Consider the following 68,491-nt stretch of genomic DNA (forward strand, 5'->3'; position numbering starts at 1 on the left):
TGTTAGCGTGTTACCTTATAGACGCAAAACTGCTTCTTCTGAATTGAATCTTAATTGCTAATTATAAGGAGAGCAATAATTCTAAAAATTGAAGTCAATTTTGTTAATGTTACAAACAGAAACATTTATAAATATTTACATTAAAGCTGCACTTTCACAGATTTACCATTTTTACAACTATTTGATTTTTTTGTCTTGGAATGGGCGGCTGCATTTTGACGTAAATATCTGCTAACCAGCGATAAAAGACTGCTGACAAAATACAAAATATTAGAACGCAGATTTTCATATTTCAGTTCGAAAACCAACGTGTTATGGCTAAAAGCGTTACTAATAGTTGAAGAAAAATGCATAAAACATCAATTTTTGAACTTAATTAGAAACATCTGTAACTATTTTTTGTCAATGGTCTTATATCACTAGTTTCCATGCATTTTCGCAGAAATTGGCTCGTTCCAAGACAAAAAATAAAAAAAAGTTGTCAAAACGTTCAATTTGTGAGAGTGCAGCTTTAAATCTGGGAAGGAAGGAGTAATATAAATGAGTTGCTAAGCTTCAAGTTTCTTACACTTTATACACTTAACCTTTTACTCGGAAGCAAGGAATGTGGGCCAAGTACGAGATACACAATTAATGGTACATGACAATTTATTTGACTACATCAGTTAGAACGTTAACTCATTCCGGTGCCATTATTGCTTAGTTACAAAAGTATTAAATTTATAAACATGGCCATTTAACAACTGATACATTTCAAGACTTTGTTTGAAGCCAGGATCCAATGAGGGATGAGATCTTGGTCCTGGCGTCTGTAAGTTGCTGTGGGTCCTGATCTCTTGCGGGGTACATGTTTGCGCAGTGTGCAGTACCTGACGACGAACCAAAATAATGTATATAACTAATACGAACAAAAAATCAAATGACTTGTACAGTTTCTATTTTAACGAACAACTGAATAACCTATACTAAAATTGACGGTGGATTTTCGTTGAAGAAAACATTAATATGATGCGTCGTATCGAAAACGGTTCAACTCAGTTCTTCTACTGTGTGTAAAGCACGCAATATCAACACATAACTGGCATGATTAGACGGCAGACCAAATAATTTGAGGGTTCAGCGCCAGACAGTCGTAATTTCTTCAATTTTGATATTAAGATGAACGACTGTCTGACGTTGAGCCCTCGAAAATGTTATACCATACGCAATATTACATTGCCTTATAAATCAGTGGCTTTCATGTAAATCAAGGTAAACTATAGCATTCATATTGAGCAATTTCACTCATATTCCGATGAACGCAACACCTGACGAATTACTCTGACAGTTAAAAAAGGACGCTTGTGATTGGTAAAATGACGTTTTACTGTATGAAAATGTTTGCCTAGTCGGTGAAACAAACGGCGTGATTGGTGTAAACCTTGTTCAAATTGCCGAATTTATAATACGTCTTGTCATGGAAGCTAAGGTTGTCCGGTTAGCGCACTCACTTCTCGCCAAGGCGACCCGGGTTCGATTCCCGGTCTGGGCGCATGTGAGTTCGGTCAGTGGTCACGAAGCCGGACAAGTGGGCCTTCTCCGGATACTCCGGGTTCCCCTGGGCTTTCTCCGGGTACTCCGGGTTCCCCCACAACGCAAGACCACACTCAACGTGCCAACGAGAATGAGTTAGCAAAAGTTGTCATAACTTTCTTCACTTTCGTTGTAAAGTATATAACGTTTAAACTATTCCTATTCTATTTGTTGAGATATTCTAGGGAAAATTTGCAAATAATGAGGGTGTATATATAAACATCGAAATATTTGGATTGCGGGTCAACCTTGCGTGAAAAAAATTGGCCAGCGTACCTGAAGTCCGACTGACTTCATTTACTGTGCACAGAGCAAATGTTTTCAAACAACGATGAAACACAGTCTTTAAATATTCATACCTTAACTATATATACTCCTATTGCAATTCCTTAGATGAATGGGTATCATTTCAATAACATTCATGTTCCGATGAACGAAACATATTGGGAATACGCTGATCTTACAAGAAATACGCTTGTGATTTGTCAAATGACGTTTTAGGGTGTTAAATTGTAAACAACATCAGTGATGCTGCTAAATTTCAGACAGCTGAAAGTATATTTTGGATTATCTCAGATTTATTATGCGAATAATGGGTGTAAATACAAACATTGCATATTTTAGAATTATCTTCTATATCTGTATATACCATTTGGTCAGTGCAAGGAAGCTCGGCTAGGGAATTCGCTTAACATTCAATCTTTAAAATTATTGGAACAGTAAGGTAATACACCAAAAAAGAACATCTTAAACATGCCTCTACTTCAAGACCTCAAGGTACAAACTTTCGAAACATCTAATACAACTCATACCTTCAATGTAGATAGCAGTTGCCTCGCTAGAAATGTTTTGAGTCACGCCCATCGCATGCCAGGGGTCAATGGAGCCATTGGGAAATACCACCTTGGTAATGGCTATACCCCGTCCACCGTAGTACCGATTAGTATCCCGTACATTTTCGTACACCGTCGACGCATCCAGAGACTTATTGTAAATGTCTTGGCATTGGACCAGAGAATAACTGTAATAACAAAAGTAAACTTGAAATAGGAAGAATTATGTCAACTTGATTAATTTTGGATGTTAAGTTCACACCAGATACAAGATTATAAATATTACATGTTCCTTACGATCCTTAGTGTCAGGGTTTGGCTCTTTGCATATTTCCGACACTCGACCCATTGTCCAGAACTTTGTCCAAGTTTACAACGTGATTAACAAGATTGTTGATAATTTGTAAACGTGAAATATTTGATGACATGCTCATCTATTTACCTAATTTACAAGTACATCTGAAACAGTTGTCTCAAATCTTTTAAGAAATACAGCAGATCACAAATGTATCAATAAATCTTCTAGAGCAGTTCACAACGATGACGTTAACAACGTTAACAATGGGCCGATTAAACAAACTTCAGAACCATCTGTCCATTAATCAACAGTCCAATAAAGTGAAGGATTCTGCATTTCAAATATTATTTAAAATAAAAGGGTTATTACTTAAGCGGGAATAAGAAACTGAAAGGTTGTTTGGAGAAGTCCGATGACTGGTACCATCCGAATTCTGCACACGTCTGATACATCCACTGTCGTCCTGGAAACCAATAATAATAATAATAATAATAATAATAATAATAATAATAAGTTATACTACTACTGCTGCTGCTGCTGCTGCTGCTGCTGATACTGCTACTATTACTACTACTGCTACTACTACTACTACTACTACTACTACTACTACTACTACTACTACTACTACTACTACTACTACTACTTCTACTACTACTACTTCTACTACTACTACTACTACTACTACTACTACTACTACTACTACTACTACTACTACTACTACTACTACTACTACTATTACTACTACAGCTACTACTACTACTACTACTACTACTGCTACTACTACTACTACTGCTGTTACTACTACTACTACTACTACTACTACTACTACTACTACTACTACTACTACTACTACTACTACTACTACTTATACTGCTGCTGCTGCTGCTGCTGCTGCTGCTGCTGCTGCTGCTGCTGCTGCTGCTACTACTACTACTACTACTACTACTACTACTATTGCTAGTAAAAATAAAATAATAATAATAATAATAATAATAATAATAATAATAATAACACTACTACTACTACTACTACTTCTACCATTACCACTACCACCACCACCACCACCACCACCACCACCACTACCACTACTACTTTATATTTGTCTATAATTGTTTGTTGTCTTAAATGTTGTGTGTAGTGTTTGGGTGTTAGTTTGGCCTTCATCCCTGTACTTAAAACAGGATTTTAGTAACTTTTTTAGGCTACAAGGAGTGTCTCTGTAGTTTCCAGAGTTTTACTGGAATATTAACATTCCCATGAACTTGCTACATTTTCTTGTAATAAAACACAAACATTAAACTCAACCGATTTGTTTATAACCTAGAACCATGGTGTGCAATATAGGAATCAGTGACATTTATGCACTAGTCAATTGTTACCACGGCCCCCAAGGTCCGGAAGTATACCGGAATAGCGTGGGAAATGGGCCGTGTTTTCACCTTCGAGGTGGTCCCGCAGTGCCGAGTGAGTGCGGTGGTTTTGTTTTCGCGCCGAAACAGTGGGTAATGGGCCTTATCTAGGATATCCCGTGGTAGTGGGGGCATTTGGCGGGGATTGTACCAGCAGTGTATTTTTACCCGGGATTGGCTGGACTGCAAGTCAAAGTCCCCTCTATTCCCCTGATGAGGGGGGGGGGGGGGGTGGGGGCGTGGTTACATTTGACGGCATTACATCACACATATTTTACAAAAAGGCGAATAAAAACTATATCGTTCTACCTCCTTCACCGGCTCCGCTTTTCCAATCCGTTTGACGCATGTCCGATATCATTTTAGTGTACGTATAATCCAGGCATTTTTGTCCGTACGTCTTCATTATCAGCGTGTTGACGTCAGCGTAACGCTGTAGCGGGGTACCGCGGGTAAAGTCGTTCATTATTCCGCAAAGGGTGTCCAACGTAATATCAGTGCCAATTGCTCCCTGAAAGTACGAGTTGTAAAAGAAAAGGTACCATAGAAAAAACGTTCACTTTAAGCAAATATATCAGTATCCCTTAACGACACAAAATCCCCACGCATAGTTATTATGTTGCCATTCATAAGCATGAAAATGGTAAGCAATATGAATTGAGTGTAAAACGATGTGAGTCCCACTATGCATTTTAATTATGTCATTCGTGATACTGGTTAATGGCTAATGACAACCTTGGCAAAGCTTAAACACCTCGGATGATACTGTGCATTCACCCACGCATTACGTCAACTAGCAAGTGTACTAAACCAGACAGACCAGTACAACTCATATTCAAACTGCAACAACCTAGTAGGAGGGACATGTCATACTTTGTATGCAAGAGGAATATCACAGGTATGTAAAATCGATCTCCTTAAAGGTGCAGCCACACAGACAGATTGATTGATTTGACAAGATTTTTTCCTCTTGGAATAAGTCATTTTTTACGTAAATGTCTGGAAACCAGTGATATAAGACTGTTGACAGAAGTTTTTATATTTACGATTGAAAAATGATGTTTTCTGGCTAAAAGCGTTACTAATGCTTTATAAAACCAAACAATTGAGATACGTGTATGTTCTAATGCGAGTTATCTTATGTGGCTGAACTGAAGGCACTGGTGCCAAATGCGCTGATTCTGAGACAAAGACCTTATAAGACTTATTTAAAAGTAGCTCATAGTAAATAGTTTAGCAATCACCAATCATTTAATATTTTTGCGTTTTGAACTTTTAAATACACGATTAAAATCTTGTAATCAGTAATTAATAGTTTCCATAAATGCATTATTTAGTCGGTATGTAAAGGTTAATCACTCAAAATTAATGTTTGTTATACATGTGTATGCATTGATTTTGAATTAAGAGTGTCACTTTAAATAACACATAAGCAGCTTGCTGTATACCTCAAAGGCCCTGTTGTCCTTGTTATACTGGATAACGTCCTCGAAGTTTCCCGCTGTGTTACCGAACAGTCCTGCTATGTCAAGGGTGTTGGTTGGGTCAATCTTGTCACACAACCTTGAAAAAAGATTGAAACTAGAGTTTATTAGAAAAAGCGCTTTCTCCCCCATTGCATGGTCGTAGTTAAGAAAAAATCAATGATGGACATTAACTTTGTACTTTTGAACTGGATACGAACTTTCATATTTGTAAATTCTGGTCATGACAAACCATACCAAAAATGAAGTCTAAACTTCTATAGTTCTTGAGCGGAAACAAAGTGTGACGTACGGACTGATAACCAACAAGTTGTTTTTCACCTGAAGCTAACTGTGACCTATTGGCATCAAAATCAATAGGGATCATAATACCAGTCATGACTAATTGGCGTACCAAATAGTATGTTCCTGGGTTTAAACATTCACTTACTGTTTTTTTCATCACAATGTCACCGCGACCTTGACCTTTAACCTACTGGCCTCAAAATCAATACGGGTCATGTACTAGGTATGACCAACTGGCATAACAAGCTGTATGAAGTTCCTGGGCTCAAACGTTCTATAGTTATTGAGAGAAAACGAAGTGTGACGTACGGACTGACTGACGAATTGACGAACGGACGGACGGACAGGGCAAAACAATATCTTCCCCAGAAAGGGGGAACCATACATATATCATTTCTTTTCTAAAAATTAGAATCCATAAAACTTTTTTTAAACACCAACAATTATATAAAGAAACAATTTTATTAACGAGGAGCGCCTCACTGAAATTTCTGTTCCAACGTTGCCCGTGTGTCGGCGCTCCCGAGCCAGGAGGCCATGGTGTCAGTAGCATTCCGAATTGCGTCCCCACATTGGGTGCCGGTTGTTCTTAACGCGTCGGTGACCACTTCAAGGTACTCTATGAAAGAGGTTAATTATTAATTCAATAGCTTTATCCTCATTATACTGCCATGTTGTAGGTGCTGTCCTGTTGAAATATTTGAGTAATGTTTTGATACATCACTCATTGTGTTTAAGGTGACCATTTATGACCTTTATCTAAAACATTCAAACTTTTAGACAGTGGTGCTAAAATGTTATTCTTAAACCATCTTTGTGCTCTGATGTTTGAACGGCGCCGATAACGGCACAAAGGCTACATTACCTAGACATTATTTCTTTGCGTTGCAATGATAAATAAATAACAGCAAAAATAAATAAAGCACAAGTAAACATTTTTATATACCGACAGAAATAGATAGATACCTGGGAAATCCACTTGGGCATAGATTGGAGCACTGGTGGCGATGGCACCGTCAACGTACTGTGGGTACTTCGATCGGAACCAAGCAGAAAGAGAACCTTTAAAATACAATATATTGTCCTTCTTTTCAGTTAAAAGAGTTCTGTTGAAAAAATTGTTGTTCATTGTTGTTGTAATAAAAAAGCCAACAAATAAGTAATCTGATTATTTCAGTTAATCCAGCTTCAGTAATATATTATAAACAAAATCTCAAAAAAAAAAAAAAAAAAAAAAAAAAAAAAAAAACAAAGATGCGAAAAAATCCAATTCAAATAGTAAAGGTCATTTTCCAAGAACAAACTATTTTGCAGAGATACCCCCCTCCCCCCCCCCCCCCCCAAAAAAAAAGAAGGAAAAAAAGGCAACAACAAGAGCGCCAATGTTCAAGGGTCGTGACTTGGAGCCTCTCACCTGGCAACCACAGGCATCACTTGTGTGTACATTGTAATGTGCATGGTTAAACGCGGTCCGGGCGCGGATATCAAAGCTCCCTCCAAGGTGTGTTACCATTGTTTTGTTAACACTATTGTTTGGTCAATTGAGTTTAGAACTATTGGTACTGTTCAAATACAAGTAAACATCAAATACATTCCCCATTTGGAGAATAGTAAAAAATAACAAATAAATGTATGTGTGTGGGGGGGAGAGGGTGGGGGCGTCAGTTAATTGGGAATCGTAGATTATTTCGCTTTGGGAATGGGACCGATGTTCAGCCTGAAACAGATGGGCCGAAAAGAGCCTGTCTCAGTATCCGAAGCATGCTATGAACACTATGTATCCGGCTCAAATATTACAACAAAAACGCTAACAAAGAGGTGATGAGCACCATGCAACTAGATAACATTTTTTATCATGCTGCATAACGATTGTTTTATAGACCAACTAGACCCCTTATGCCTTCTTTTTGATACCTGGATATGAGCCTCCGAACGAAATTAGTTTGTTGGTCGGCAGTTTCCGCTTTACCCGGAAGTAGTCAATGAACTCAGCAAGATCAGCAAGCGCTTGCCGGCTGGACAGGAAGCGAAGGTTCTCTACGCTCAGATCCCTGAAAAAAACGTAACTAGTTTATGAGCAAGCACTGACATATAATAGACTTACATTGTAGTGTATGCCTTGTTGTGTATCAACCAGTAAAATGTAATGATCAAAACCAAAAATAAAAATCATATGCTTCGTGTTCAGATAAAATACATTCGCGATATTTTGGCGGTTTTTTAACTGGTGAATTTGTGGCCTGAATCAAAAACACCATTTATAAGGCTAAAATTATACCTTACACAAATGTGTCCCTTTTTGTGTATATAAAGTGGGTCGGTCCGTATTTCACAGTTTAAAAAAAAACTGGTTAAGTGCTGCTTGCGATTTTCACGAAGGCGAAAAAGATTCGTATTATAGTAAAAGTTATTGGCTTTGTTACATTAAACACAACAAGCGCGTTAAAAATAATGAACGTTATTATAAAGTGTTGGGTATAATTTAAAAAACATTAACACAACACTTCGGCCCATATGACATTATAAGGACAGGCCAGGCTCCCCCGAAGGTGAATGGGCCTCGGCTCATTTCTTAAATATGTTTTTTTTTTTCTGTACACAAATCGTTTGTTAGTGTGTGTTTCGAACATGAAGATAAAAAGTTTATTATGATTATGATGATTGACATTAGTACGCATCAAACTACAGTGTGCTCCTTTAAAATAACGGGAACTTATAAAACATAGTATCATAATATAAATTTAGTACTCGGGGAGAAAACAAATGCTCATAAAATCAATGTCACTCACGGCACCGGGTGGCTTTCACCGTAGTATCTATGCTCCAACATAACAGCTATGGCCCCGAACTGCTTGGCGTACACGATCCATGCCCCCTCCACCATCCAGATCGGATTTGCTGGTCCTTCCCCTCCAATCATTAGAAAGATAGGACCGCCGGGCTGGTAGAAGGTGTCGTTGACAAAGTATCGCTGTAAAATTGGAAGATAGTTTTGCACCAATCATTGTAGACAATAAACAGTCCCAATCAAACTGAGGCCGTCGTTTCTTTATATATCGTCTATACTTCGAAAGCCCAGTTACAATAGACATACGATTGCACAAGATGGGATGATTTTACGATCGTTGGAAAGCGCCGATTTCATTTCAAATAATGGTTCGGTAACATAACAGACAATTGGTCATTGGTGATCGCATGTCTTGCCCAGCGCAGGAGTCGTAACTAGTCGTTGATAATCGTGCGACAGATTTGAGGTTATCGCACAAAGGTCAACAACAGTCGGACAATAGGTATGTCAAGTGATCGCGGACTAATCACAGGTTATCTTTAGACAATCGTGTGACTCGGTGAAGATAACTGAAAACTATCAACATTCACTAGACAATCGTGTGACTCGGTGAAGAAAACTGAAAACTATCAACATTCACTGCCTGAAGCGAAATGGACTATTTAAAGATTGTTCTAGATTGTTAAAGACGTTCGAACTTATGTAAAGCGCCTGTCACATGCTATCAATGTACCTCACCGGGACTAAACCGGACCACACAATACAACGTCGAGAAAAATCGCCAGAGATCCGTCGAGAAAGCACTTGAAAAATCAAAGTGACCGTAGCAAAACGTAGTAGTACCGGCGTAAGAGCATATGTGTATTTCCGATGTACGGTAGCAGTACGGTATCACGTCACTAAGAACGGAAGTACATCGTTAGAACATCGGCAGAACTACGGTATCACACCTGTACCGGTATGGTACTCATTAAGGCCACCGGAGAGCCGCCGATCCATTACAGGGCACTTACGGTGCTCTACCACTGGCAGTGCAATGGCAGTAATTTGTGAGCATGTTCAAAAATGTATATCGTCGCCTGACATTGCTATTTTGCCGATGTGCTGACGATTTCCTGACGATGTCCTACCGTTCTTAACGATGTGATACAGTTGCGTTGCCGTACCGATCCCCGAAAATCGCCAAATATGTGCTCCGGTATAGCCCCGGCGAGCCAAATCGGCTAGTTGTAAAAAGCCCTTAACCTTGTCGTGAGTGACTGTTATGCCTTGTAGGACAGGGATATAGTAGCATCTCTGTCAGGATTTTTTATGAAATCGTATGACTGACTTACGATTATCTTCGACGAGTTGCACGATAAGTTGGTAATTTCTTTAAGCCTTAAAGCTGATCAATACGTTATATTCTCATGGACGAATACGTCTCCTGGGTAGAAATCAGTGGAGAAAATTCCTTTATCAGGATAAGATTTGTTTCCTTGTAAGACTGTAACATACGACTTGAAATGTCGCAGTCGATTACGGACGATTATAAAACCATCTATGTTTTACAATTGCAGGTCCGTCAAATATTGATGGTTCTATACGTGCATAGGTATTAATTATTTACAGTGTCTTTTACAAAAATATGGCATTAAGATATCGACAACCTTGGGTTCTAGATCTTCTACATTTAATCTTAAATACTTTAACTGTTCGATCGTTAATGTGTTCGTATGTACTTAACTGACTCACCCAAATTTTAACGCTTTCATTTGAGATTTAACATTATGTACTGAAAAATCGGTCGGAAAATTCTAAATCGATGAGTTTGCAGCCATGCAGATCAAATGATTTAATTAAAGTAATTCTGACTTGCTGCTTTGCCCGGCAATCTTTCTCATTTTTTTATTAAAAAAAATCAAAATATGTTGCTTTGCACTGTGATTGATAAAAAGGTAAAATACATAGTCCCAATGAAGGGGCGGAGTAATTTTGCACAGTACATTGATTATAGTTACATATATATATATGCCTGATACATGTGGCTAAACTGCATTTCCTGTATGACTAATTAACAATATTTTGTATCTCAAAAAAAAAACCTAAATGGAATATAACAAGTGTTATTTTAGTAAGCTGGTTACACGAGATTTCTACATTTCGTGATTTACATGCGCGCGGTACAGTAGTATAGTACATGTAATCTGTACTTCCTTTACAGTATTGTGTAAAAGGTATATTTTATAATATAGTAGTATATGAATAATTTATGTATAAATGTAGAATGTATACTGTATAAATGTATAGTATAAATATAAATAAATGTATAGTAAAACAGTATAAATGTAGAATGTTTACTGTATTTCATTTACAGTATTGTGTAAAATTGTACAGTATTGTGTAAACAGTATAAATTATAAAAGCCGAGTCAAACGGCCGTCCGATCAGCGGAGTTAATTTCAATATTACAAGGTGCAAGCCACTTAATCGGGCAGTCATCTCCCTCTAATGTTCATCTCAAATTACTCGGCGATCAACAGTTTAACTAAATATCAACTCTGTAAGCGGGTATTTAATAACTAAATAAGACTAACCTGTCGCCAATGTTTGTTATTTGTTCCATCAAAATGGTCCAATCTCTGCATTTCAAACCATTGTGGGGGCGGTGTAGGTGTGCCTTTTGGAACATTAGGAGCCCCTAACATTCCACCCCTCGGGCGACCATTTATAAACCTTGGAATCCAACAATAAACTTGAAAAACTAACACAAGGAAGACGAGAACTCTTCCTACCATGGGCGCCGCCATTTTGTTCTATATGAGTGTCATGTGTTTAATCACATGATGTACTGGGCGGCAATTTTAAATGTTATTCAAAATGGCTTTATAAAGACCAACACGGTATTCAGAAGTGCATGTGCGGGTTAAACTGTTGGACCAGGATACTCAATCCACTGGCACCGGATTTTTAAACTCATTCATTTTTTTTTTAAAAATCAAAAAAAATCTTATAATTCTAAACTAAACATTATAATACCGAAAATGTGAAAAAATACTGAAAACTATTTTTTTTATAAATGTGCAATTTGTACTGTATATTATACTAACAGTATATAAATTTTAGTTTGAGTTTGAAAATCTGGTGCCAGTGACTCAATCGTCAATTACCCACGGGTACCCATACATACATCCCAGCTGTAGAATACCACCCGAATAAACACGACATAGTGCGGTAAATACACGATTTCAAACTGAAAACGCAAACTGGCTATGGCTGGTCTTTGTTTAATAAGACATTATTTAGTCCAAAATTGACTTTCAAATAATATTTCAGACCGAACAATGAGCCATGTAGTCCTGTAATCAAGCCCTGTATAGTATGTTTAAAGGCGCACAACATAGGTTGATGCAAAAAAACTCTTTAATTTTAGATCAAAAGCATTATCATATTTTACTGATCAAAACATAAAAAAACGTGATTTGTGTAAAGATAAAACGATATAAGCCATATTTTGAAGTCGGGAATTGGTGGCCACGTAGCTTTTAATAACAAATTAAAACAATTATTGGCAAATCTATTTTGATCATTAAAGTCAAATGAGTGATATTCGATAAAATGCATTAAAAATCTTTACACCAACCTTTTTTGTGCGCCACTTAAACAAAGACAACACTTGCGCATGTTCATGTACGAAATACCACAATGAAATGACTGATATACCGTTAGTCCAGCCCTATACATCACCATTTTAGTCATATTTCACTTGTCCAAATATATTCAAGTTGCCTTGTAAAATCAAACTTATATTATTTTCTTAAAGAAAAAATACATACACCGTGATGTTTTATAAAAAAATAAAATAAAGACAAACCCATTTATAATGACCTTTGACCTTAAATTCTGTATAAATAATGACCTTTGAGCTTAAATTCTGTATAAATTGTCCAAAATCAGACAATAGGAACATCGAGTGACCTTAAAATTTATCTTTAAGTCCTACTCCTCGTGTTATAGGTACCATCACCTACGTTAAAAGATACCCAAGTGAACCATTCAAATGCTTTTGTGTTTTTTCCCCAAAAACGTTAGTTGTGGCCTTGGCCATTGATCTACTGATCCTAAACAATTAGCGATCACACACTGGTTAAAGGCTGCCTATCAAGGAGTTTCATTGTCCTTAATCAAACTGTTACCATTTTTTATGTGGACTTAAGTTTTATTAAGTCTTACGGCCATGACCTTTGTCCAACTGAACCCCACAACAATGTGGGTCATATAAAATATTGGTCAAGGGCAACCTACCACTCAAGTTTCATGTGTTAACTGTTCTTGTTCAGACAAGACATGACCAAAAAGCTCATTTTACAGACTCATAAGCGAGTCCCTGTAAACTGAGTCTCAAATCAGCAAAACTAATGTAGAGTATGCAAGATATACTGTTCATAGATAATAAACAATATATATATATTTTTTTATAATTTCCTTGTTTGCAAAAAGTGCATGTACATGTATATATAAGCTATAGCATATTTCAGAGATGTTATCATTGGTCAGGTTATTTCTAATATGTACTGTTTGTATATCAATTAAACAAACTTTTTCTTTCCCTCTGAAAGGCCATAAAGCCAATTTTGCCAATTGTGACCTTGACCTCCTAAAATGGGTCCAAAAAGTTTTGCAATATGACCTTGACCTTTCTGAATGTTAAAACGCAAATTAAGACTGTGACCTTAATTTAAATCTAAATCCTGTGTCAGGCCTTCCAACTTATTTTTTTAGAAGACCAAAAATATACAATAGCTATTACACGTACATAGAAAATCTTTAAATTCCAAATCTTAAAATAGAAGAAAAGATAGCATTAACCTTGAGCATGGCCGCAATTATCGGTACTGTAAATGAACAGTTTCAAACAAATGTGGACTGCTGTTTTTAAAGTTTTGGGCCATTAGGATGTTCAAAGGATACCCTATCAAAAATATATTTTACTTCTTACATAGTGTATCAATAAACCCTGAGTATTACACTTTTATATGGCTTAAGACCTTGCAACAATCTCTCCCAGCTTGTAGTAATTTACAGGGGCGTAGCTTGGCGAAAATAAACGTGTAGGCCACTTTCTTGGGGTGTCTCCCCCCCCCCCCCCCCTCGATTTTTATTTTAGCTATGTTGTGGTTGGTGCGTTTTGTTGTAAAAACATTAATGAGAACAACAATATCAATCTTTTTTACCTTGAATTAAATTTATATTAAGGCGCATTTGTCGGGATTTCAAATTTAAGCCCATAACCCCCAATGCCCTTATTGCAGATTTAGTAATTTTATTAATTCGATTTTCTGAAAAATGTGTAGGCCGCGGCCTACACGGCCTAAAGGAAGCTCCGCCCCTGGTAAATGGCATATTTTGAGCGAGTCTGTCAAACAGTTTACTTATAGTGATTTAGCACCAAAGCGCTAAATGGCGATGATGAAATCCCCTTGTTTGTGACTTAAATCCCCTGTAAATCTGAACAAAATCCCTGGGACCTTTTAAACACATCATCATGGCATGTATCAAATACTAAAACTTTAAACAGCTGCTTTCAGTGTTTTGATAATGATATTGAAACCAAAACAGTGTAAAATAATTTATTGGCAAAGTGTAATATAAAATCATTGCTGTATACATGTACATAGAGGATAATTGTTTGTTTCAGTGTAAGATAGCAATATATTTAACAGATTGAATGCCTAAAGTTGCATTTTAAGAGTGGCATATTTAATTTTGTATTTTACGAGATGAAATATATTGTAATCTTACACCGAAATAAAGAGTTTTATTTTTTTTTTTCCATATAATATCATTTAATTATTTTTTAAATAATTTTTATTCTTGATCAAAATCAATTATTAGTTGATATCTCATTAGACTTTTAGCCAAATGACGTCATACATGTACCAGGAATGACGTCATACATGTACCAGGAATGACGTCATACATGTACCAGGAATGACGTCATACATGTACCAGGAATGACGTCATACATGTACCAGGAATGACGTTTTTACTCTTTCTTCGGAGCATTCATGACAAATAAAAATAAAGCTTCATTAAAAGCGCAAATTTTGCGAAGCTTTCTGAAACCCCCCTGCTTTTTCTTAACTTGGAAGAAAAAGCACAGCTTAAGTGAATAAACGGCTTCCAAAAGCTGCACTTTTTATGAAGCTTCATAATTATTAATTTGACATGGGTGTGTGCGATTACAATAATTTTTGCAGTGGCACAGGCTTAAAAGATTGAAATTGTGAATGATATTTCCATTAACTACCTATTTCAAACGATGGGTCTATCAGAGTATAAATCACCATTATTTTTTAATAAATCCAAAAGCTTGAAATAAATATGCGTTTCGAACATCTGAAACACTTTACCGGATAGGTTATAACAACAATTTCAATTTCATAAAACTTCTTTCTTTTACTGTGAACTTACAAATTCAACTTTAAAATTAATAGCAAGAATACATGTAACTTTAGATACCTTTAAAATGTAAACATCAGTAAATCTATTACAAAGTGAATTATATTCTAGTGTCAACTGTCAACAAAATCATTTGTTTTTTATTTAAATAATTTTGTGAGTGTGTGTGCAGTTCATACATGTTCTGCTGCTAACAATAAAATAAATATTGACATAATTGTACAAAAAATGCAGCATTCTGCTAGAGGTAAAATTAAAGCATTTTACAGATAAAACATACATTGATTTTGTGATAATATGCAGACAGAACATACCGGAACAACATTGATACATTTAGAACATAACAATACATCGCTCAAGGATCCCTTAAGCGTCCAATAAGTGCGTCCATAGAATTATATACTAAACTCCAATGTCCAAAATTTCTCTACACTTATAGATTAGGCATGTTCATGATATTTGTTTGTTTAGACATCCAATTTTTGTTTCATGAGTTAAAATGAGTATTTCACTATGTAACTCTGAATGGTAATCTATTACAGTGAGTCCTTAATATATTTAAGCAGTTTATTTGGCTGGTCTATTTCAACCACATAAAGTAGTGATAAGTTAATGCATTCAAGTTTTGTGACAATTCATCCACCGACACTTGGCACAAGCATCCAAATATCAAATTGCTTCATGATTCCTGGTTATAACTTATAAATGTATGTATTAACATAGATTTATTTGTAACAATTCGCTATAAGTCTTCTGGCTAGGTCTCCGCATGCAGCGAAGAGTATATTAAAATCCACAGGACCTGGAAAGAAGATTGAAATTTTAATTGTAGCATGAAATTGTCTTAACAATTTTGTTAATTTGAAAACACTTGAAAAAGAAGTTTGCAATATTAATTTATAACTTTATATAATCATAATTTCATTTGCTTCATTTTGCATGAGTTCGGGTTGGATATTGGACAAATTTCATAATTATTCATAATCTAATCAAACTCAGGATAGCTTTGATCAATATGTCAAATAGAAAATAATTGAAATTGTATTTCCATGTATACTAAATATTGGTATAAAAAAAAATCATTTTTGTTTATTTAAACAACATGATCATCTATGTTTTATATTTTTCCAATTTAACTTTTTAAATAAATTGATGAAAACCTACAGCAACCATACATGTATTAAATACAGCATCAATATCAAACACCGGAGATCAAAATCATCAAAAGCCACTAGTAACATTGTGTTTACGGGCAAGTAGAAAATTTCACTACTCCTACACTTGATGTAGTCTGGCATGTATTTAAAATGTTTTGAAAGAATATAGAAACACGAATTTTGAAGACTGAAAGACAGAATAATTTACTCACTAAAAACGATGAGAATGACGTCATGAGACCTTCCTTAAGTATTTCTGATAAGCCTCCGTACTCTTCCTCATCAACCTTTTGGAAACTTGTGAAGTACACATATGTTATGATGACGTTAATTGCAACGAATCTGAAAAAGATGAAAATTGTTCCTAACAAAGATTTTTTTTTAGATTTATTTAATAACAATGCTCCTCTGGGTTTATTTTCAGAAAATAGAGGAGCATTTCGCATTATCATTATTAAAGCCAGAGGTATGGATCTTTGTTTGGTATAAGCATCTTGCCTCTGACAAGAAGTGAACAGTTTTTGAGTTTGAAATGCAAGTATATAACAACGCCAAAATTAAACAAGAGCTGTCACAGTATGTGACGAATGCCCCCGAATGTGACATTGACCTACAAACAAGGTCAGTACATGAAAAGTTGATCTTGCCTTTACGTGTCAAATACATATGGCAAGTTATTTTAAATTGCCTCTGAACATAAAAAAATACCACCCATACTTGACAACCTACACTGTTATGTCCTTATAAATATTCAGCATTCCATTGTGAATAAACACTTAGTGTATCTTTCACCTTAGAGGTATGAACATGTAGCAAGTGATTTTAAAATCTGTCCATACAAGGGAAAGTAACAGCCCTGACACAATAACCTATACTCTATGTCCTTATATGCAGCACTCCATTGTGAATAAACACTAAGTGTGACCTTGACCTTTGATGTAGGGACACGGGTCTTGCACGCGACACGTCGTCTTGGTATGTGGAGCACATGTGGCAAGTTATTTTAAAATCTGTCCATACAAGGGAAAGTTACAGCCCGGACACGACAACCTATACTCTATGTCCTTATATGCAGCACTCCATTTTAAATAAACACTAAGTGTGACCTTGACCTTTGAGGTAGGGACACGGGTCTTGCACGCGACACGTCGTCTTGGTATGTGGAACACATGTGGCAAGTTATTTTAAAATCTGTCCATACAAGAGAAAGTTACAGCCCCGACACGACAACCTATACTATATGTCCTTATATGCAGCACTCCATTGTGAATAAACACTAAGTGTGACCTTGACCTTTGAGGTAGGGACACGGGTTTTGCACGCGACACGTCGTCTTGGTATGTGGAACACATTTGGTAAGTTATTTTAAAATCTGTCCATACAAGGGAAAGTTACAGCCCGGACACGACAACCTATACTCTATGTCCTTATATGCAGCACTCCATTGTGAATAAACACTAAGTGTGACCTTGACCTTTGAGGTAGGGACACGGGTCTTGCACGCGACACATCGTCTTAATATGTGGAACACATGTGGCAAGTTATTTTAAAATCTGTCCATACAAGAGAAAGTTACAGCCCGGACACGACAACCTATACTGTTATGTCCTTACATGCAGCACTCCATTGTGAATAAACACTAAGTGTGACCTTGACCTTTGAGGTAGGGACACGGGTCTTGCACGCGACACGTCGTCTTGGTATGTGGAACACATGTGGCAAGTTATTTTAAAATCTGTCCATACAAGGGAAAGTTACAGCCCGGACACGACAACCTATACTTTATGTCCTTATATGCAGCACTCCATTGTGAATAAACACTAAGTGTGACCTTGACTTTTGAGGTAGGGACACGGATCTTGCACGCGACACGTCGTCTTGGTATGTGGTACACATGTGGCAAGTTATTTTAAAATCTGTCCATACAAGGGAAAGTTACAGCCCGGACACGACAACCTATATTCTATGTCCTTATATGCAGCACTCCATTGTGAATAAACACTAAGTGTGACCTTGACCTTTGAGGTAGGGACACGAGTCTTGCACGCCACACGTCGCCTTGGTATGTGGAACACATGTGGCAAGTTATTTTAAATTCAGTCCATACAAGGGGAAGTTACAGAGCCGGACGGACGGACGGACGGTGCGATTTTAATATGCCCACCTTCGGGGGCATAAAAACAAACAAACAAAAAACGCTAAAAAGATGAAAACCTGTTTAAAAAGATTGTCTTATACATATAATAATGTGCACACAAACAAATGCACGCACACACACATTCCATTTTTAATGCATCATTATGTTATCTCTTTGAACTTAAAAAGCGCAAAACAAAAAATAGCAATGCTTTGTGTACAGTTTAAAAAATATATGCCTTTTAAATGGGATTTTCATTACCACTAATCCCCATTTAAAAAAGCGCCAATATATCACTGATATTATTTATCTCTTCCAAAATCGTATGATTCTTTTGTTTTTATCAATGAAGTGAAATGAGTAAGATATAATTATGAATAATAAATAAATAAATGTTTTAACAAGTGTCAACCTATATTGTGCCCCCTTTTAAAGCAACTGCGCACCAGATGATCAAATTGCAAGAAAAAAAGAAAATTGTCGAAAACTTACATAAACTTGGTATTAATGTGTACAATGCATTGAAACTTACTGAAGTAGTTACAGAGTTTACAATTTATTGAAGTATTTTTCCATTAAAAAAGATTACTGGGTATGTTTACCTAGTAGAATTTATTCTTTATGAGTGATTGGCTAGTTGATGTTATCACAAGACATTACCAAGTTAGGTATATAGCTTAAATATACCACCCATTAGAAGTAAGCCTTTTGGCGACATGGGTTCAAACCTGCTCTCCGACACAATTTTTTTTTTTACATTTTGGTACTTCTTTAACGTTTTTGATATCAAAGCGTAACATATTCTATTAAATTTTTGTCATGAGATGCGTTACAGAAAAAACTTTTTTGGTGCCAATCTTGTGTACAGTCCCTTTAAGGACATTGTTTGACCAATCAGTGCATGGCTTGTATCGTCAAAATAATGCCTCTCACAAGTCCAACACTAATGTTACTTTAAAATTAATTTAAATAATATTTGTATTGAAATACTAACAAAGCCAGTCCAAGAATGCCTTTCAGGGGAAGAAGGCCCCAGACCAGTCCCAGTAAGACACCCAGTATCTGTCTCATCCAGTAAATAACATCAAGAAACTCGTCCTGAAAGTGAGAAAAAATACATGAACAAGAATTATAATTTATTAACAACTATATTTTTCACCCTCGTATTTTTGCTAGTAGCTTTTGTGCATACTCCACAAATGACAAAACACACTCACAAAATCTGTCACCTTTTTCAAACCAAGGAGGAGTCACTCAGCTTGACAAACCAAGGAGGAGTCACTCAGCTTGACACCACTTATTTTTCTCATACTCATGAGTTTGTCCAGTATATTTTTCAAGACAACACAAAATGATATAATAAAATACATCCCACAATATTCAGTCTGCAAATTGCCTAGTTCAGAAATCAAATGCTCTACTTTTGATTTGAGGAAATTAGTTTAAACTTATTTATTTTACAAGGATATTGAAACAAGCTATTGCAACTTATATTAATCCTCTCATTGGTACAATGTTGCGCGAGAGTGTGGTCTTGTGTTGTGGGGGAAACCCAGAATACCTGGAGGAAACCCACTTGTCAGACTTGGTGACCACAAACCAAACTCACATGCGCCCAGGCCAGGAATTTGATCCGGGACGCCCAGAGGTTGGAAACGGGTGAACTAACCACTGCGCTTACTGGACAGCCGGACAGAAATTAAATTCCACTTTGGAAATTTTGTGAGATTTGGCAACAGACAGATTCAAATCATAAGGTACATGTTTTAGCAGGGCTGTATAAAAATGTATTCACCAAGTGTCTGAGTGAGAAGTTTCAAATAAATTGAACAATTTGACAAAGATTGTTTCAAATCATCAATTCTTTTTTTTTTTATTCTGAACTAATTACTTATTATTTAAAACCATTTTTATTGATTATTTTCAAATTTTGGAAGTATAAACATTTTAAGTTTTCTATAAATTCAACAAATTCAACATATAATCACTTTTATTCCGCCATGAAAAGCATGTATTAAACCTGAAATATTCCCATTTCACTTAAAGAGATTTATATTAAGTATTATTTCTTTAAGTGAAATGGGAATATTTAAATAGAAATCATCAAACATATAAAAGCCGTTTTCCTCTTTCAAAAAGCAAATTGAACATGAATATGAACAAAAATAGGTGATAATCAATCAATCAATTTTAATCTCTGATAATTGATAGTTAAAAATGTCTGATTACCAACACTTACATACATGTATCACCTGGAAAATTGCCAAAACTTTATCATTCAAAGCAGTTTTAAAAATAACCCACCAGCCAAAACCCAACAACAGTCTAGCAAGTAAAAGTTCTAGCTGTGTTGGAGTTCTGGTTTAGCTTGTTTTCTGTGGAGCTGTCACAAAAATTCATGTAATAGAACTCAATATATTGACTAGTATTTAATTGATGCTGTTTACTCAGGTAAATAACTTTATTTCTTTTATAGACCTATTGAACAATGCAAATTCTTTCCATTGTACAAATAACCTTTTGACCTTCTCATCTAAAACATAAACAAAAAAGCATATTATGTAGTGATGTTGGAATTTTGCTATGCAGAGGGTGTGTCAGTTCATGAAAGAAAAGGCCCTGGCACATTTTATGCCTTGTTTACCACGAAGCAACAATGAAGGAGATGTTGTGCACCTTGAATACAGGCATTTATGATCCACCTTGGCCCTGTTTACTACATGGTTATATATATTATGATTTTGTTATTTCGAATGTTGTGAAATCCATGTGTTTTGACATACTTCTAAAGTTGAACTGTCAGAACAAAATAGTTTTTCACAGTACTTCTGCTTCTCAGTCGTAATGAGGAGCTACATGTACTTTGATAATGTTTTGTGGGTTTTGAATTTTAAGGCTTTCTGAGCTGATGAGTGCATAAGGCCTATAAAAAGGTCTAGTTTCTGGTCACGGGCCTTAAAAACCACGCGGTCAATAACATCTGCCAACATAAGAACAGTACTACAAGCCCAATTTAATAGGATCTTTGTTGATTCAATGATGTCCATATCCCACTTGTTGTTTTCCTGGTCAAGAATGTCAGATCCTAGCTCTGAGTATATTGAGCCGACAGGTTATAAATGGGCACCGGCTGCATATAAGTTTCAAAATAAAGATGCTTTCAGTGATTATTTGGTGCAATTTACTGCCTTCTAAAGGGCTTAGGCTATTTCCCCTAGTGAAAAAGTGTTCATTTTCCCCAAAAAATAATGATATTTTCTCATTTTATTAAATACAGGTCCTTCGAATGAATAAAAAGGCAATGAATTTATTAAAAAAAAAAATCTTGATAATACTAGCTCTTTTACAGCATTTAAAAGTAAAATCATGTATATTTGCTATTTTTGCATAATTTTGTATTTTTTTCCGAAAAAAAATCCCAATTTGAAAGGAACAGGCAGTGAAAATAATTCCAAAAAAATCACTGGCTTTGTTGACAGACTAAGAAGGTGATCTGAAAAAGTGTTTCATGAAACACTTGTGAAATAAGTGAAAGGTATTCAATGGCTACAGATTAAGTTTATGTGTAACTTTTGTGTTCTTATATAACAATGCAGTATTAAATACTGAGGAGGTTTAGTTGAAGAATATATTTTACATTGGTATAAATCAGTCCATTTGTGGCGTTTAAGGAACAAAATGAATATCCAAATGTTAAAAAAAGTTCCCTATATGCACATTATTGTGGCTACTCAAGACTGTAGACCCATGTTGCACAAATCTTTGAGTGTTTGCTTTATAAATGTTTCATCATAATGCATGTATCCTTGGTACACCAAACTTGCAGTTGTTGCTTTTTGGTAAACAAGGCATAAAGTGCTACTACTACTGATCTAATCATAGTCCATATAAACAGTCGCTTCAGAGTCTTTGATGGTTTTTGTGTTGGCGACTCTACGCGTCCATATCCCACTTGTTGTTTTCCTAGCCAAGAATGACAGATCCCAGTGCTAAGTAAAATGACCAGAAAGATAACGGGCACCTGCTAGATAATTAAAAAAGGCGATGCTTTGTTGACAGATCGCTATAATTTTGTGTTTAATAAACCACCAAGTGTAATGAGAAAAAGATATTGGCTATAAATGTCGAACTCTTGTGTACAGTACACTCAACAAGTTAGACCCACTTTCTGTTACCCTCTGCGAATTTTTGCTATCGCGGCCAACACAAGAAATTTATCATCTGTCCGCGTTCCCCGGAGTTGGAATTTAAGGCCCTCGGAGAGTGATCAGTCAACCTAAGAATTACAAACGCGAGGATCCTCGGAGGGATAACCTCCGCAAAACTCTGTGGACACTGGATAAGAAGGTTTTTTTTATAAAAAAATTCAATCGATTATGATGGCTTCAGTAAATTGCTATTATTGTTTTTCTTCTGCTCGTTTTCTGTGGAAAAATTCCCTAAAACCTCAGCTATTTTTAACCACCAATAATAACTAGTATATTCTTTTTATTGTATTGATCATGCGTGTGATGTCAGAGGTCATGGTTCAGAATCGTGTAAAATGTCGGCTGTTTTATGATGCAATACAATTAGTGGCAATACATCAATAATACAATGTTTACTATTAACAAGTAAAGACAATATTCAATTAGCGTTTATGGACAAAAATACGAATAAAACGCTGGTAAGAATCTTGTACGATTAATAATGTACATAATGCACCAGTCAATTGTTACTACAGCCCACCCTACAGTCCGGGGGTATGGTCCTTATTTAGGGTCCCTGGGGTGCGGGGGCATTTGGCGGGGATTTAACAATTGACTGGTGCATAAGCATAAAAACAAAGAACTTCTTAACAAGTGTGATTTCTTGCTTATCTGATTAGACACAGAATTCCACCGAGGGGTCATAAAATAGGACGATTTTCAAGGCTATCGTTTATATTATTCTCGGCGGTAAACCAGCCGCTCGGAGGAACTCGGTGGGATTTTAGGGAGTTGTGGTGTTTAGGGAACAAAAAGTCTAAAATAAAAGACGTGTATACAGGATTCTTCCAATCCCATACGTCTAAACAGGTTTGTGCAAAAACCGGGAGTGTTTGAAAAATATTGAAATTGTACGAAGTGAAGTATTTTATGGTTGAAATGGATAATAATGGTTTCTAGTCATATTTAACCATGCAAGTGCAAAGCTGTTTTGCACAAAACAAGCATTTAATGCATTAAAAAACATTATTCACCTTTCCCATAAAATGAAACTTGACTGACAAAGACAACAATTATGCCAAGCCGAACAACTCGACCCAATCGTAATTACTCGGCAACCTCCGACAAGCCTCAAGATAGACCTCGTAAATACAATCGTAACAACTCGGCCATGGCCCAAATGTTCGCATTGTTGTAAAATTGTGAACTGCAGCCTTGCAGGTGCCCTTCATGTATATATCGTTATGTTTGACAGAATGAAATGAAGAAAAACCCGTCAAACTCATAATTATTCGATGGATATTTATTTTTTGTGTACGGAACAAATATAAAATAACATTTTTTCCTGTTTTTATGATACTTTATAGACATAATATGCTTTCAACTGAAATCCCGATTAGAATAACTACCCACTTTTCGTACAAAACAATTTGTACGTGAAGAATTTGCCATAACAAAAAACGTAAAAAAAATCTGTCAACGTACAATTATTTGGACTAGGGAAAAAAATGAATATTCAAATGTTAAAAAAAATCCGTTTACATGAATTATTGTGACTAATCTAATCATTGCAAGAGCCGGCACTTATTTAAAGATTAGAGTAAACCTGAAAGGAAAAAGGCACCCGGTGTGGGGCTCAAACCCACGCCCGCCGGAACACTAACACGGCGCTATAACCAACTGAGCTAACCGGGCGGCTGGTTCTAAACCACACACACTACACTCCTCCCCCCATTAACCTTTTTAGGCCGACGGAGGCACTCCTGCTGTTTACCGCTGCCACTAGTCCAAATAAGTGTACATCGACGGATTTTTTTTAGATTTTTGATATGGCAAATCCTTCACGTACAAATTGTTTAGTATCAAAAGTGGGTAGTTGTTCCGATGTCATTCTGTCAAAACATAACGATATATAAATGAAGGGCACCTGCAAGGCTTTATAGCACAGTTTTAAATCGCTCGGAACATTTCGGCCATGGCTGAGTTGTTACCATAATCATTGTATAACGAGGTCTATCTCGAAGCTTTGTCGGACGAGGCCAAGCTATTACGATTGTATCGAGTTGTTCCCCTTCGCATAATTGTTGTCTGTGTCAGTCAACTTTCGTTTTATTGGAAAGGTAAACAACTTGTTTTAATGCACTAAATGCTTGTTTACTGCAATATAACATTTCACTTACATGGTAAAATATGAATATAACTCTTTATGATCAATTTCAACCATAAAATACTTCACTTAAAACAATTTCAATATTTTTAAAAGACCCGTTTTTTGCACATACCTGTTTAGACGTTAGGGATTGGAAGAATCCCGTATAACACGTCTATTATTTTAGACTACTGCTGCCACCAGTAAAGTAAATCTGGGAGGAAGAGTGCGCCCGGTGTGGGGCTCGAACCGAAGACCGCCGGAACACTAGCAAGGCGCTCTAACCAACTGAGCTAACCGGGCGGCTGGTTCTATCCCACACACAATACAAGATCAAACACTGTTGCCTAATCGGATATAAGTTTAACCAGCATGTTCTGATTGAAGCTTCTTCTTACTAGGCTTCTGGTTGTTTTTCATATTATATTTTCTCTATATCTATTTATATTGATATAAGTACAAACTTACTTTATCCGTCCACTTTGCCTCCGATGTGAGTGCTCTGCTGAAAGTTTCTGCTACAGTCGGACCTACCGGCTCGACCGATTTCTCTGTATTCCGCTTTCTCACGACAGTAGACATCTTCTTTCAGTTATATTATGAATAAAACACTTCTAGAAGATAATCAAAAGATGACTTCACTAATTAATAGAGATATATATGCAAAAAAGAACGGAAAAATCGTTAGTTTTGTCAAAATAAATAAAATACGTGTGTCTTCTAAAATCCTATACCCAAATATGTTTTAGTTAATCAAATCGTACGCATGACCGCCGGTGAAAAGATGAAACGTCTCATTCGAAATGACCAAAACAATGAAGACTGGGTAAGTTATATATATGTCATACAATAAATATTTGAATCTTGAATCTATGTCACGATTTTTTAAATAGTGACTGCTTGCCAAATCTTGTTGATTGAAACATATAATATTGACGCGTTAAATCGACCTTCGGTTGACGAAGGGAAACAATTTTCACTGACATATTGTTTTCATTCCAATTGAAGAATAAATTAATATTTTCTTTAAAAGTTCTTTTTTATTTGTGTATTTCCGTTATATAAATATCATGAGGTCATCATTAATGGGAGAAATTGTGTATTTTGGTAGCTTTTATCTGTCTTTCCGTTGGCGATTCAGAACAAGGAATTCTATCTCGAAAAATGAAATTTCAAATGCCTACAATATCATTATATTTCAATATTTTTCTCTAAAATTTGGGTCGGTAATGTATTTATATAATATTAATATAAATACAATATAAATAAATGTATAGAAGGCGTCTTTCGGTAACTTTCTTGCGTATTTCGATAATTTTCTTCGTCTTTCGGTAACAAAGCGTATTTCGGTAAGTCCAGTACTGTATCCGCTTTTCGTTGCACATGATCAGATTTACAACAATGATAAAGAGTATTATACAAAAAGCCAATGGGTTAGACACAAGTTCTTGTGAAACAAAAGTACTTAACGTCTTAATTCCTATGAGCACATTCACTTGATAAGTACATTGCATTTGGCGATACCTATAAATAAGAAAAGGGCAGGGCAAAAATAACTGAAGAAAATGGGTGAGTCACTCCGAAGGAAATGCCATTAAAATACTAGAAGTAAAATGGCATAGAATAATTATGACTCGCTGCTACACAGGTGATATGCGTTAAACTAATCAATAAAAGAACCTGGCTTAGTTACAAAAACAAATGGGGCTAATCCGTTAGCCGTTTAAAGTGTTTTATAAATAATTGTACAAGATGGATTGATGCAATATTTTCCTCGTTGGAGAGTGAGGGTTTACAAAAAAATAACGACATAATGCTAAGTGGATGAAAAGCACGTGTTGCACGAAACATGGTTATACGTTTTTAAGTATTAATATAACACTTAAAAAAATGCTCCGCTTCTTAAACTATGTAACTACACTGTCATCTAGTGCTATGAAGCAAATCATTATTGTAGAGGTCGTTATAAAGATAACTAAAATGGGTTCTTTTCGATAAATACGGAATGTACACGTTCTCCTAATAAAAAGTACGTGGGAATAAAAGGACCATTGAATATTCCCATTACATGTAATTTGCTTTAAATGATGAAACTGAAGGAGATGTTGTATTGTTATGTTCTAAATGATTATATAAATATACCGCTAATGAAATGGAAAAAAACACACTAAAATAACGATGTTACGCGAGGATAAAATATTCCTTCACTTGCATTGAAATTTAAAAGCCATTGTTTACACCAATTCTTTATCACTTCCATATCATTGTTAAGACATGTTCAATTTCATTAATATTAGTAGACGAAACTGAATGTGAATTGTCGTCAGCAAATATACGTGATAATGCTTCCAATATTTAAGCAATATCATTTTCACATATTATAAATAAAAAGGGACCCAGTACCGACCCTTGAAGTATGCAAGTACTTTTTGAAGTATTGACAAAGTGGTATTTCTAGCTCGGACTCTTCTTGTTTTCGATTACTTAGATACTGTTCTAATCACATTAAAAGTGTTTCCGTTATTCCACATTGTTGTAATTAGAATTATAGACCAGTGTGCCAAACTCTATAATTATTTTTAGAAAAATATGACATATAATGGTTAACATGCTTAGTCCCTATTATCAGCTGCATGAACAATGATGATACATGTCTATAAGTTGATACACGATAGCATGTACACTGGAAGAAATCCCGATTGATTTTTAAATACCTTTCTTACTAAATGGTTATAAATATACTTAAAAACATTTTTTTCCAAAACTTTTCCCAGACTTATTATTAATGATACTTGTCTGTAGATTTGATTTGTCTCATTTTTATATAGTCGGATATTATTTGCTAATTTTTATTTTTGTTGAACTGACTATTTGACACTGATGTATTAACACGTTTACATAATTGTTTGCAAACTGAATAGTTCTAATATAAAATGACCAGGTCCATTGGGCTTTTCACGTCTAAATAATCAAGTATATCGATCATATCTTGTTCTGATATTTCGAAATCATTAATAGTTTCAACAGACCTTAACACACACGGCGGTAACTCCACTCCAGTATTCTCAATTGTAGAAATGGATACAAAATATTCAGTAAGTGCGTCTGCCTAATCTTTATAAGTGAAGGCATAATAACTCTCATTTAATAATAAAGGGGATATTTGCTCAGAGGCTTTATTTTATTTCATAAGCATTTTTATTGTGTTCAGTATTTTCTCAAGTTTTTTGAGACATATCATTTTTTAAAGAATTCTTTAAATTTTTCAAAGTTTCTTTTCCATGTTTTATCAAGTTTTTTTACCTTGTTTCTAAGTGTTTTATATTCATTCCAGTCGCTAGGTAACTTTGGTCTTACAGCTTTACATTATAGTCGATCTGTATGTTGTGAAAAGTTCCGAATTTCTGAGTTGTACCACGATTTATCATTTGACCTAATAGTTTCTTTTTTTTCGCGAAATATGTTTTTCAGCTTTTAAAAGCTTTTGTGAAGGCACATCATGTATGTTAGTCTCAGAATTTTGATATATAAAAATGACCAGTTATACTCATTTATTTTAATTCAGTCGATCGTCATTTCCAATTTAATAGAACAAAAATTTCCTCTTATTACAAAATATGTCTTAGTGATATAACTTAAATGTATACATAAGTGGTAAAATGGTTACAAACGTCAATAGGAGTTTTTATTATATTTTATATACAATTTATTATAGTTCTTATTACATATATTGGGTGAAAACCATTTATTATCTATTTTTGCAACAGTGACCTCGAACTTAATCAGTATGGCCCGAAATGCAATCCTATACATTTGCTTGCGATATACAAATATTTTGAATGTATATATTGTTAGTTATTATTATTGGATCGAGTTATTTTCCAGTGCCTTGTGCACCTCTTGTTGGTTGCAGAGTAATGTTTCTGGACCCAAATGCCATCATTGTCAGGGTGGATTTATTATTTCTATTTGTGAGATTTTCAAATCTCCTGCTATGACTGCTCATGAGAAAATTTCAAAGGCTCTTTCAAATCTGTCCCAAATTCCACTCTAGTATTTGGACGTTTATATATAGGATACATTATGCACCCGTCGTTTAATTCAATCCAACTCGATTCTGATGAAGCATTCTCAAGCTCAGTGACGTGTTGCCTGCCGCCTAAAGTGTTTTGAATTCAGGAAATTTCCCAACGTTAACGTATTTCGAATTTAAGTATCGGCGACCTTGACCCACCAACCGCCATCTGCGTATTAACAAAAGTTTCAAAAATACAAATTTTCCCAACATTCTATCAATTATAGTTAGTTATTGAGAAGAAACCAACCAACGCGGGGGCCAACGAATTACCCCAACATTACACAGGTGGTCGAATTTTGACGAAATTAAATGCCGATATACCGACCATCTTTGGACTAGAGTCCGAAACAGAACTATATAAGGCCAAACTATAATGCAAAGTATGCAGTTCTATAAAACCAATTTATTTTTACATTTTCCTCTCACAGATGTAGGCATGACGATCACCGCACACTGTATTATGGAAACCATTGTTGTCATGTTTGTCAATACAAACACAACCCTCAAACGAATGATGAGACGGTTCATGGCTCCCCCATCTGTTATCGTTATCGTCCACATGGATGCCGTTCAACCAAATGAATGTGTTCTGGTATTTTATGTACTGCATTCCGATCCAGAGGCGGTTATCGGGTGCTGAAAGAGAACAGACAAGGGTCATATTCAATATATTTACGTATCCTTAGACGACCAAAGTGACATTGTAATATTAATTTTTTTCATGGTCCCGGAAATATGATGTTTTTGTATAGTCAAATAAAAAACACACAAAAAAACAACAAATAGATAACGCCACTTACATTGAATTAAGATAAAACATAAGATTGAAAACTTCTAGGAAAGAGATGATTGTTGTAAAATAACAACTAAATTATTGCTATGTACATAGCACGAATGCACTCTCCATGATTTGCGGGGACAGGAGAGTCATTTCAACAAAAAATGTAAGTGGTGCTTCATAATATAGACCTGTATAAGTATGCTCGTCTCAACATTTTACAATCTCATCGGGGAACAGCGGGCATAAACGTACGTGGAAACATATCATTTTTTTTTATAAACGATAAATTGAACAAGAAATAATACTCTTGAGTGGCTATTATTGGATAGGAAATACATAAGGGTCTTGTTTGGACAGTTTTCAAATGAAACAATAGCCTACTTTTTTGCAGGACAGTCTCTACCAAGTCGTATTTCGCCTGAGTGTCGAGGACAACAAGTGTGGCATTTTCACGTTCACAGTAAGACATGGCGTCTACGAATTCGAGTGTCGTCTGGTGCAGCTTTACACACAGCTGAGTTGAGGAGAATTCCCAGTTGCTGGAAGTAAGCAGGGTGTAGCCGTCAGACGTATCACAGTAGGCGGGTGGTCCTAAAATAAATTTATAAGGAGAGGGTCATATGTTAAACCTTGTATACATCTCGTCAATGTTTTTTCGTGGAATAAATCACTTGCGGGTTTATAGGTTGGCAAACACGAAGAACCACTAACATGTTCAAACTATTTGGTTTATTATGCTAGAAACATGTCGCATTACAAAATACAAATACAAATGTATCGAAAAGTATTAAAATAAGTATGCACCACACTAGATTGGAATGGTCGGTTTCTTATGCATATCTGATCATATATACAAAATCCTTCTCAAATCGTTGAAAACATACAATTTCAACTGTTGTTTATACCCTCACCCCTCCACACCAACCATTTATCTTATATGAACACGTGGAGACTAAACTGACATCAGCATTCTGCTTTAATGAAACAAAACACATTATAATGAAGTTGACTGTGCTATAATGCGATTAACACTCCAGAAACCTGTGTGTGTACAAACTAAGTAGTCATACACCCTATCAAATGATATAAGGCAAGACCCAAGAAGACACTGAGCGAGAGACACAAAGCTTTCAAAAACCACAAACAAAAATGCCAGAAACAGAACCTGCCAATGTAAAAGATACATAAAAGACACACACGCAAAGGGCTGTTCAGAAAGAGAAGTCAAGGAGTAACAGTGATATGTGCAGTAACGACACAAAGACCAAATGGCAACACAGCACAAGCCAAATCACAAGGAACATAGAAAACAGCAATCTAACATTTGAATACATTTTTTACTTGCTTTTCAACTATTTTAATTAATGTAGTTCCATCGAGTGTCTTTCGATACTTATGCAAGGAGGGCAACTACGCTATAAAATCTCACTCGTCAGAATGTTCAATATTGAGATTTAGGAATAAATGCATGTAAATCATATGGAAATAGTTCTAACACATCTTAAGTAGAATACGATATTAATCATATGTACAATCAGTATTGAGCCTACTCGTTGTGGTGGTGGTGGTGGTGGTGGTGGTGGTGGTAGTGGTGGTGGAAGTGGTGGTAGTTATTGGGGTGCTTGATGTTGAACTAGCGACGCTGTACGCTGACGTTGGTGGATGGTTGCATAAATCTGTTGAACAGCAAGAGAAAGCTGCGTCACGACTTGCATGACGTTGACGTCGTTTTCCAATCACGACCGCCAATACCGCTTTACCATCACAAACCTTTAAAACATTACACAGCATTTTAGTAATGAACTATCAATGTACCGACATTCTAAGATAATATCCTATTATATTCACATAGCTGTAGTCACGTATAGTGATAATCCCTTATGCACTTTTGTAAAATGGCAGTAAAATATTGAAAACTGCAATTTTCATTTTTTGGCATTTTTAAAAAATCTATATATTTGTCAAGCGTGTTGTCCTACAAGCATTTTGGAAAATACAAATAAATCATGGGGCTAAAACGCCTGGTAGATGAAAATTGGCTATCTTAAGATAAATGTTTTGGTTGAGAAACAGCATCACCGTACGCGTCCTCTTTTACGAACCTTATTAGGAAAAATCTTACTGATCAGTTGGTTTGCAACAACAGAATATACATTTATCGATGTAAAGCAATTCTTTTTGGGATATATCACGACCCAACTATATGTGTAGACTTCATGCATACCGTTTACGAAACCCTTTATTATATTTGCATCGATATATCATATAGATATTCGACTTCTACTATAAGCAGATTACATTTAAAGGTATACCAGCTGGATCACCTAAAAGCCGTTATGTATACAATAGAGGTACGTCTCTAAGTTCAGGGATGCACCTCTATCTTAATTACTGGTTTTAGAATGAAGCTCTTACGATAGGGGCGTATCTCTAAATTTTCAGATGCACCTTTATTCCTGCTCTATTCTTGGCTTTAAAGCAACTATGCACCAGATGATCAATTTGCAAGCAAAACAGAAAATTGTCGAAAACTTTCATAAACTTGGTATTAATGTGTACAATGCTTTGAAACTTACTAACTGAAGTACCACATAGTTTACAATTTATTTAAGTTTAGCAGTTATTTCGTATTTTTCCATTAAAAAAGATTACTGGGTATGTCTACCTAGTAGAATTCATTCCTTATGCGTGATTGGCTAGTCGGTGGTATCACGTGATATGACCGATTTAGGTGTATATCTTAATTAACGATTAGAGTAAGCTGTCGTAGCTCAGTGGATACGACGATTTTGACGACACGGGTTCAAACCCGGTCTCCGACACAATTTTGTTTTACATTTTGGTACCTTTTTTACAATGATGATATCAAAGCGTAACAAATTCTATTAAATAATTGTCCTGAAATTCGTTACAGAAAAAACATTTTAGTACCAATCTGGTGTACAGTCACTTTAAGGATATTTTGACCTGTATGGTGCGTCATAGCGTATACCATGCTCCAATACGTACATCATTTGTGGCACACATGAGGGTGTACTCATCATGTTCATCAGCGGTCGAGTGAATCCAGTTGGATAGACATTTCTTAAAAGAAAAAGAAATGGCTATTTGTGAAGCATTGTAAGTTTAGAGGTTTGTAGAATGTATTTGTCTCTTATCTAAACGCTTTTATCGTTTTGTCGGTAGACTAAATCTTGGTTAGCTTAAATGCTACTTGGTATAAATCTCAAGAAACATACTATATAATATATCCGAGAGGATAAAAGGCTACCCTGGAAATCAGTTATGGATAAAAATATTTGCAAATCAACACTGCATACAAGTATTTTGTTTATTTTTTTCCATCCGGTACAAAATAATTAAACTGCAAATGACGGGACGGGAAATGTAGCACTGTTTGTATGAGTAACACTCGATAGAAATATACTAAGGCCAACCCGCACCGAGAAAACGATTACCCTTGAATGAAAAAAAAACTAATGAGGTTTCCACCGGTTTTTATCTCAATCTAGGAAATTGAAAAAAACAACACCTACGGGGTTTGGTGGTAAGCAAACAAACGGAGCAGACCCATTTGGCGATCAATAAGTCATGTTTCTGATACGGTAGGGGTGCAGGTAGACCATTTTTCATTTAACGCTCTATTTACAGGGTGAAAGGCGCCGCTTTATTTTAAGAGGTAATGCGCGTTTCCTGTACGCACTCTCTATTATGAAACATTTGCATAATATTCATGATTGATACACCTATCAATCGGTACAACTCGGACATTATGAACAGATATAAATGATACAGAAAAATGGCGGTACCCATATCTGAAACGTGTTGAACGTGTCTTCAACCGTCAAGGTACGTTTAAGGGATTATGCCTGTTAAGTTCATTCAGGTTTCTCCAAAGCGTTACTAATACACAAATCAAAATACTTCATTTCAGTACATTGTTTAGGCTATCAAATAGGTCTACTTATGAGATGATAATTGGGTAAATGGGCTGGGCCTTATCACATTTTCGTATATATTGAAGCATATAATTGAAGTATATCCCGAAGCTTGCCGGAGATGGCCGAGTTGTTACGATTGAAACACTTACCTCTCCAGTTTCACACGTCATTGTAGAATTACACGTATCATTTTGTGACATCGTTTGACAATTGTAACATGTCAGTGCTGTAAAATACTATAATGCTCATTATTCACAATATTTCAATGAAACAACATAAACAATCCAAAAACAACAAAAACACGACGAAATTCGTACACAACCCACATTATCATTCAAAGCGCCATACTACTTACGTATATGTAAAATGTTATAAGTAAATAAACGGTTATTTTTTCAATAATTTTTCGAAAGTAAATCAGTATTTTATTACATTTCAAATAAATAAAGAGTGCCAAGAAAATACTAACGGCACAAGTTGCAATATCTTGGACAAGCGTTGGGAGCAATAACTTGGTCTTGGCACACATTTGGGTCTTGTTGCGCCATTAAGGCGCAAGCCCTGCTGTCGATATCTGCACATTGGCCCCACACAGCGGATGGGATCACCAGGATATAGAAAACTGCAAATACAAACAGAATCGTTATTGCCTCATAATTACAGGCGCAGAATGAGTGCTGGCGCAAACAGCCCGGAACCCAGAGGTTGTGTTGAGGGAGGGCGTTAGGTCGTAGAGACAAATTCCTAGCAAATCTATAATTACTACAAATTGTTACTATTTGACATTTAACAAAATTATATATTGTATAAAACAATAATTTCAGGTTTTAATAACTTAGACGTTCTAGAATGCAAGCTTGCAGATGTAAACCTTTATGAATATAAGAAGTCTTACATTTCAAATAGTCCATAGCCTCCAAAGTACTGTCACTACCTTTGTGCCAAAAAGATAACGTTATGAATCTTACATCAAGTTAGCCATATGGCACTGTCTACAGAGGGGTTCTAAAGTATGTTATCTTTGCTTGTAGCTCATTAAAGTGGTATACTTATTGTGGTTTTTTTGTAACCGCTAATGCAATAAAGAAAGTTGTTGTTCATAAATGGATAACTAAGCATCAGAATTAAGTAGTAACATAAACGGTAAATGGATGTTACATTAAATAATGTTCCATAAACAACATTTATAAAAACCGGTTAATTAAAGACAATAATGCCGTTTACGACGATATGTGAAACGGTAACGAGCTTTATTGGGAAGCACCGTAGGGGTAACACAACATGACTGGTCGAATGGATAACTTCACCCATCGGTTCGAAAATAGGAATTGGTTTAGGGTAGGGATGCAAACGAATGGCAAAATTGATATTCGAATATTCGGTAATTATTCGCTACAGTTATAGCCGGAGCCTTTGCCATAGCCGGTACACGTGCCGGACCCTGATTATTCCCAAAATTAGCCTCTGAAATTTTCCATTTACAGAAAATAAATCCAACAAATAGCACAATATTTTGAACAAATAAAAACCCAAATTAATTTCAATTCAACAGCATTCGTATTTGTTAAGGCCATGATCGTAAATTCCCGGTTGAATGTCATGATCCCCAACGGATGGCATTTCCGTAGGACGAGCTGCCTCGTTCTCGGATTGTTCTCTACTAAACATAACTATGGAAAAAACCAAACCTACTCGGAAATTGGTTCAGTAATAAAACGAAAATAACCCTGAATTTTGACTCATCTATTGTACAACAATATCCTAAAACGTTATTTTATACAGTTACATTTCAAAGCACGAACGATATATTGAAACATGGAAAACAGTTTAGAGCACATAACTAGCACGTGTCATTCATATCATTATGTCGATTTGAACTACATGTATATTGCACAGCTTAATTGGCAGTCATGACACCACTTTGGTTGCTGATTCCGTATATCCTTTATTGGCATGATCATTAAAAATTACAGAAAATAATTGAAGCTTGTTTGAGGTCACTTGTCTAATAGCCAGTTTTCGTAAAAGTACGGGTACCGTTTATAGTCGCCGACGATATGTCCCTTATTAATGTGACACGTGTATAGTGTCATAGCGATCACGCCCCTGGCATTACGGAACGAGACAAGCGAGTATATACAACAACACAGTTGTAAGCAAAAGGTTTATTTTTTTACCAAACAAAAAAAGTCGAATATTCGAATACCTATTTAAATCCCTAGTTTAAAGAGATCCGTTCGCATATTGTTTTACGACTACGATTGTTTTCAGACTCCGTTAAGTTCATTAAAACATAATTTAGTCATTCTTAATCTAAAAGCATTCAAATTTCAATAGGCTAACCGTTACTAACGCTTTCGGTAAAACAGAGTATTCTATACTGCATATGTCAGTATATCTTTAAAACGGAGCTCTTATTTGAACTTATGGTAAAGTGTTATCATTGTAACAACGGATTTCTTCACATTTTACACACTTCTATTATGTCAGGCTCTATAAAATTTGAGAAAGTCCTTTTCAATAATGACATTTTAGAAAGACAGCGCCCGTAACCCTCATAATAGCCTCTCATCTAGATATTGAAATTTAGAATCAATTTACCTTTATAATTCTCAACGATACAGCCACTTTAATAATACCTTTCCCAAAACGTTCTTTCAACTAGCTGAACCGAATTAGAGATTAGATTGTATCGACCATTTAAAAGCTCGATCAAGGCACTAAAGGTGCTGAAGAGGCGAGAGTCAAGAAAATCATGCTGACAACGTAATTAAATAAAGGATAAAATGTTGTGAGATGAAACAAACTTTATGGCAAGTGGAAAATAAGATATACTTTAACAGTGACTTCAATAAAGTAAAAACATAGAAAACAATAGCTTTATTAAACATTGGAAATTTGTTCATATGCACAAATTAATGAAATTATATAAATGGATATATTATTCGTTTTCTGCCAAAATCAAATTCTCCATGTGCTTAGTAATTTTCAGCAAATTCAATTTAAAGCCATTTTAAAATAATCTCAAACATTAACGTTCTATAGTATGTGAAGTCTGACAGGAGCGTAAAATTTTAAGAATATGAAATAGTTCAGAATGGGGAGACATGTTAGGCCATTTTTGACTGCGTAAAGCAAATATGAATATTTAGCATTGTTGACATATAACGATTCTGCCAACTTTGTTGTTTATGATATGCATGCTTCATATGCAACACAATGTATCAATGTATTTGATATATAATGTCACATAAAAATTAGTTATATTAGTATTTGTATGTTGCTAACAATGATACTTAGCCATTATATAAGCCTTGATGATTCCCCTTACATGTGATTTAATTTTCATATAATTAACTGAGTACGCTGGTCATTTATATACATCAGCTTCTTCAGACAAACTTAAGTTATGGGTTTGAATCACATTAAGTGTCATAAGTACCATAATGATGTTCTTACTTAATAAGCGTTTTAACATGAGACATGACCAAAATTAAAGGATTAAGTTATAACACGACTCAGCTGACGATAGCTTTGTTTACACACAGTGTGTGTATACGACGTGATAAATTGCGTCATAAATGCTACGTCGGAAGGCCATATTTTGATTTGAAAAAAATACTTTAAACAAATATAACTTAACTATTTCTTCACCATTTTAAATGAAACAAAGCGCAGTCAACGCAGTTTACGGAGCCCCACCTTCGTTTTTACCAGAATTTGATTGCGAGTTTAGTCTCTTAAAGCACTTCCACAAACCTTTTCACAATACGGCACTGACTGATCACTGTCAACACATTATTTTGGAAACAGGTTTGTCGAAGAGTTAAATAAATCAAATGCGGGGCTCTTTCAGCGGCATAGACTGCCTCTTGTTTCATTTAATATTGTGTTGTAAATGAAAAGTTATCTTTGATTTAAGTCTTCATTTTAATCACATGTTTGCCTCCCGACGTAGCATATATGACGAAATTTATCACGTGGTATAAATATGTGGTTCATACATTTTGCAATATATATTTTATATCATCAGCTAACGCTTCAACAATTTAGAGCAGCCAATAGGATTATGTTTTAGATTTTCTTAATAGTGCAAGCAATAATCGTATTATGCTGCACGAAAACTTAGAAACAAATTTATAGCATTAAGTTTGATATGTGCTTATGCATAGTATATAGCTGTTATAATTTACTTCACCGATAACATGGTAAATGCTTAGACAGAAATCATGTTTGAACTAAGGGCCAAACCCACTTTCGATTTCTCAAATATGGACTCAGTTCCTAATTGTGATCCTTCCTTCATAGTTATATTGGCAATGACAAAGAGCCTGAAGTTAAGTTTCAGCACTGTCAAGCAGTTCGAATTTATCGCTATATACAAGTATCGTTGGTGGTCTTTGTATAACCGTCGGAACTTTTTCAATGGTTGGAGTTAACACCGCTACCATCCAATGCTTCAACACATGGTATTAATTTGGAAATATGTGCACCATTAGAGCTTCCCGCAGTAAATGGCAAAAATAAATGTAGCCATTGCGTCCTTCCTAGACCGCTATAAATGATAGTCTAGTTGTTTAAACAATATTCATTTTAATATTATATTTAAATTTCCAGATCTTCATGGTTTATGCATCATGGCATAATTTACTACAATTGCTAATTATCAAAGATGCACTTTAACTGCCAAATAAGATTCACTGCAATTAAAACAATTGTTTTACTTTACCAAAGAGGATGAATAAATGTCGAAAACAATGGTTCCAATGAAGGATACAGAGTTTAATTTGAAAGCAAGGTTCAAAAACACGGTATTTCTAAATAATGATACGATAGAAGATCACAGTAAATATTTTAGCATTCACCAATTATTTAATATTTTTGCGTTTTCAGCTATTAAATACACGGCTACAATCTTGTTATCAGTAATTAATATTTTCCATAAATGCATTATTTAGTAAGTAATTAAATGTTTTTACTCAAAATATGTTTGTTATACATGTGTATATACTGATTTTGAATAAGAATATCATTTTAAGAATCATTCATTACAATGCAATTTTGAAATGCCCTTTTACCTTTATCTTAGGATAAAATGACAAATAACCTAGAGAAACGCGAAGAGCACAAACAAAAATACCAATATAATGACATGTTGTGACTGACCTGTCAGAAATACAAAAATATATTCTATCATAATTGTCTGTCTTAATGGAAACATTCGAGAAATGGAATACTGTGTTGTCATTTTTTGACTTTCTATAAGCTATGTGCATATTTTTATTTTGCACAATAATATCTGAGTTCTGATATAGTTTAGTGTATTTCTTAAGCATTTATGCCAAATATAATTATGTTGCACAATATAATTCAATTTCAATAATAGAATATGTAGTTCAATTTGTGACCCGAATGAGATTCTCATTCCCAATAAATCACTTATATGCTGAATTTTATTTTGCAAAAGACAACAAAGAACATTGACGTTGTCTAAATTGGTAAGTGAACACAATATTCATCACTCTGTATTAAAATAAATCAGAATTATGATAAAAGCTCAGTTATTCATAAAACATTGTTTTTTGTTTGCCTAGAATGCGCTTTATTTTTAAAATGCTGCCTTGATGTTTATGCTTATTTTCATCTTAAAATGTGTTGTATGGTGTTCGCCGTTTAAAACATTTTAAGATTTTAATGTTTGATGAAGAAATTCCTATCTAGTGACCCACCTTAGATGGCATTCCAACAGGAACGCAACTAATCTTTTACCAGTCGATAATATGCGGTGCTATGTTATTTTATTTTATCATTTTCCGTTCACAGATGAAGGCAAGGTTATCATTGCATGGTTTATCATAGAAACCATTATGGTCGTGCCTTTCGATGCTCACACAACCCTTGGCCACAGTATTAGACGGCTTGTGGCTTCCCCATCTGTTGTCGGTAAGACTGACATGAGTGCCATCAAGCCAGTAAAAGCTGTTGTGGGGTCTGTCATGCTTTATTCCGATCCAGATATGGTTACGGTCCGCTGAAAGGAAACACTAGTTAAATCCGAAATATTTATTTTATATTATTAATTAACAATTAACAATTTCAGCTATGTTTGGTCACCGCATTTTAACGGTCACTGCAGGTTTGAACTAGTTGAAAGGTACTGAAACTCACAACTTTGTTATAAGTATTTAAATTGTTTATTCCAATGATATCACTCATATAACCCGATACGAAACTCATTAATTTTGTAAATCGAATTCCTAAACTTTTCAGTTTTGCTACATGTACTTATTAACCTCGTAAGATTCATGCTTACATTGATTATTACCCAAGTGGAGGTCATTGCGAAAGGAAAAGTAAGTTATTTTTGCAAGAGGAGATTTTATTTAGGAACTCTCGTAAAATGATGGTTAACTTTTGAAAATCAAAACTTTGTATGGTTGTCCTATTCTGCACTTGTTCGATTTGTTTTGTTAAAATAAATTGAAATGGTAGCAATAAACCCTTACATAATTTCAGCACAATGATAAATGCAAACTACAGGGACAATCCGAGTTGTAAATGTAGACCACAAACGGAACTGAACGAGAAACACAAATTTACAAGCACCAATAATACATAACACAAGCAATACAATAGCCTTATTTTTAAATGTCGGGATAACTGCGTTGAACGGACAGTTAAAGTCGATTTCACAAAGGCGTTTGAGTATTTACATTATAAACATGTCAATGTTTTGCAATCCCATCGGGGAAAAACGGGCATACAAACTATGAGGAGAAGAGGCTACTTTTTAATTTAGTTTAAGTGATCAATGTAATAAATGAAACATAAAAGAGCCTCGTTTCAAACATTGCCAAATGTAATATTATCTTACTTGTACTCAAAAAAGGCTTAATCAACTTGTATTTCGCCTGCATGTTGAGGGTAACACGCTCAGCAGTTTCTTTGTGACAGCAAGACCTGGCTTCAAGGAATTCGTGTAGATGATCATGCATTTTCACACACAAGCGAGTAAAGTGCCCGATTGGCTAGAATAAAGCAGGGTGTAGCCGTTAGACGTGTCGCACTGGCGTCCTTAAGAGAAATAAATGACAGGAAAGGTGTATAGGGTAAATATATCTCCTCTACATCATTTTCGAACAATAAACCAGAAGCGGATCAATAGATTGGCAAATGCGGCGATTGTTTCCTCTAAATTTTACAAACAAAAGAACGTGATGTGAACACTATTGACATACTTTTAACATAAAGGTCCGATTTAATTGCGAGTATATGGACACGTCAAGTGGTAACCTATACAAATACTCTTATTATAAATATATTTAAAATTAAAAACACATTTTTGTGCATTTTACCAAAACGCATGTGCGTCTTTGTTTATTGATGCAGTGGTACACAGTAATCTAAAATCCCAGTGGATGTCAAATAGTTCCAAAGAACTACACACTTGTTCGAGGTTCAAATCATTTTGTTTCGTTTTCGAAAAATAATTTATTTCATTTTGTATTTTGGAACGTCATAAACTGCATTAATATATGGTTTACAAAATTCTCAATGACGCGTTAATGTGCGGCACTTGTATTTATATATATATATATATATATATATATATATATATATATATATATATATATATATATATATATATATATATATATGTATATGTATATTAGACCAGTTATACTCATTCCTTAAAATAAGTCGATCGCCATTCCCAATTTTATAGAACCAAAATTTTCTTTTATAACAAATTTGTCTTAAAGTGATTTGAATCAGTTGTATAGGTAAGTGCTAAAATTATCATTAATGTTCAGTTGTTTTTATTATATTCATTATATATTTTATATGCAATTTACTATAGTTTTTATTATATATATTGAGTAAAAATCATTTGGTATAATTTTTGGAAACACTATCTTTAAACCTAATCAGTATGGCCGGAAATGCAATCCTTTACATTTGCTTTTGCGATTTACCTTAAATTTCTTGAATATATACATATTTTGATTTGCCCAAGAGATAAATAACGCAGTCCAATAACACATAAAGTGTACAAAAAGAACAATTGATGATTGGATTATGATTGAATCAAGTAATCTTTCAGTATGTTTTGCACCTCTTGTTGGTTGTGGATTGATATTTTTGGACCAAAGTCCATCATTGTCAGGTTGAATTTATTATTTCTAAGGCTAGTTTCAAATCCGTCCCAAAATTCTACTAGTATTTGGACGCCCATATATATATAATATTTAAAACATGTTCGTGACGTCATGCATTGTTCTTTTTGTACTCTTTATGGGTTATTGGACTGCGTTCTTTACTTTATTTTCACTGACTGTCCAATATTTAAAGAATGGACTGTCCAATATTTTAATTATGAAAAGTCATTGTGCAAATAATAGACAACCATTGTTCTAATAATGGATAATTTTAAGAAATAGTGGTCTTGTGCGACTAACATACTATAGAATCAAGACGTGTATTGACAAACTTGTTTTCCTTGGGTATGTGTAAACCTATGCACTTACTTGTAGAAATTAACTTTAAAACACTTTTTAATTTAGGTTTAATATTTAATTATAAAATGTTATTTTTTCTATTAAATTTCGTTTTTTTAGTTTGTAACAACTGAATGCACAATGGAGATGTGACTGAGGTTTGCGCAGCCGTTAGGGAAAAGGAAAACAAGAAATCTTAAACTTAAAAGTTTCCGTATTAAGCGAATAATGCACAATGAAAACACATTTTGCACTTGTTATATATCCGTAGAAGTAAAATTTTAAAAATGATTATTTTAACTAATAACCAAAATAATCATTTACAATTCATATGTACATGTATATAAGCGCAAAATCATTTTGATTTGTCCAAGAGATTCACATGATTAGTATATGTTCAATGGGTGTGACTGTGTCTCCATTAAGTTGACAATAGCGCCATGAAATGCATGATTTGACCTTGATGTTCACATATTTAAGTAATGGAAACGCCTCAAACTGTACTGCGTGTCTCGGATTGTTCTTTCTCTGAAATAATGGACAGTTTTCGGCCTTTCACCCTTACATAAAACATACAATGCACATAATTACAAAAAAAATATACCGTCGTTTTATGCAAACCAACTCGATTCATAAGGAGCATTCTCAAGCTCAGTGACGCGTTTTGATACTAAATCAGTATTTATGTATACACGATTCCAGAGATCATTATATATCCTTACGATACACAGTGTCCGAGTAATTAAGCTTTACAATTTTATCTGAAACTTCATTTGAAAGGTGATTTTCAGTAAAGCATAATACCATGTCTATCAATAATTGATATGTGTTCGTGTATATATGCTAATTCATTTTATAAACTGCAAATATTCAGATGCAATATTGAAAGCGAATTACAGCTTTATTCTTTATTTTTAAGAATTTGAACAAAATATCATTTCTTATGTATAATTTCCCTCTAATTGTTGAACACGTGTTTTACTAAGGTTGATGGTAACTACAAGTGACGTTTCTTGTCGAGTTCGGATTACACGCAGATCTTTGCCTAAACGAAAAAAGTGTTGCCTGTCACCTAAAGCGTTTAAAATTTGTGCAATCAGGACATTTGCCATTGTTAAATTTTGGGTAATACATTCCTTCACATCTACATGCGATATGACACGTTTCAACATTGTAAGTTATTCGAAACTCAATATTTGAACGGGAACCATTTTTCGAATTAAGTAATGGCGACCTTGGCCCACTAACCCCAATCTGCGTATTCACAAAAGCTTCATACATATAACGTTTCCCCACATTTTACCAATTATAGTTAGTTATTGAGAAGAAACCAACGGACCAACGAATTACCCCAACATAACACCGGTGGTCGAATTTTGACGAAGAAAATTAAGTGCCGATCTACCGATCCTCTTTGTATTAGAGCCAATAACAGGGCTATATACAGGCCAAACTAAAATGCAAAGTATGCAGTTCTATAAAACCAATTTATTTTACATTTTCCTCTCACAGATGTAGGCATAATGGTAATGGCACACTGCATTATGGAAACCATTGTTGTCATGTTTGTCAATACAAACACAACCCTCTGCCGAAGGATGAGACGGTTCATGGCTCCCCCATCTGTTATCGTTAGCGTCCACATGGATGCCGTTCAACCAAATGAATGTATTCTGGTATTTGTTATACTGCATTCCAACCCAGACGTGGTCATGGTGTGCTGAAGGAGAACAAACAAGGTTCATATTCAATATATTTACGTATCCTTAGACGACCAAAGTAACATTGTAAGATTAACTTTTATCATGGTCCCGGAAATATGATGTTTATGTGTAGTCAAATAAAAACAAAAAACAAAACAAACAAACAGATAACGCCACTTACATTGAATTAAGATAAAACATAAGATTGAAAACTAAAGGGTCTTCTAGGAGAGAGACCATTCTTGTCAAATAACAACTAAAATATTGCTATGTATATAAGACGAATGCACTCTCCAGTTACCGCGAATGGTGATAATTTCCATGATTTGCAGCGACAGGAGAAACATTTCCACAAACAATTTAAGTGGTGCCTCATAATATAGACCTGTATAAATATGCTCGTCTCAACATTGTGCAGTCTCATCGGGGAACGGCGGGCATAAAAAACGTGGGGAACATGTGAACTTTTAATTGACCAATTATAAATTGAATGAAGAATACAAACACTATTGAGTGGCTTTCTTAAGATAGAAAATACAGCAGGTCTCGTTTGAAAAAAAAATCAAATGTATAATAACCTACTTGTTTTCAGGACAGGCTTTGCCAAGTCGTATTTCGCCTGAGTGTCGAGGACAACAAGTCTGGCATTTTCACGTTGACAGTGAGACATGGCGTCCACGAATTCGAGTGTGCTCTGGTGCAGCTTCACACACAGCTGAGTTGAGGAGTTGGAAGTAAGCAGGGTGTAGCCGTCAGACGTATCACAGTAGGCGGGTGGTCCTTAAAATAAATTTTTAAGGAAAGTTTTATATGTTAAACTTGTATATATCTCCTCCATGTTTTCATGGAATAAATCACTAGAGGGGTTTAAGGTTGGCAAACACGAAGAACCTAAAACATGTATAAACTATTTATTTCCTTTATTATGCTAGAAACATGTCATATTACATAATACAAATATAATTGTATCGAAAATTACTTAAAAATAAATATGCACCAAACTAGATTGGAATGATCCGTGTCTTTGAATATTCATATCTGATCATATCTCCAAATCATCCTAAAATCATTGATAGAATATAGTTTCAACTTATGTGCAAACCCTCACCCCTCCACCCAAACCATTGAATTAATAAGAACTCGTGGAGACTAAACCCCCATTAACATACTGCTTAAACGAAACAACATACATTATGATCATGCTGATTACGTTATAATGCGACTAACACTCCAGAAACTTGTTTGTGTACAAGCCAATGGGTCATACAACATATTAAGAGATACAACAAGTGAGAGGTTCGAAGCGTTTAAAAACCACAAAAAATGCCAGAAACGAAAGCTCTACAGAACCTGCCAATGTCATGAACGAAAAAGACACACATGCAAAGGACTGTTCAGAATGAATGTCTAAGGAATGATATGATTCAATTAAAAATAGTTCTAACAAATCTTCAGTAGAATACGAAATTGATCATATGTACAATCAATATTGAGCCTACTCGTTGTGGTGGTGGTGGTGGTGGTAGTGGTGGTAGTTATTGGGGCGTTTGATGTTGAACTAGCGACGTTGTACGTTGACGTCGGTGGATTATTGCATAAATCTGTTGAACAGCAAGAGAAAGCTGCGTCACGACTTGTTAGATGTAGACGCCGTTTTCCAATCACGACCGCCAATACCGCTTTTCCATCACAAACCTATACACAATACACACCATTTTATTTATGAATTATCAATATACCGACATTCTAAGATAATATAGTATTAAACTCACATAGCTGTAGTCACGTATAGTGATAATCATTTATGCACTTTTGCAAAGTGTCAGTTAAAGTTTCAAAACTGCAATTGTCATTTTTTTATCTTAAAGAAAAAGGTTTTGGTTGAGAAAAAACATAACGTTACTGAACAGTTGGTTAGCAATAACAAAATATACATTTATTTATGTAAAACCATTCTTTTGGGACATACCATGACCCACCTATATGTGTAGACGTTATTTATAACGTTTACGACATCCTTTATTATATTTGCATCGTTTATATCATATAGATATTCGACTTCTACTATAAACAGATTATTTTTTAAGGCACCATCTGGGTCACCTTCTAGTTGTTATGTATACAATGGAGGTACGTGTCTAAGTTCAGAGGCGCACCCCTATCTTAATTACTGGTTTTAAACTGGAGCTTTTACGATAGAGGTGTAACTAAATTTTCAGATGTACCACTATTTCTGCTCTACTCTCGGCTTTAAGGGTATTGTGATCTGTATGGGGCGTCATACCGTATACCATGTTCCAATACGTACATCATTTGTGGCACACGTGAAGGTGTACTCATCATGTCCATCAACGGTCGAGTGAATCAAGTTGGATAGGCATTTCTTAAAAGAAAACAATTGGTTAATTATGAAGCATTGTAAGTTTAGCGGTTTGTAGAATGTCTTTGTCTCTCATCTTAACAATTTTATTGTTTTGTCGGTAGACTAAATCTTGGTTAGATTAGATCTCAATATACATACTGCATAATATATCGGAAAGGATTAAAGGCTACCCTGGAAATCAATTATGTATGAAAATATTTGCAAACCAACACTGCATACAAGTAATTTGTGTCATTTTTCCACCCGGAACAAAATAATTTAACTACAAATGACGACACGGGTAATGTAGCGCTGTTTGTATGAGTAACACTCGTGTTCGATACATATATACCAGAGCCAACCCGACCCGAGTAAACGATTACCCTTAAATGAAAAAAGAGGTTCCAACTGGTTTTCACTTATCTCAATTTAGACACATGAAAAGGCTATCGGGGTTTGGAGGCTAGCAAACGGAGTAGATCCATTGGACGAGCAATAAGCCATGTTTTTGATACAGTAGGGATTCAACTAGACCATTTTTCATTTAACGCTCTATTTACAGGGTGTAAGACACCGCTGTATTATTAGAGGTTATGCGCGTTTCCTATTTGCACTCTTTTGAAACATTTACATAATATTCATGATAGAACACCTATCAATCGGAACAACTCGGCCATTATGAATAGATATAACTAATACGGGTGTTTAATGGCGGCACCCATATGAAACCTGTTGAATGTGTTTTTAACCGTCAAGGTACGTTTAAGTTAAATATGTCAGCCCTAAAAGTTCATTTACAGATTTCTCCAAAGCATTACTAATACACAAATCAAAATACTTCATTTCAGTACATTGTTAAGGTTATCAAATAGGTTTAGTTATGTAAATAAATGATAACTGAGTGAATGACCTGAGGCCTTATCACATTTTCGTATATTTTGAAGCATATAATTGAAGTCTATTTCGAAGCTTGCCGGAGATGGCCGAGATGTTACGATTGAAACACTTACCTCTCCAGTTGCACACGTCATTGTTGAATTACACGTGTCATTTTGTGACATCCTTTGACAATTGTAACATGTCAGTGCTGTAAAATACTATAATGCTCATTATTCACAATATTTCAATGAAACAACAAAAACAATAAAAAAAACACACAAGAACACGACGAAATTCATACATAACCCACATAATCATTCAAAGCGCCATAATACACAACAAACTTTCGTATATGTATAACGTTATAAGTAAAATATTTTTCAATATTTTTTCGAAAGTAAATCAGTAATTTATTACATTTCAAATGCATAAGGAATTGGAAAAAAACTACTTACGGCACAAGTTGCAATATCTTGGACAAGCGGAGGGAGCAATACTTTGGTCTTGACACATATTTGGTTTTTGTTGCGCCATTAAAGCGCAAGCCCTGCTGTCGATATCAGCACATTGGCCCCACACCCCGGATGGGAGCACCAGGATATAGAAAACAACTGCAAATACAAACAGAATATTTATTGCCTCCTAATGACAAGCGCAGAAGGAATGCCGGCGCAAACAACCCGGAATCCAGAGGTTGTGTTGAAGGGGGGGGGGGGGTGTTTAATTCATAGCAAATGTATAATTACTACAAAATGTAACTATTTGACATTTAACAAAATCACATATTGTATAAAAAATAATTTCAGGTTTTAATAACTTAGGAATTCTAGAATCCAAGCTTGCAAATGTGAACCTTTATGAATATAAGAAGTCTTACATTTCAAATAGTCCATAGCCTCCAAAGTACTGTCACAACCTTTGTGCCAAAAAGATAGCGTTAAAAGTCTTAAATAAAGTTAGCCATATGGCTCTATCTAAAGAGTGGTTCTAAAGTATGGTATCTTTGCTTGTAGCTCATTAAAGTGGTATACTTATTGTGTGTTTTTTTTGTGACCGCTAATGCAATGAACAATGCTGTTGCTGCTGTTGTTGTTGTTGTTGTTGTTGTTTACTAAAGGATCAATAAGCATCATCATTAAGTAGTAACATTAAAAAGTGTTCGATAAACAACATTTATTAAATCGGTTAAGTAAAAACAATAATGCCGTTTACGGAGAAAAGAAAAGGCGGTAACGAGCTTTACCGGGAAGCACCGTAGGGGAAAGACAACAGGGCTGGTCGAATGAATGACTCCACACATCGGTACGAAAATAGAATTAGTTTAAAGAGACCCGTTCGCATATCGTTTAACAACGACGATTGTTTTCAAACTCCGTTAAGTCAATTTAAACATAATTTTGAAATTCTTTACCTCATAGCATTTAATTTTCAATAGGCTAACCGTTACTAACGCGTTCGGTAAAATAGAGTATTCTATATCGCATATGCCAGTATATCTTTAAAACGGAGCTCTTATTTGAACTTATGGTAAAGTTTTATGATTGTTACAACGGATTTCTTCACATTTTACACATTTCTATTATGTCAGGCACTATAAAATCCTCATAATAGACCCTCATAATATCGGTCTAGATATTGACATTTAGAATCAATTTACCTTTATAATTCTCAACGCTACAGCCACTTTAATAATACCTTTCCTAAAACGTTCTTTCAATTAGTTGAAACAAATGAGAGGTTATATTGTATCGAACATTTAAGAGCTCGATCAAGGCACTAAAGGTGCTGAAGAGGCGAGAGTCAAGAAAATCATTCTGGCAAAGTACCGAAATAAAGGATAAATGTTGTAAGATGAAACGAACTGGATGGCAAGTGGAAAACAAGATGTACTTTAACAGTGACTTAAATAAAATAAAAACATAGTAAAATACAGCTTTATTAAACATTGGAAATTTTGTTGATAAGCACTAATTAAATTAATGGAGCTATTATTCGGTTTCTGCAAAAATCAAATTCTCTATGTGCTTAGTAGTTTTCAGCAAATTCAATTTAAAGCCATATTAAAATACACGCACACATTAACGTTCTATAGTCTGTAAAGTCTGATAGGAGCGTAAAATGTTAAGAATGGGAAGACATTTTTAGGCCATTTTTTGACTGCGTAAAGCAATTATGAATATTTAGCATTGTTGACAAATAATTATTCTGCCAATTCTGTTATTTATAATATGTTATTTATTATATGCATGCTTCATATGTAACACAATGTATCAATGTATTTGATACATAAAGTCACATAAAAAAATAGTAATATTAGTATTTGTATGTTTTTAACAATGATACTTAGCCATTACATAAGCCACCTTGATGATTTTCCTTACAAGTGAACTAATATTCATGTCAATAACTGAGAACACTTGTCATCTTTTAATTTATAAACATCGGTTTCTTCAGACAAACTAAAGTAAAGTTATGGGTTTGAAACACAAGCGCACAGAAAGTGTCATAATTACCATAATGTTGTTTTTAGTTAATGACCGTTTTAACATGAGACATGACCACAATCAAAGGTTTAAGTAATTACAAGTCTCAGCTGACGGCAGCCTTCTTTACACAGCACATCCTGCTATATTTAGATCGCCCGCATTTGTCAATAAGTTAATTTATTTTGCTTAAAAATAAATTTTATTATTTTCGCGAGTTTGAATTTAAGGTCTGTTGTTCCATTGCTAAGCAATCGGAACACTCTCGGCATCTATCGGTCAAGTCAATACGAACTGGTTCTCGATATTTGACACTAGTTTAAAGTGTGTTTTTTTAAATTAAATTAAACCGGTCTATGTATCGGGAATTTTGCTTTGCTAGCGAAATCTCGTGCGGAGAGGACTGGTTCTCGATATTTGACACTAGTTTAAAGTGATTTTTCGAATTAAATTAAACCGGTCTATGTAACGGGAATCTTTCTTTGCTAGCGAAATCTCGTGCGGTGAGGACCGAAATTAAAACGCTCTTGAAAAAATAAGAAAATTAAAGAAGTTTAGTATTTTAATATTCTACACTCGCGGCTTTATACGCCTGTTATAACAATGGCGGGTAGAGGATGTCCTAAAGGGAGAAAAAGGAAGGTGGCGGAAGTGGCAGAAGAAAGGGAAGAAGAACAGCCACGTGTACGGCGGCTTAGGCAACCGCCTCGTGTAAACGTGGAGGCACAACCCCCTCAGGCGCCGCAGATACTTTTGCCAGACGCGGAGCTGGGAAACAACAGTGAGGGTAATGTAATTGACTTCCATGACATCAGTGCTAGGTCTAATATTTTGCCCCCTTTAACGACAGAAACTACGGAAAATAGGCAAAGTCCTGCAGATACTGGGTGTGGCTTGGCGGGGTCTGGCCAAGGTGGAGAGTTCCAAATGGGTGCAAATTTTGATGGTAGCATGGACATGTATAGGTTAGCAAACGATGATCTTTCATCACATGTACCAACGCAATTAAAGCAACAAATAATGAGGGGAGAATACATAAATTTGGCTGTCTTGTTAAAAGGGGCAATCGAATTGAACGATATGTGTAAAAGTTCCACACTCTCAATATCACTAGATGGCTCCCTTGAGGCCAAACCAAAAGAATGCAAGGAAAAGGTATAATCCATCGAAAAGTGGACTGATGCATTTTTGATTTACATGTCCATCTATCTGGCTTTGCAACCCCATAAAACAAACAAAATGTTACAATATATGTACAATGTTAGAGAGGGTGCTTCACGCCAAGGCGGCTTTGCATGGCGCTCATATGATGAGCAGTTCAGGCTACGCCAGGCCATAACTCCGTCGACATGGTCCAAAATTAATAATGACCTGTGGTGGCGTTGTATGATTGTTCGTGACACGTCCCAGGGAACTCGAGCGGTCCCGGTAAACCATAGTCAAACACGCTCGTCTACACGTTTTGCGTTCATTGATTTTAACAAAGGGAATTGCTCATGGGCCGCGTGTAAATTTAACCATGTCTGTTCACGGTGTGGTGCAAGGCATGCTGAGATTCATTGCAGCCATTCACCGCCAAACCCGTATGCAAATGTAACCCATGCAAACAAAAATTTCTCTCGAAATAAGCAGCCCTTTCGGGGCAGGGGTAGAGGTTTCAGATTTCAGAGACGTTAAAAACCAAGACATGTTTGTCAACAATTCAACAAACAGTCTAGCACATTCCCCGGTAAATGTTGAAAAACTTGCAGCTTTCTGTTTAGACTATAATCCATTGGAGGCTGATTTCTTGACAAACGGTTTTCGCTACGGGTTTTCTTTACAGTATAAGGGTCCAAGAGAGGGCAGAGATTCTAGAAACATCAAGTCCGCAATAGAGCTACAGATATTCTTATGCAAAAAATTACAACTGAAATTCAAGCAGGTAGGGTTGCCGGGCCCTTTAAGGCAAAACCTTTTAACAACTTGATCGTTTCGCCCCTTGGCCTTGTACCTAAACAAAACCCTGGGGAATTTCGGTTAATACACCACTTATCTAACCCAGACGGAAAATCGGTCAATGAATTCATCGACCCAGCGCTGGCTTCGGTACAGTACACAAATTTCGATGAGGCAATAATTTTGATTCAAAAGTTTGGTAAGAATTGCAAGTTGTTCAAAATGGATCTTAAATCAGCATTTAGAATGATGCCGGTGTCCCCATCGGACTTTCACTTGCTTGGTTTTTCAGTAAATGGTCAATTTTATTTCGACAAGGCTTTGGCTTTCGGGGCAAGCATAAGCTGCTCAATTTTTGAACGCTTTGCGAAATTTCTTTTGTATCGTATCAGGCAGCGCATGGCGTCAGGTGATTTAATTCAGTATTTAGATGACTTTCTCGGGGCCGCTGAAACAAAACCGGAATGCGTCGAAAACATGCGCATTTTCAGGAAAGTGACGTCAGAGTTAGGTGTACCAATAGCTGAAGAGAAAACAACAGGCCCCTCAAAAATTTTAGTAATTTTCGGTATTGACCTTGATAGTATTAAGATGGAAGTTCGCATTCCATTAAAAAAGATACAAGAAATTAGATTAAAAATCGAATCCATGCTTACTAAAGAAAAAACAACTCTTAAAGAAATGCAGTCTCTTATCGGTTCATTAATTTCTGTTGCCGTGCAATACCAATGGGCAGGCCATTCTGCAGGCGCTTGATTGACAAAACATGCGGTCTGTCCAAACCACACCACCATTGTAGAATCACTAAGGAAGTAAAGAGAGATTTGTCTATGTGGCTCTTGTTTTTCACCAGTCATAATGGTAAATCAATTTTTCACGATCAGTTCTGGCTTTCTAATGAATAGGTACAATTGTTTTCTGATAGCTCGGGCAACGAAAAGCTAGGCTTCGGAGTGATTTTTAAGTCTCATTGGTGTCAAGCGGTGTGGCCTGTCTGCTGAGTTGAAAATGGGCTTTTGTCTGATATTACTGTTCTAGAGCTTTTCCCTATAGTTGTTGCACTTTTTGTCTGGGGGGAACATCTTTCAAACAAAAAGATTCGTTTCAATTGCGATAATATTGCAGTAGTACAAATCCTTAATAAACTCACATCAAAGTCCGAAATGGTGATGAAACTAGTTAGGGTACTCACGCTTAGATGCATCAAATTTAACATAATAGTTAAGGCTAGTCATGTCCCAGGCGTGAAGAACAATATTTGTGATGCACTATCTCGCTTACAGATGGAAAAGTTCAGAGAACTTGCACCGGAAGCCAATCCAACTCCAGATCTGATCCCGGAGTTTCTTTGGAACATATTTGCGCTAGAGCTGGGAAACTTACAGCCGCAGGAACGGCAATAAACTCCCAGTTGACATACATAACCGGGTTAAGAGCATTTGATCGCTTTAGGGATAAATATAACTTAGCAAAAAGTTGGCCAATTTCAGACCAAACGGCAGTTTTGTTCATTGCTTTTTGTTTTGAATCTGGTCTAGCATCTAATTTTATTAGCACATATCTTTCAGGCGTAAACTACTTTCAAAAAATGAATGGGGTCAAAGTTTGGATGACATGTTTATAGTTAAGAAAACGCTAGAGGGTTGCCATCGTTTAAAGAAAAAGTCAGCCGATGCAAGGCAACCACTCACAAAACCAGTACTCTCAGAACTTTGTGTAGCGCTACTCAATGCATGTTATGATCATTATGAGGCCTGTTTATTTCAGGCATTGTTTACACTTACGTATTTTAGGCTATTTAGAGTAAGCGAACTGGTAGTGCTAACAACACAGTGCAAAAGTCTGATGTGTTGTTAAATGTGTCTGAACAGAAAGTAGAAATTACTATTAGAACATGGAAAACAAATCAAAAAGGCCCCCCTTCCATTATAAAACTACCAAAGGAAAAAAATGACCCATGTCCGTACAAAGCCATATCAGTTTTCATAGGACTTCGTCCGCAAGTGAAAGGTCCGTTTTTCTGCCACCGCAACGGTGCAGCTGTTACACGCACACAGTTCAATTCAGTATTGCGTAAAGGTCTCATACTAACGAAATATGCATCTAAAAAATTTAAAAGCCATAGTTTTCGTATTGGCAGAGCAACTGATTTAGCTGGGCTGGGCATGTCTTCGTCAACTATTATGCAATTGGGGCGCTGGAGGTCGGACGCTTATAAAACATATATTCGATGAATTTTGCATAACTTTAGATCAATTTACAGACGTTTGGATGATAGGGGATTCTATACCCTATTAGGCGGGATGCCAGGCGACCAGTAGGGGGCAACCCAGCCTGGGATTGAAGACTTCGATGGCCTGGCTGTGCTTTCGTGGGGCAAAAATCCGGACTATAAGACAGAAAATTGAGGCAAATGTACTCTTTCACGTTAGCCCCCCTAAGTTGATATGTCTCCATCTGGGTGGGAACGATTTGGCAGGCGGTCATTTGGGTGCTTTGTTTGCCTCGTTAAGAAGGGAAGTGGGTTGCTTGAGAGTTGCCTTCCCAAACACATCAATCCTCTGGGTTAACATATTACCAATGTTGGTGTAGCCACGAGGCTCGCCGTTGGACAAGAAAAGAAAGCGGGTGAATCGCTTTGGGAAGGTTGAGGTTCGCCTCACAGGGGCTCATGGGTTACTAGAAATAGATATTTCGCATGAGGACCGGGGTTTTTTCCGCCCGGATGGAGTACATCTCAGCTTCCTGGGGATTGAATTTTACATTGACACTTTAAGGGATTCGATAAAGAATTACATATAATTTTATAAACATAATTTTTTTGGGGGAAATTGTTTAACAATTTTGTGGCGGGAAAAAATTCGCAAGCCGAGTAGGCTAGGCTGTCATCCATTTTAATTTAAAATTGCATACATATATAATTTATGATTTAGATGTATTTGGGCTTGTTGAGACCTTTTACCTTGGTCGAGCACCTCGGTGCTAGTTATCACTCGGTATGGGAATCAACAAGAGGGCTATACATGTGAAATTGGGAATTATAAACTAAAATCAATTAGGATGAATATAGATATAAATAACGTTTACTATCCCGTTGCTGGAATAACAAGTTCTTAAGGAGTCTGTTGCATGTCTGTTGCTCAAGGCCGGGAACGTCCTAGTACTTGGCGTCCCGGTGGTTGCGTTGTTGCGTTGAATTGCGTTGCGTTGCCATGAGATTGCGGAGATATATTGCGGATGTTGCATTAGCTGTTGGCAATTGTGGGTTGCATTGTTGCGTTCCGTTGCGTTGCTAGGAGTTTGCGGGTTATATAGTTGCTTTTGGCAAAAGGAGCATTTGCACGTAGACCGTAGTTGCTTGGTTGTCGCATTTTGCCTTACAGTCTATTCCAGCACGGGCATATCATAGAGCACTATAGTATTAATACAGTACACTTTGAATATTCATTTAATATAACGGCTCAGCCTAGCCTCTCTCGGCTTGCGTGGTTCTTTCCCACTCGGACTTCCAGCCGTGTGTCGCTATGACCTATCATGGAGTCCGTTCGTTTTCACGGCCATATTTTGCCAATCCTTTTATTTTTGTTGATAAGATGTTGTACCAATTGCAGTTATAATGTAGCAAGGCTATTTTAAGTTATAATATTTGTTATGCAGAAGTAAAACTTAGTAAATGTCAACGTTGTTTATTTGGTTACTATTCAACGAACTGGTAAAATAATCATTCATTTTCTATGTGGTCCGCGGTTTTTGGAGTTATATATTCGATATCATAAGTTAATGCTTCAACAATTTAGAGCAACCAATAGGATTATGTTTTAGATTTCCTTATAATGCGAGCAATACTCGTATTATTCTGCACGAAAACGTAGAAACAAGTTTACAGCATTATGTTTGATGATTGCTTATTCATAGTTGTTTTAATTTACTTCACCGATAACATGGTAAATGTTTTGACAGAAATCATGTTTGCAGTAACGGCCAAACCCACTTTCGATTTTTCAAATAAAGACTCAGTTCCCAATTGTGATCCTTCCTTCATAGTTATAGTGGCACTTTCAAATTGCATGTACTTAAGTTTCAGCACTGTCACGCATTTCGAATTTAGCGATATAAACATGAATCGTTAGTGGTCTTTGTACAACTGTCGGAACTTGTTCAATGGTTGGAGTTAACACCGCTACCATCCAATGCTTCAACACATGGTATTAATTTGAAAATATGTGCACCCTTAGCGCAGTAAAATGCAAAAAACGAATGCATTCATTGCGTCCTTTCTAGACCACTATAAGCAAGAGTTTAGTTGTTTTAACAATATTCACTTTAATATTATATTTAATTTTTCAGATATTCATAGAATGAGCATAATGGTAGAATTTACTACAATTGCTTATTGTTAAAGATGCACTTAAACTTCCAAAAAAGATTCACCACATTTAAAACAATCGTTTTCATTTGCCAAAAAGGATGAATAAATGTCGAAAACAATGGTTCCTATAAAGGAAACCGACTTTAATTTGAAAGAAAGGTGCAGAAAACACGGTATTTCTACCTTATGACACGTTTGTATATCACAGTAAATCTTTAAGCATTCAAGAAATATTTTTGCGTTTTTAGCTATTAAATACACGGCTACAATCTTGTTATTAGCAATTAATATTTTCCATAAATGAATTATTTAGTACGTAGTTAAATGTTTGTTATACATGTGAATGTACTGATTTTGAATAAGAGTGTCACTTTAAGAATCATTCATTAAAATGCAATACGCGCAACATTAGAGCTTCCCGTAGGAAGAGGCAAAAACAAATGCAGCCATTGCTTCCTTCCTAGACCACTATGAGCAAGAATTTAGTTGTTTAAATTCCCAGATATTCAAAGTTTGAGCATGATGAAAAAAATTACTACAATTTCTGATTATTAAGAATCATTCATTCAATGCAATGTTGATATGACCTTTTCACCTGTATCTTAGGATAAAGTGACAAATAACCTAGAGAAACATGAAGAACACAAACAATTAAACCACTATAATTACATGTTGTTACTGACCTGTCAGAAATACAAACATATATTTTATCACATTGATCTGTCTTAACGGAAACATTCGAAATGTGGAATACTGTGCTGTCATATTTTGACTTTCTATTAGCTATGTGCATATTTTTATTTTGCATTATAATATCCGAGGGCTGATATAGTTAGTGTAAGGCTTAAGCATGTAAGCCAAAAGATATGTATGTTGCACAATATGATTCAATTTCAATAATAGAATATGTAGTTCAATTTGGGGCCTTGAAAGAGATTCTCATTCCCAATAAATCACTTATATGCTGAATTGTATTTTGCAAGACAATAAAGACCATTGACGTTGTCTAAATTGGTAAGGAAATACAATTGTCATCATTATGAATTAAAATAAAACAGAATAATGATAAAAGTTGCGTAATTCATAAAACAAAGTATTGCATTTTTATTTGCTCAGAATACGCTATATTTTTACAAATGAAGCTGTTTGCTATTTTAATCATTTAAGGATAAAAACAGTACGATTTTTATGAAGAAATGCCAATCTAGTGACCTACCTTAGACGGGATTCCACCACAAACACAACTAATCTTTTACCAAACTACAATAAAAGATATGCGGTGCTATGTAATTCTATTTTAGCATGTTCGTTTCACATATGAGAGCAAGATTATCATTGCATGGTTTATCATAAAAACAACAACATAATGATCATTCTTTGCAATGCTCACACAGCCCTAGTCCATAGTATTAGACAGTTGGTGGCTTCCCCATCTGTTGGCTAAGGCTGACATGAGTGCCATCAAGCCAGTAAAAGCTGTTGTGGTGTCTGTCATGCTTTATTTCGATCCAGATATGGTTATGGTGCGCTGTAAGAAACACACTAGTTAAATTAGAAATATTTATTTTATATCATTAAACAATTTCAGCTATCAACAGTTAAGAAACGTTGTTTTGACATTTCCATATTTATCACTATAATTATGTGTGTCCGATTTGTGACTTTTTCAGACAGTAGCCTTGTCTGCTTGTGACGTCACAGGATTTCCGTTCCAAGGGACTATTTACTTGTAACAGCGTTAATGCGGAGAATACGTACTGTCACATCAAATATCAACCCCGCAATTCATTCCTTATATTTACACCAATAGGTCATTATTTTATTCAAGAAACGTTAAAAAAATACTTCATTTTATTTCAGATTACCTTTCAGTATTCCTTTCTTACCCATTCTGTAAATTGGACGACTCGACTGTTACCGGAAACCATTTTTTAAATGACGTCACAATAACGCGGGAAAAGATCAACCACTTGAAATCGCTTTTAAACAAAAAATTGAAACACTTTTGGCATAAAAACGTTTAAAATTTAATAACTTAGCATTTTCTGAAATGTTGCTTTATATTTTACGGGACCTGCTGACACAGTACAAACAATAACAAGATCAATGGTTTTTATGTATATTGTTATGCGATGAAATGTGATCCGAACATATCCGAAGATGTTGCGTTCATCGATTGATGAACGCAATTGCCGAAAGGCAGTTCATTTAAGGAATGGAAGTTGAGGTGAAAATATTGCGGGTTTGAACAAGTTGTAAGTACTGAAACTCACAACTTTGATATAGGTATTAAAATGTGTTAATTCCGATAGTATCGCTCATATAACCCGAAACGAAAGTAATTAATTTTGTAAATCGACTTCCTTAACTTTTCATTTTTGCTACATTTATCTATTAACCTCGTGAACTTTATGCCTAGCTATTGCCCAAGTGGAGGTCATTGCGGAAGGAAAACAAGTATATTTGTTAAGTTTTTTTGCAAGAGGAGATACTGTTTTAGGAACTCTCGTAAAATGATGGTTAACTTTCAGAAATCAAAACTTGTTATGGTTGATTCTGCACTTGCTCGATTTCTTTATGTCAAAGCTCTTTTTTTGCATAGAGAAATTAAATAAAATTAAAGTGGTAGCAAAAATATATTTTATGAATTTCCTTACAGTAATAAAATGCTACAAGAACAACCCGAGACGTTAATGGTTCAACTTATATGTAGACCACAAACGGAACTGAACGAGAAACACAAATTTACAAACACCAAAAACAGATAACACAAGCAATACAATAGCCTTATCAATAAATGTCGGGATAACTCCCCTTAATGGACAGTTAAAGGCGATTTCACAAAGGCGTTTGAGTATTTACCTTAATATGAACATGTTTTGCAATCCCATCGGGGGATAAGGGGTATACAAACTATGAAGAGAAAAGGCTACTTTTTAACATAGTTTAAGTGATCAATGTAATAAATGAATAAACGCCATCATAAAAAAGAGTGTCTCGTTTGAAAAATTGCATAATGTAATACTATCTTACTTGTACTCAAGAAAGACTTAATCAAGATATATTTCGCCTGCGTGTTGAGTGTAACAAGTTCAGCATTTCTTTGTGACAGCGAGGCCTGGCTTCAAGGAATTCGTGCATTTTCACACAGAAGCGAGTAAAGTGCCCCGATTGGCTAGATGAAAGCAGGGTGTAGCCGTTAGACGCTTTTTGAAACATCATAAAACTGCTTTATTAAACGAATTTAACTAATTTGAATGGCGCGTTGTTGTGCGTTACTCATCTTGAAGTTGAATCTTGAAGTCAGTGTCATGGAAGGTAATCCAGCCCTCGTCACATGACTGGACACAGTTGTTCAGTATACAAGAATGACTTTTTTTGAAACCTGCTTTGTTCATGTGTTAAAAGTCGCAGGAGATTTCTAAGCCATATGACAAATACGAAGTATCCTAAATTGTGCTAAACTCTTGTCAATGATAACGCGTTTAGAAAATGGCTCTATCAACACTTGGGACAGCCAGAACGTTGAAAATGTAAGATTGTTTTTATTCATGTACACACAACATCAAAGGATGAATGCTTGATATTTCTGAGACCGAGATTCATAGAAAAAGCAAAATATCACTTTATTTGTTATATAAGACGCATTTGAATCATAAGTGAGTGTTTTAGATGAAGCTTAGTTTCGTATACGTTTTGCATAATTTAGATGTTTTCTATAATTATGATCTTCTTTTGTAGCTAGTAGGTATTACGGATTACACGGAAAAGAAAGCAATTTTCCATACTGTGGGTGATGTATCGAAGACGAATATCATTTACTGTTATTTTGTCCTCGGTTAGAGGATAAAACAAACATTATATTCCAAGGTACTAAAGAAAAGTTCTTATTCCTGAACAAAGTATTATTCGATGCATTATAAAATTAATTGAGCGACATTCAAATTAAAAAGGTTCTGGTACTCTATGGCAATAAGTCCACGATTAATGATTTGATAATACCCATTTTAGTAATGCATTTATTCTATACAGTTTACTAGTAATTTATACTATGCATTGAAAGAAAATGTTTTATAGAATATCTTTTTTGATTTTTTGAACTGCTCATTATAATGATTACGTTGATGTTCATTTCTGTTTCATTCCCCATCATATTACTATAGTATTCTATGTATGTATTTGTGTTTGTGCATGGAACGGAGGCCTTTGTATAGTAATCTTAAATTTAAGTGCCGTTTTTCAGTCATGCGTTATAACCAGTACTTTCAACTACGAAATTCCGAATTGAGAATTGATGCAGAGCCCATGACGCCTCCACACTGCCATCGCCTCGATTGAAAATCGAGAACAAGCATTTGTATGAAATTATACCAAGTCACTTACTAGATTACTTTAAATCAAGGTAATGGTCTAAACTAACCGATATTAATTAAAATAAATAGTGAGCGTATGTGCTTCGTTGAAGTTGAAAGTTGGCGTCGTGCTTACTTCGGTGAAGTTGGAAGTTGGCGTCGTGCTTGATTCGTTGAAGTTGAAAGTTGGCGTCGTGCTTGCTTCGGTCAAGTTGGAAGTTGGCGTCGTGATTACTTCGGTCAAGTTGGAAGTTGGCGTCGTTTTTGCTTCGTTGAAGTTGGAAGTTGGCGCTTATAGTCGGTGAACGATTGCATAAGTCTATGGAACAGCAAGACAAACATGTGTCACGTCTTCCGATGAGGACCGCTAGTGCTCCTTTAACGTTACACATCTATAAAATGATAAACGGCGTTTCAATTAACAGACTGTTAAGAAAATTTGAAAAAAAACCAGCTCATGTGTCATATGTTACAAACATTACTGAAAAAAACACTAGTTTTGTAACTATCAATGTAAAAACTTATTACCTACCTAGTCAATGTGTTTTCGTCCCATGCAAATATCATACATCTGCGACAACTCATACCCTTTGTTCGACATTGTATATCGTTTATCCAGCTATCTACATAGTTTATGACATGTTGCAATACTTACGTCTTTTGTGGCACATGTGAATGTGTACTCATCATGTCCATCAGCGGTCGAGCGAACCAAGTTGGATAGGCATTTTTTAAAACAAAACGATTTGTTATTTCTGATACAATGTTAGTATAGTTCACATACTTTAAGTATGCCATCGGCTTCAGCCCAAGTCCTTTAAAGTAGTTAAGTCTTATTTGATTTTTCGTTGGGATAGGACCTTGACTCCATTAAGTTCATAACTTTCACTTTTGCGTTTGATACCAGGCACGTGCTTAGGTCGCACATCTTTATAAGCAATAAAGTGAAATATTGAGATATTTTTCCAATTATATAACTTAATGTATCTGTGCGTATTTGATATTTAGGTTCAATTCTTTGCAATCGTTTAAGTTGTTTAATATAGGCATTCATTCATGAATATGATTACACTGTATCATGTCTTTATCTTTCAACATGGGCAATGTCAAATCGGATATTATGTAAATAAATTATGAATTTTAAATCTATAAAACATTATTTTTATAATTGTGATGACCATAAAGTAATGTTGTACCTATTTCGCCAACTGCACACGTCATTGTGGTCGTGCACATTTTATTCTGTGACGTCATCTGGCAACTGCACACGTCATTGTGGTCGTGCACATTTCATTCTGTGACGTCATCTGGCAACTGCACACGTCATTGTGGTCGTGCACATTTCATTCTGTGACGTCATCTGGCAACTGCACACGTCATTGTGGTCGTGCACATTTCATTATGTGACGTCATCTGGCAACTGCACACGTCATTGTGGTCGTGCACATTTCATTATGTGACGTCATCTGGCAACTGCACACGTCATTGTTGTCGTGCACATTTCATTCTTTGACGTCATCTGGAAACTGCACACGTCATTGTGGTCGTGCACATTTCATTATGTGACGTCATCTGGAAACTGCAGCCATCATTGTGGTCGTGCACATTTCATTCTCTGACGTCATCTGGCAACTGCACACGTCATTGTGGTCGTGCACATTTCATTCTTTGACGTCATCTGGAAACTGCACCCGTCATTGTGGTCGTGCACATTTCATTCTGTGACGTCATCTGGCAACTGCACACGTCATTGTGGTCGTGCACATTTCATTCTGTGACGTCATCTGGCAACTTCACAAGTCATTGTGGTCGTGCACATTTCATTCTGTGACGTCATCTGCCTACTGCACACGTCATTGTGGTCGTGCACATTTCATTCTGTGACGTCATCAGGCAACTGCACACGTCATTGTGGTCGTGCACATTTCATTATGTGACGTCATCTGACAACTGCACACGTCATTGTGGTCGTGCACATTTCATTCTGTGACGTCATCTGGCAACTGCACACGTCATTGTGGTCGTGCACATTTCATTATGTGACGTCATCTGGCAACTTCACACGTCATTGTGGTCGTGCACATTTCATTCTGTGACGTCATCTGGCAACTTCACACGTCATTGTGGTCGTGCACATTTCATTCTGTGACGTCATCTGGCAACTGCACACGTCATTGTGGTCGTGCACAATTCATTATGTGACGTCATCTGACAACTGCACACGTCATTGTGGTCGTGCACAATTCATTATGTGACGTCATCTGGCAACTGCACACGTCATTGTGGTCGTGCACATTTCATTCTGTGACGTCATCTGGCAACTGCACACGTCATTGTGGTCGTGCACATTTCATTATGTGACGTCATCTGGCAACTGCACACGTCATTGTGGTCGTGCACATTTCATTATGTGACGTCATCTGGCAACTGCACACGTCATTGTGGTCGTGCACATTTCATTCTTTGACGTCATCTGGAAACTGCACACGTCATTGTGGTCGTGCACATTTCATTATGTGACGTCATCTGGAAACTGCAGCCATCATTGTGGTCGTGCACATTTCATTCTCTGACGTCATCTGGCAACTGCACACGTCATTGTGGTCGTGCACATTTCATTCTCTGACGTCATCTGGAAACTGCACACGTCATTGTGGTCGTGCACATTTCATTCTGTGACGTCATCTGGCAACTGCACACGTCATTGTGGTCGTGCACATTTCATTCTGTGACGTCATCTGGCAACTGCACACGTCATTGTGGTCGTGCACATTTCATTCTGTGACGTCATCTGGCAACTTCACAAGTCATTGTGGTCGTGCACATTTCATTCTGTGACGTCATCTGGCAACTGCACACGTCATTGTGGTCGTGCACATTTCATTATGTGACGTCATCTGACAACTGCACACGTCATTGTGGTCGTGCACAATTCATTATGTGACGTCATCTGACAACTACACACGTCATTGTGGTCGTGCACATTTCATTCTGTGACGTCATCTGGCAACTGCACACGCCATTGTGGTCGTGCACATTTCATTCTGGGACGATATTTGGCAACTTTAGCATGTCAGTGCTGCAATATTTTCATTCGTCATTTCAATACAGAGTTACACTGAAATGTTAATGCAATTCAAATGTATTAACAATTGTATTAATAGGCAAATGCGTATTTTATGTCGATATTTTCCCTTCAGACACGGGTAGACGTTTTTAACTTCAAGACTGACTGACAAGCTTCTAGATAAAGACGAGTTGTCACAATGCATCGAACTTATTTTGAATATCAAAGTAAAATCACAAACTTACGGCACAAGTTACAATATCTATTTATGTAATCGAAATTATAAAAATAATGTTGGTTCGTGCAAAATGATAAATAATTGGGATAAAATGAAAAGCACAACACTAGAAAGGAGATTGTCTAATATGTAAGCAATGGCCAGGTACATTTAGACCCCATTAATGTATAACGAAGTCATATTGAAATGCGAAAACCAAAACACTCCAAACTCAAAGAAACTCAAATGTTAACTCAATTGTTTAAAAAAAGGCTTACGTTGTTAATAGTCCATAACCGCAGTTCAAAGGGACAAATATTATACGTATCTTCCATGGCCGAGAGTGTAAGATAGGTTCATTCCGACCCGAGGGTAGGGTGTTTTGCGGAAACGAGGTTTTACCGAGTTTCCGCAAAACACGCTGCGCGAGGGTCGGGATGAACTTACCTTACACGAGCGGCTATGGTAGATGATTTTTTCCCACCTAAGCTAAACAAAATTAAGTAAAAATGTATATTTTGCTGGAACTCTTTTGTGCTTAGTGAAAATAACTGCGTACGGATATGCGATAATTCGTGGTTGTCATGGATATGCGCGCAGTGATTCAGATTATGTTTATAGTCAAATCGGTCTTGAAATAATTCTAAAGATAAATGTTTCTTGAAAGGTGCGTGAAACCTGTTTAATGGTGACATTTGAAGCGATAAATAATTAATTAGTGTTCTAAATATTGCCACTCGACAAGTTTTCCATGACGCTACAGACGACAACAAGGGAGGTAATTACAATGTGCTGACAATTAAAAAGGAGTTCCATACGGACATTTTATCTTCGCCCGTGGGCAAGATAAGAATTTCTAACATGGTTAAATTATTGGATCTACTTATCTTGAGTTGAAGAAATAAAAGTCACGAAAGGTTAGCCATACATGTATGACAATACTTTAATAAATATGCCAAATTCGGAATGCCCTAGTTCGTAATCTTTAATGATATAAGGTCTTAAAATATAGCAACAATTTAAAACTATTTAAAAATTAGCTAAACTCAATGCATATTTATTTTAAACATTCAGATTGCATGAAAATGTAACAACATATATGAATTATATATCGAAAGCACATGTCAATAGTAGGCAGTCAGGTTCAGTTTGTTATAAGAATATGCAGAGAATGACGAGTTAAATATGTTCAATTACATATATGTACAACAGAAGTGAAGCCGGGACTCTGCAATTTTATTTCTAGCATTAATTTAAATTTATTTATCAGTGCACTGACTGAATTACGTTTCTACTAAGTAAAAACTAAACAAATTTTGTTAATACAATAAACGCATGCTTAAACATAAAATATTCTTTCTTGGGCAGTATAAACTTTAAAACGGCCAGTTATAAATAACTAATGAAGAGCAGTCTCGTTAGTTATCGAGGGTGATAGGAAACCTCACTCAGTGTCGGAAGGTTTGTATTTTCACCTGCAGCCAATTGTATAAACAGATTTACCCAGGGTAATATTTTACCGGCGGTAATTTTTCTGGTAAATTGGCGGTAAGCAATTGTATAAAACCAAATTAAGATTTTACCAAGCTATTTACCGCGGTAATATTTACCCTCCTCCAAGAGGTAGGTAAATTGATTTACCGTCTCAGTTACCAGATTCAAGATGGCCGACCAGACATAAACAAACGCTCGATTCACAACTCATTTTGTCGATTTTAAAGACATATTGAAACATCGTGAATATAAAACAGTTCCATTAGGCCAGAGTTTTTATATCTTTAGATTTACGGGAGCGCCGTACCTAAATATTACAAAACCAAAATAAAAATAAAATAAAATTTCCTAGTTTTATTTTTATTTTTTCCGACAAACGTTGCTCCAATGTTACGAAGAAAATAAAATTAGTGTTCTATAACCCATATCTCAGAAGCAACTGGTGTACTAATTGTCATTCGTTATCGGTCTTTTTACTTCAATAATACGTAAACCAGTCGGAAATACGCGGGAAACAGAACAGGTACCCGTAACCATAACAACGTCCTGTCAAAAGTGTAAGAAGCGAGTCAATGTCATATCACTTATTTTCGCAATATCTGCAGCTTTATAGAAAGGTTTTACTACCAAGACGTTCGGATGTTTATGTTACTTTATTTTAATCAAACCGTCGATAACTTAAGGCGTGTATATTGTCATTTTTGTAGATCTAGTATGTTGTTCGCGATTCGTGGAATGATTGCGCAACTTCCGGTCAAAATAAGGAGACAGAAATTTGTGGGTTGTGTTTGTAAATAAAAAAGTCGTTGACGCACGTCGTATATTTAAAAGGATGAATTGGATTACAGCGCAAATATGCAAAGCTTCAGACAAACACAAACTGCAAAATGATATCGTGTTCATCATAGTCAAAATGGATATTTATTTCTGAATTTGACTCTGAGGAGCATTGAACACACTGCCTCACGGTCACATACTTGAAGCGAAAACACAAGGTATCTTCTTACGTTTGTAGTTGTTAATTTGTTTAATAATTAATAAGAATTTATAAAATACTGAAAATGAGCTAATAATAACATTGTGTTTGTTCCGACCAGACAGAAAAAAATGGAACATAAGATAATATTTGGCAGTCAGTGCAAGAAGTCAAACTGATCAGTTGCTCATGTGTCAAAAGGCATCCCAATAGCTGGAATTAGAAGGATATTGTTCAGGATCAATTCTAAAATCAGTTTTTAACCAGATATTTTGAAATATATTACACTTGTCAAGTTTATTTTAATGCTCCCGAATTTTCTTTGGTTTAGTACATAAAATTAATGTAGTTTACAGATTTTGACTGTCTATGCTTCCGTAAGCCCTGTCAAACTTTGAAGTGAATAGGTATATCCATCAGGGCTTAGACTTTATTTGGTAATATTTTCTATATGAAAACCACATTACAGTAAATGGTCACGGTGCTATATGTTAAAGACATAAAAAAACATTTGACCTCCTTTCCGTGTCTTAAACTTTGTTCAATGTTTGATCACTTCACTATTAAAAGGAAATGCTTATATTGTGGGCAACAGGTTAGAAATGGCCATTTCAACTTCTTTATTACACTGACATGTTTCATAAAATCAATGGGTTAATAATACATGCATCACATGTATGCATAAATGCATAGATGCATTTGAACAAATATATACTTAACAATTATGCACTAGTCAATTGTAACCACAGCACCCCCCCCCCCCACAGGTCCGGTGATAGCCGAGGAAATGGGTCGTGTTTTTACCTTCCAGGTGGCCCCGCAGTGCCGGGTGAATGCGGTGGTTTTGTCTTCGCGCAAAATATAGCGGGGAATGGGCCTTACGTAGGGTCCCTGGGGTGCGGGGGCATTTGGCAGGGATTTTACCATCAGTTCGTTCCCGCAGGGCGAGGATTTTACCCGGAGTTGGCTTGCCCGAAAGTCAAAGTCCCCGCTATTCCACGGACCGGAGGGGCCGTGGTTACAATTAATTGGTGCATTAATTTCAATAAGCGCTTGAACTGTGTTAAGGTCAATATTTTCAGTCTTTAAAAGGATCTTTAATTATGCTTTTGAAACTGTATGGTGATCTTTCACCCTTTGTTCAGCCTATGAAAAAGCTGACACAAGTAAGGTGTGATTTGTCCTCATGATATAAGATTTAAAAAATAAAAAAAATCGAAGAAAAATCTGTTTTATTTTTATTTATTTTTCCTTCGGGACATTTTATGCATTTTATTTTTATTTTTATTACCTCCTCCTTACCCAACTTTTTGAAAAGTCTCCCGTAAATCTAAAGATAAAAAAAACTCTGGCCTTACATCCATATCAATAGAAGACAGGAATACAGAGGTAAGAAATCGCCAATAACCACTGTGTGAACAAATAACTGCATTAAAAATATTCCAACGAACAAATTTCATGTACAAAAACAGTGACACAAAAAATCTGAATGTATTTACCTTGTTTCGCGTTTAAATAATTCCAAAATCTTTCAAAATTCAATGCAATGGTTCGAGACCAACACTTGATTGCAGGTCCCGACCTTACTTTGTTGAAATGTATCCCACTTTGCACATATTTTGAGTATTTTGCACATAAATATTTACAATCAAATTGAACCGCCTGTAAACATTGAACAATAAATGACAGCTATGACGTCATTTTCTATGAAAAATTACCTCAGTCTATAGTCTGTTTCTACAGTTTTCTGTTATATAGAGGCACCCAATGGGTGATTGCTAACCAAATACTGTAGAGTGCCTTGATAATATAAAAGTTTACTGAATATTTGATAAAAACAACAGCTGTAGTATGACAGCATACCCGGGTATGATTTTTTGAGTTTGTAAAAATGAATATAAATTATACTGTTACATATACAGTTCTGTGATTAACACGTTTATGTTCAATTGTACACAAACATGTCATAATTGTGATAATGGATATAAATAATCATTTTAGGCTTTTCATCAGCGAAAGCCAGCAGACCCAGTGTGATGTTAGAACAAATTACAGGCACACGATAAAAGACACCAAGAGCAGTGAGGTAATAATAAGATGTTGTTTTTTTTCTTCTGTAAATAATCAGTATACTTTCATTTGAGTGAAAGCAAAATATTAATAACTGGTTTGTTTATTGTGAAAGCCATCATCTCTTACCGACACTCTTGTTTAATTACCTTTCAAATTTATAGAAACATTGGCCTCTAAATAACGCCGCCCCCTCCCCCTCCCCCAAAGGCATATTTCCATATCCGCACCCAATATTCATTAATCAGCCATTTAAGATATGAAGCTGATTTTCACAGACAACATATAATTTTAATGATTACGAAATAATCTTACTTTTCTTTAGATTGCTACCAGTGGAGGACAAAGGTTATATGACAAATGTGCGATCAAGAAAACATCACAAAATGCACTTCATGGAGCCGCAAGTGTATTATATGTTGTTAAACATTGCTGATTTTGGTTATTGGTATCTACATAAGAATTGACTTTGATTTTGAATTTAAGACCATTTGTAGTTTAATGAAAATAGAAAATAAATGTTACACTCCTTGTATATTGACT

At 35.7% G+C, this 68,491-nt stretch overlaps 4 protein-coding genes across 4 annotated transcripts; all 4 read right to left on the minus strand.

Moving 5' to 3' along the window:
• Positions 1-630: 630 nt before the first annotated feature.
• LOC128242937 (putative serine protease K12H4.7) lies at positions 631-11,460 on the minus strand. The gene is made up of 10 exons (XM_052960388.1): positions 11,246-11,460; positions 8,671-8,852; positions 7,796-7,932; positions 6,848-6,943; positions 6,365-6,500; positions 5,561-5,675; positions 4,422-4,623; positions 3,073-3,166; positions 2,385-2,593; positions 631-869 (listed from the first exon to the last, which is right to left on the minus strand). The coding sequence occupies exons 1-10, from the start codon at positions 11,456-11,458 to the stop codon at positions 754-756; spliced, it is 1,500 nt and encodes a 499-aa protein (XP_052816348.1). The 5' UTR covers positions 11,459-11,460; the 3' UTR covers positions 631-753.
• A 2,804-nt stretch (positions 11,461-14,264) lies between these two features.
• On the minus strand, positions 14,265-25,463 carry LOC128242944 (respirasome Complex Assembly Factor 1-like). The gene is made up of 4 exons (XM_052960397.1): positions 25,209-25,463; positions 19,399-19,502; positions 16,480-16,609; positions 14,265-15,912 (listed from the first exon to the last, which is right to left on the minus strand). Exons 1-4 carry the CDS (start codon positions 25,320-25,322, stop codon positions 15,868-15,870), a joined length of 393 nt encoding a protein of 130 aa, XP_052816357.1. The 5' UTR covers positions 25,323-25,463; the 3' UTR covers positions 14,265-15,867.
• A 3,746-nt stretch (positions 25,464-29,209) lies between these two features.
• On the minus strand, positions 29,210-34,490 carry LOC128242938 (C-type mannose receptor 2-like). Its single transcript, XM_052960389.1, has 7 exons — positions 34,436-34,490; positions 34,010-34,162; positions 33,690-33,766; positions 32,609-32,683; positions 31,150-31,369; positions 29,981-30,190; positions 29,210-29,454 (listed from the first exon to the last, which is right to left on the minus strand). Exons 1-7 carry the CDS (start codon positions 34,449-34,451, stop codon positions 29,228-29,230), a joined length of 978 nt encoding a protein of 325 aa, XP_052816349.1. The 5' UTR covers positions 34,452-34,490; the 3' UTR covers positions 29,210-29,227.
• A 9,041-nt stretch (positions 34,491-43,531) lies between these two features.
• On the minus strand, positions 43,532-47,586 carry LOC128244071 (C-type mannose receptor 2-like). Its single transcript, XM_052962087.1, has 6 exons — positions 47,438-47,586; positions 47,114-47,190; positions 46,050-46,124; positions 45,241-45,436; positions 44,324-44,521; positions 43,532-43,758 (listed from the first exon to the last, which is right to left on the minus strand). Exons 1-6 carry the CDS (start codon positions 47,514-47,516, stop codon positions 43,532-43,534), a joined length of 852 nt encoding a protein of 283 aa, XP_052818047.1. The 5' UTR covers positions 47,517-47,586.
• Positions 47,587-68,491: the final 20,905 nt, after the last annotated feature.

Source organism: Mya arenaria, chromosome 8 (assembly GCF_026914265.1).
Source record: "Mya arenaria isolate MELC-2E11 chromosome 8, ASM2691426v1".
Lineage (NCBI taxonomy): Eukaryota > Metazoa > Mollusca > Bivalvia > Myida > Myidae > Mya > Mya arenaria.

What these genes read in the sequence shown, in the direction of transcription:
- LOC128242937 (XM_052960388.1), bottom strand. Translation starts at nt 11,458, where the DNA reads ATGGCGGCGCCCATGGTAGGAAGAGTTCTCGTCTTCCTTGTGTTAGTT. An exon ending in ATAACAAACATTGGCGACAG is followed by an intron (nt 8,853 to 11,245) that starts GTTAGTCTTATT and finishes CCAATTTTACAG; the next exon opens with CGATACTTTGTCAACGACAC. An exon ending in AACTGCTATCTACATTGAAG is followed by an intron (nt 870 to 2,384) that starts GTATGAGTTGTA and finishes GTTCGTCGTCAG; the next exon opens with GTACTGCACACTGCGCAAAC.
- LOC128242944 (XM_052960397.1), bottom strand. Translation starts at nt 25,322, where the DNA reads ATGTCTACTGTCGTGAGAAAGCGGAATACAGAGAAATCGGTCGAGCCG. An exon ending in AGGCAAAGTGGACGGATAAA is followed by an intron (nt 19,503 to 25,208) that starts GTAAGTTTGTAC and finishes TCTCACTTTCAG; the next exon opens with GACGAGTTTCTTGATGTTAT. An exon ending in GGCATTCTTGGACTGGCTTT is followed by an intron (nt 16,610 to 19,398) that starts GTTAGTATTTCA and finishes CATCTTTTTCAG; the next exon opens with ATTCGTTGCAATTAACGTCA.
- LOC128242938 (XM_052960389.1), bottom strand. An exon ending in TGACGTGTGAAACTGGAGAG is followed by an intron (nt 32,684 to 33,689) that starts GTAAGTGTTTCA and finishes TTTTCTTTTAAG; the next exon opens with AAATGTCTATCCAACTGGAT. An exon ending in CACCACCACCACCACAACGA is followed by an intron (nt 30,191 to 31,149) that starts GTAGGCTCAATA and finishes AATTTATTTTAG; the next exon opens with GACCACCCGCCTACTGTGAT.
- LOC128244071 (XM_052962087.1), bottom strand. Translation starts at nt 47,516, where the DNA reads ATGGCGCAACAAAAACCAAATATGTGTCAAGACCAAAGTATTGCTCCC. An exon ending in TGACGTGTGCAACTGGAGAG is followed by an intron (nt 46,125 to 47,113) that starts GTAAGTGTTTCA and finishes TTTTCTTTTAAG; the next exon opens with AAATGCCTATCCAACTTGAT. An exon ending in CACCACCACCACCACAACGA is followed by an intron (nt 44,522 to 45,240) that starts GTAGGCTCAATA and finishes ATTTATTTTAAG; the next exon opens with GACCACCCGCCTACTGTGAT.